The sequence below is a fragment of the Xyrauchen texanus genome, chromosome 10, assembly GCF_025860055.1.
Source record: "Xyrauchen texanus isolate HMW12.3.18 chromosome 10, RBS_HiC_50CHRs, whole genome shotgun sequence".
NCBI classification, from domain to species: Eukaryota; Metazoa; Chordata; class Actinopteri; order Cypriniformes; family Catostomidae; genus Xyrauchen; species Xyrauchen texanus.
In genome coordinates this window covers 35,384,927-35,457,015 of record NC_068285.1, presented here as the reverse complement: position 1 = coordinate 35,457,015, position 72,089 = coordinate 35,384,927, and the positions used below count along the sequence as shown (strand labels likewise).

Genomic DNA, 72,089 nt, shown 5'->3' with positions numbered 1-72,089 from the left:
TGTCTTGTTGATGCTAGAGGTCAGAGGAGAATGGGCCGACTGATTCAAGCTGATAGAAGAGCAACTTTGCCTGAAATAACCACTTGTTACAACCGAGGTATGCAGCAAAGCATTTGTGAAGCTACAACACGCACAACCTTGAGGCGGATGGGCTTCAACAGCAGAAGACCCCACCGGGTACCACTCATCTCCACTACAAATAGGAAAAGAGGCTACAATTTGCAAGAGCTCACCAAAATTGGACAGTTGAAGACTGGAAAAATGTTGCCTGCTCTGATGAGTCTCGATTTCTGTTGAGACATTCAGATGGTAGAGTCAGAATTTGGCGTAAACAGAATGAGAACATGGATCCATCATGCCTTACCATCATTACCACTGTGCAGGCTGGTGGTGGTGTAATGGTGTGGGGGATGTTTTCTTGGCACACTTTAGGCCCCTTAGTGCCAATTGGGCATCGTTTAAATGCCACGGCCTACCTGAGCATTGTTTCTGACCATGTCCATCCCTTTATGGCCACCATGTACCCATCCTCTGATGGCTACTTCCAGCAGGATAATGCACCATGTCACAAAGCTCAAATCATTTCAAATTGGTTTCTTGAACATGACAATGAGTTCACTGTACTAAAATGGCCCCCACAGTCACCAGATCTCAACCCAATAGAGCATCTTTGGGATGTGGTGGAACAGGAGCTTCGTGCCCTGGATGTGCATCCCACAAATCTCCATCAACTGCAAGATGCTATCCCATCAATATGGGCCAACATTTCTAAAGAATGCTTTCAGCACCTTGTTGAATCAATGCCACGTAGAATTAAGGCAGTTCTGAAGGCGAAAGGGGGTCAAACACAGTATTAGTATGGTGTTCCTAATAATCCTTTAGGTGAGTGCAGATCATAGTGGTAAGACGTTTGAGAAGCACCTTTATTCTCATTGCAAAGTCCAAACTGACTCTTTGCCAAGCCTTGCCCTAAAAGCATTTCTGACAAATCCTGTCTTAGCTGTTGCCCCACCGCCACCACAATTACTCTGAAAAAAGTTAGCTTTTTTACAATAAGAGCCTGTGGGAGTGATGTGTGTGTGAGTCATTTTGAGCGGGATTTAATTGAAATTATCCAAAATGCTTAAAAACATTGTTGCTGGGTCACTTGTAACATTGACACGAGGTACATAGAAACGATACACTGAGTGTTTTTTCTTTCTTTAAAAAGAACATATTTAAATAAATATTGAGAACAGCATACTATGGATTAAAGTGTGTCATTCCTCATTCTCAAATGAGCATGTATAACATCAGCGAGGACAACTACATTTCCTCCCAGGTAAATTAAAGCTAACAAGTTAACATGAGTTAATGTACGTATTGATTCATGTCTTAGTAAAGCCAAGGTGATAGCAAATAAAGAGTTCACAGCATCAAAATGAGTGTTATGAGAAGTTATAAGCAGCTCTTTTCACTTACACTAATGTTGATGTTCGTAATTGCTATCAAGTGAAACTTTTCTCTTTTTATGTTATTGATGATCGTTTGCCTCAATTCTGATTCACAGTCGGCGGTTTTCAATCAAATTACTATGTAAAGTAGCGATTTCTTTTACAAAAAATGTCAGATAAATATGCTTTACAATGTCACTCTTCATTCTAGCCCACGTAATAATATTATCCATTCCATTTACGAGAATATTTAGCCCAAAATCATGTAAACAGCCATCTCCCATTCACTCCTATGGGGAGTTCTGCAGCACTTGTCAAAGAGAGCGAAAGTAAACAATGGGGGCGGAGCTTAGCGAAGGGTCAATTCAGTTCCATCAGCAGGTGGTAATAAAGTTAATTTCCTAAGTATATAGTGGAACATCAAATTATGTCCCTGACAATCACTGTTATAGACACTTTATGAAACAAAAAACTATGAGATTTGTGTTATAGTAATCTATAGATCATGGTTTATTTTCCAATTAATATTATTGTTTATATTTACTATTACATTTATGATATAATTTATATTGCTATTTTTCCACCTGTTGTCCTAGAGTGATTTTTAAGTCACTACAAAAGGGAAGTTGGTGATGGTAAAATGTTTGGATTTGGGGAGGTTGTTATATATGATTTTTTGACCATGTTTTTTAAATTACATTGATTTAGTTTGAAATGTAATTTGAATTTAGAACCATTTTTGGTTTTAGTTTGTGTTTCAATAAATTAATTTAATTTTTTAAAGTAAAATCAAATGGTAGGAATGAAGTGTGTGCATAAAAAACTTTAAAAAAAAAAGCATCCCTTGATTCACAACTTCACCTGGAAGGCTGATACAATTACTGTTAATACTAGCTATGATGTGTGTTAGTAGATTACAAAGCAGAAAACTTTATTATTTGTTCACACGAATTATGTTCCTCCATCAATATTCAATAAAAATATATGTATTTTTTCAATCTTGAGACAATTTTATGACAAGTGGAAAAAAAGGCACATTTTCCTAAAGGTACCCCACTCAATATAATATTAAAATGTTCACTTTGAAGTTTGGGCTTCTATATCTCTGGCTGATATATCAGTGCAACATTAACACACAAATCACATTTGGTTTTCTTAATATTTTAATTTGCAATTAATATATACAGGGAGTGGGGAAAAAAAAGAAATTCAATAAAAATCTTTGGTACCCTTTTAGATAATGGGAGTGTCAAATTTCAGTGACCAGCAAATAAGGAAAAACAATGATTTTCTTTCAAACACCACAATTCTAAATCGGTGCATAAATCGTGACTAACAGAAATATGAAAATGTACATGGAGAACTCAGACATCATATGCTAAACATCACACTGTATGTCAATAGTTTTGTACCAGTCTCAGCTCAGAAGGGTACTGAAAGTGTACAAATAGTAGTGACTGTCAGAATGATACACGTTCTCAACATCCTGAAAAAATGAATGAACACAACCCAGTAGAGCTGACATTTAAAGACATCACTGAACTAAGTCACTTTGTGGGGATCTGTACATTCATTTTTCAGCATGTCACTGCTTTGTTCACATGCAGAACAGAAATTACAACACAGCTAGAATTGCATAGTTTTCTTATTTAATCTGCTCCAGCTGGGCAGATGATGGATTTCTAATTTTATTTTAATAGTTTGACTATGTTAAACATATTTAGTAGCCCACTTATGCAAACAATAATGTGATTACCGGTAGTCTCTTTTCAAATAACCCAAGCTTAATAGCAAAATGGTCAACACTGAAATTGCAAATCAAATGAATTTAGAGGTCATGATTGCATTTAAGTGCATGTTCTTAATGCAAAGTTAATGGTATGGGTTAAAGAAAATTATCTGCAATACTGGCTATATAAACTGATAAAATAAAATAGGCTGAATTTTTGTGCCGTTTAAAGACTGTGTAACCAAAATGATACATGTGAAGTGTTGTGCACAAGCATAGCGAAATCTGTGTTCCGATTAGAAGAACCACAAACTAAAAAATTATAATAAATAAAAATGTTAGCATTACCTGTTCATCTAAAATGATCAATACTGAGCAGTGAAGATGAAAAATAAATCATACATTCTTTGTTTGGTGCAAACTAAGATATGCAGGATTTTCTAGGAAATTAAACCAAAATGAGAGAAAGTATTTGCGAGGTGTAAATATAGATTTGACCAGTAACCAATTAAGGAGAGAAAATAAAATAAAACACACCAAAATGCATGTCACACTACATCAGCTCTTTCATTAGGGTAGGATGGGATGACAAAAAAGCCACATAAAAACCAAGAGTAAAAATGCAGCATAGGAGTCATGTTGAAGGCACAATCTTCCCTGATAAAATGACCCCCCCCCCACCCACCCCAGAGGGGACAAGTCAGCATGTTGTCTAGACGTATACAAAATGACTCAGAGACTGACTGCCGATGTCGGGTCGGGTACAGGAGGTGGGAAGGATTGTGTGTGTCCTGGCCCCCCAAAAAGATCAAGACTCAATCCTGGGCTGAGCAAACCTCTCTGTGAGTGTCGACCTCCAGATCTGGAGCACAGTGGCATCCCTGGCTACATGTCTCTGGCTCTAGGCTGTTCTGATGGACAGGGCTGCCCTCCTCTGAGTCTATGGCCTCTTGTTGTGACCCCGCCTCGGATTCTGGCCTGCTCTCTGTGCCTGTTAACCCCTCTGGGCTAGAGACTCCCTGAACCTTCTTACTCAGCTCATTACGCTCTGTTTGTAAAGCCCGACAGAGCTTTTCCAGGCGCTGCACCTTTACATGCAGACTTTCAAACTCCTTGTCTCGAAGTGTTTTCTACAGAGGGCACAAAGTGGAAAGATACAATATTTACACCTTTCAGTCAGTTTTCAAGAGCTGGTAGTATTTTAGAGTTAAAAATCTGTCACTTTAATGGTAAATTATGGGAGATAAAAGCATTGTTGGTGGCAGAACAGTGGCATACATCTAAAACTATAGTTGAAAATCGGAGTACACCACTCACCTCTTCTGCCATCTCCAGCAGGGCTTTGTTGCTGCTCTCCCATCGTGATCTATACATGGTCGTTTCCTTTTCCAGCTTCTTGATCTTCTTTGTCATCTGTGATGCAAAATTTACAGATTTACATCATATTATTTTAGCCTCAATTTTTCCACTAATTAACATTAATAGGCTTTCTTTAATTCTAATTAAAATGTTTGTGTTGTGAAGTCATAGCATTGCAGACTCATCCACAATATCTGTAGGAGAGTCAAGTCAAAAGCCTTTAACTACAAAGCAAACAGTCCTTTACCTTTTCCATCTCCTGTTTGAATGTTGTGAACACCTCGTTGCTTTTGGAAAGTGTGTTTTGAAATTCTTCAAACTTATCAGTATACAACGACAACTGCAAAAGACAATATATATATATTAGACTGACAATGGACACTTTTCAAAGTCTATGATGGTACATCTATCATATTTAGCAGCGTAAACCTAGCAAATCTTTTTATTTATTATTTAAACCCTTAAATGCATGCGTGTTTCTAAATACAGTTATTATTTAATGACTTTTTTTTATACACAATTCAAAATCGTATTTGAACTACACAACGATGACTAAGACATTATAGATATTACAGTTTAATTTTCTGTTAATGCATGATTTTGTTGACACGTAAATTAGTCAACTCAGCATCAGTTTTAAAGGATTTCTGGGCTTTAAGCTGTCTCCATCATCCAAAAGCATCTCCAATATTTATCCAAATTTTACTACGCCTCTGGTCATAGTGGTTTTTAGACCAAAATTGTTATCTGATAATGTTGAATATAATGTTAAAAATACAAATATTTTAACACATCTAAAAATCGTTAAAAAAGCAGGATAGACTTTTAGAGAATAGATCTTGAATAGGAGTATATTCGCAGAATTATAACAAAGTGAAAAAATACACTTATATACAAAATACACTTATATTTAAGATACATTCTCTTAAAGCAAGTCTAAATATATTATATGTTGCTTCTCAAGTAAATGTATCTTATTTTTAGACAATTTTAAAAGGAAGACAAAAACACTTGATAACAATAGGATTTTTTGCAGTGAATTTCTTTACTGAATTTTCCCGTTAATGTCATTTAGAGGCATTTTTAAAAAGATGATTTTGTCCTCTTTATTGCTAGTAAGCACATTTAATCCAACCTTTTAAGTCGGGGCACAAGCTAAATAATCGGTTAAGAGTTAACGATTAATTGTTGCAATAATCGCAGAATAGTCGTTCTAATTACCGTTTGATTAATCGATAATCAAAATAAACTTTAGTTGCAGCCCTAATATACACACATTTATAAACACTAGTCTCTCCTGACTGAAGTTTTCCATCTTTCTCTATTTTGTTCCTCTTTTGGAAAGTCATGGAATCATAATAGTGGATTTCTTTCTTTTGCCTTGGGAGTCAATATAATTGAATGTATAACAAAGTAAAACATAGTATTTGCTGTGGTTTCCCAATCACCACTATAAGTTTACTCCCACATTCCAAACACACAAATGTGTAAACTTGTCACATGTGAGGTAGTAACAATCAGAGCTGGGACTATGATAGTGATAAGGTGCATGCATCTATCAGTCCTATCTCTAATTTGGAGATTATCAGCATCGAACACTATCACAGTGTCTGATTGGCCAATCAACAGAAGTTGCTCACCTGTTGTTTCAGATGGACTTCCTGCTGTTTCATGAGTTCATACATCCTCTGAGACTCCGCTACCTCTTTCAAGAGCTGGAAGAGAAAGAAACGAGAGCAAAACCTTTGAGACTGACAGCTCAGCTGCATTACATCTGCATGGATACACAGTAAACCATCTACAGTACTGATTCCATCTTATAATGTATTACGAGCAAAGAAACTCACAAACTCTTTTTCCGTCTGGTGCCGGGACTCAGAGTCTTTGTGCAGCACCTGTGCTTGATGAAGCTTTGCATCTACCAGCTGCTGTTGCAGATCTTTGTGCTTGAAAACCTTGTCAATATGCTGCGAGAGAAAACCAATGCATAGATGAGCATCAATCCTTCAGCTCCCACTTATATATCTGTTCCTCATTCTCTGTATTCTCACCTCCTCTCTGAGTTCGTACTGCTCGATGAGCTTCTTGAGTTTGTCAGCCAGCTCCATGTTCTCCTGTCTCAGGCTTGCATTACGTTCATTGTGCTGCTCCATCTGAGCCTGGATGTCATTCACTGTCACCTGGAAATGTGAGGTCACTTCCTTTCTTTTCTCTTCTTCTAATCGGGCACGTTGCACACCATCCTCCTACCGTCACATCACAAGTTACAGATTCTATCAAGCTTTTGAACACCCTTGAATTTAAATGCACTTCATAGTAGGAGTCGGCCAATATGGGTTTTTAAATAGCCAATACCACTATCTAGAGAGAAGGGTGGCTGATGGCCGAAATAATGCTAATCTATACAATAATACAACTCAATGTAGACACAAAAGCCTACACAAAACTACTGAAATCAAACAAACACCTAATTTTCACAATATTTACTCAATTTACTGAAAACTGTCAGTAGTTTTTGAATTAACAAAAGGAAGTAGTTATAGCTATATAGAATATAGCTAATGGTCTATCACTACCTCAAAGGGCTTCCCAAAACAATGATGCATCATTATACATATAGGGTATAATATCTTTTGAGCGTTCTTCAATTGTTTGCATGAGGCTGGCACCGCACACATAATGGATTATATTAAACTTCTTACTGAAGAAGCCTACAGAGATCTTGTCATTTGCATTCAGATTGAGACAGGGTACCTTGAGCGTGCGGTTATGTCTCTGCAGTTCTCGGCAGAGGCTCTCCAGCTTTGTGCGAGCCAGGATGGCCTTGCTGTGTTCATTTCGCAAGTGGTCCTTCTCCTGGATCATTTGTGTCTGCTTCTTCTGCAGAGATCGCATCTGTTTCTGAGCGTTACGATTCTCCTCTAGCTAAGAGACGAAACAGGAGCATTTTTACAATTTGTTTGCATATACTGTATACAGCAAATTAAACAGTTTTTCTACATTTGTTGCATTTTTTCTGGAAGGCACAGGGTGGGGTTGCAAGAAACACTTTAAATGAAGTAACAATTAAGCTAACTTACAATTATAACTAAGGGTTATCTTAACAGAATCGTTTAAATTCTTTCAACCAGGCCTACACCTAATCAACACACGAACAATAACAAAACACTGCAAAAAAATATATAATTTTTTCAAAATATATGGACAACCGTCGATGCCATAAATTAAGTAATAAGCTTGAGAAAACAAAACTAACTAATATGGCCTATGTGGGCCTCCACACATTGGGAAACATTATCATTTTTGCAATTCTGGTTAGTGCAGCTAATGGTGCATAAAATACTGAACCTTTATAGGGTGAAACCACCATTACAAGGTAAATTGCATGGCAGACAACCGAAGATAAACACAATTAAAAAATGGGTTAAAAATGCATGTAGACACAGACAGAGTAGCAAAGGTTATATAAATGATTTACTGTTAACAAGGGGGTTATATTAATTTGCTCTTGTTAATTCCAAATGCAATAGCAAAAAGATCTTGGGGGAACAGCTTTATAATGTGCAATATTGTTTGCATAAACATGTAGAAAGTATCTTATAGTGGAAATGTGGGCTGAAAATGCCTTGCATTTCCTGCTATTGTTTTCATGTAGTCAAGCTGAAGCCCATTCAGCTGAAATGTCTGCCTAATTCAATGGGCTATCAGCTGCTATGGTGCCATTAACCCTTAATCACTGCATTATCACAGAGTGATCTATGAACAACATCTCTGAAACCAACTACATCTGCAAAATTTCTCATCTTTTTAGATGATGCCTTACCAGCTCAGCGTACTTCTTACAAAGGCCAGCCAGTTTCTCCTCTGGTGTGCTCAGTATGTTTAGGGTCTGCATAAGGAGGGTTATCTCCTTGCCTACAAAACACAAGCAGAGAATTTATTTTAAAAAATGTACATGGTATAAATTGCGAAACATATGAAAACACAAAGGCAGAGGAAATGAACAAATGACCAGTTCATCCTGCCAATGCCCACTGCATCTATGTCTTTAGCCTATTGAGTCCCACCAGCATTTCACGGCACTTTGTCCTTATTATTACGGCCCAAAATTACTGAATTTGCTGCGGCTTTGCTCAAAAACGGCAATGTCATTTGCACTGCTTTGTGTTATTTTACAGTGAAAACTCACAATTAATCACAGTATACTTGTGTAATTTGTGTCAATGATGGTATACTGTAAGTGAAATTGCTTGTAACTGTTAGCAAGCTGAATATGCAGCTAGCAAGGATTTGAATGTTTGGATTTGAATGTTGATGATAACCCTAATTGTATCGAAAAAAAAAGCTGTCTCATACAGGAAGTGCAATTTCCATGAGCATCATCCCAAGACATTTACAAAGATGAATATAATTGTAAATACATGAAGTATATATAGTCTAATAAATTATAGAGCACCCTTAAATAAGAAACAACAATATACAGTACATTTCAGAAGATTTGTAATAACTCAACAGCTTTAACTTATGATAGGCCAACTGTTCGTTCATTCATTTATTTTAACCCTAAAAGGGCAAGAACATAACGATACAGAATATTTCTTATGAGATCTCAATTTCTGTTTTTCTTCTGAATATACATGATTTTTTTTTTTTTACAGCTGGTAGAATCATATCATAAACATTACACCATAACATTTGCCTGCTTTTTGAAAAATAGTTTAAAAAGTGCTTTAGACATATATAATTTTTTTTGATAGTGCCAGTGCAAAATAAAAAAGCATCAAAGAAACACCAACTGAATAATCATTTTTGATTGTAAGAAAAGTCTGAAGAAAAAAAAACACATTGTGATGTCACTTTTGTCTTGGGTTTATTTCCGGAATGTGTGTGAATGCGGCACATATTCCGGAAAGGCTCGGGCACTGTGAATGATCAAAACCTCGCAGTCCCAGAACAGAATTGAATTTTCTGGGATTCATACCAGGATCTCTATGTGAAAGGGGCTCAAGTAAACTTAACAGTAGATCTACAATAAAATTGGAAACTGAACACAAATCAGTCACAAATCAGAGGCCGGTTGCGAATCTCAAGATATTTATATCACCTGATTTTTTTATGCACAATTAACTGAGAGAAGTGCGATTATTGAGCATGAAATGCCAAACATGTTTCATGAATGTGTTCGAGTCTCATTGTCCGGTGCAAGAGTGCATTATGCGAGCACTCCAAATGAACTGAGGCTTTCAATAACCCAGACCTCAGACCATTTATACCAGCCCATGAAGAGCATGTGAAGATTAAATGCTGGCTGTGATGTACGCCCACCATTTAAAAGTTTAGACAAGGCTTTCAAACAGTGCACACAAAAAGCTCTGATTCAATTTTTCACCAAACAATCTTACATATATGGGATTTTAGAAACCCGACACATAAATCGATCAAAAATGGATCTACAAAATGTACTGACAGTGTACAATTCTCAAAGCATTTAAGACCATTAGAAAATAATAGAAAAGAAAAAACCCTTTGTGATTCATATATCAAAGAGATGATGCAACAAATCAGGATTAATCTAGAACAGGATTCATTCCTTTTACACTGAAATTTAATGATATGCAACTGGCTGTGAAAAACATATTGAGCTACACATAAGCTACATATAAGTATTTTCTCAGGCACTTGAGTCTAAATGGACAACTTGTATAACTTTATTAGTACACCCAAATGACCAGGGGTGCATTAATGCACAGGTTTATACAGGCTGAAGCCCAGGGACCTACAACTTCCATGGGGCCCAGCGGAAGGAGCACGTTTAAATGCTTTCAGCGGGAGACGCGGTTGCTGTCATGGTGACAGTGCGCAACCATTAAAGGTGTCTGTGTAGTGCTCGTTCAATGTATGGTAAGTCCAAATTTATATGAATATAGTATTCATTTGTCTTTTAATGAACAAAGTAGTACATATGCTGTGATAGTAACTTATATAGATGTGAAATAATCATAAAAACATGATTTATGGAAGTGCAAAAAAACAAACAACACTATTACATACCTATGGTCTCTAATGACCCTATACACTTTTGGTACTTAAGCCATAATTAAAACATTCTTTAGCGATTTGGCATTTTTTGCGTTACATTATTTATAAGAGAAATATTGAGGAATACTAAAGGAAATGTGGACACAACTGTACATTGAACTGTACTGAAGAGCTATACATTTTGCGCTGTAGATTCAAAAGATCTGACACGAAAGAGTTATTAGTTCAGGAATCGAGCTACATTGGTCGCAATGTACATTTTGTGCTGCTGAATGTTAGCACGGGCTATCTATTTTAGTACGGCTTTCCGTCCACATCGTTTAGGAATGCACATTAAATAATCGCTAAATGGAACTGAAAGCTTTGAAAATCATAAGAGTATTAAAAAAATTGGAACTAGTTTTTAATAGTCTCTAAATACTTGATTCACAAAGATGACACTCACCCTGCCAACTCCCTTTTCTCCATACTTCCATCAGGAAGAAGGTTAAGAGCTATTAAGACAAAAACCTCCCGCTTCCTCAATAGTACATATTGCAGAGCTATAAAATCTCTTAACAGCCCTCAACCCATGAACCAGTCACTTATGGAAAAAAGGCTCTCTTAACAAGTCTGCAGTATTTGCATATTTTTGCATTATTGGCACTCATTTTTTTATAGTGTTTTATTATACTTTTTATATATTTTATGACAACCATCAGTGTTTTTTTATCGATTCTATCTATCTATTGTAGAGTTGTGGATTTGCGCTCTGTATTCATATGTAATTGTCACTCCTATCTGACATCAGCCACTATAGTATCCTGGACTGTCATCCAAGTACGTGGTGAGCGGTGTGTTCCTTTTACTTTTATCTGTCTGTGTTAAGTGTCATCCCGTAGGGGATATTGTCGTGTATATAATTGTTCTATGTCTTTGGTTGCATTTTGTTGTTATGAGCACGCTGAAGCAAATCCCTAACAACTTGTACTGAGTTGTATGGCAATCAAGTATTGAATATTGAATATTGAATATTGAATAACTAATAACACACATGGCTCCAATATAATTTGTATTTAATCCATATTTTTATTTTCAAATCTAGGACAAACTGCATTGAATTAAAGATGATATATGCAAGATTGACAACAAGCTTTTTGAAATGGGTACTGTAGTCCAAATTCAAAATATTGGAGAGTTGTCTGCCCCGCCCAAGACTCGAAGCTCATGCGGGTTGCCAGAATGTTGACAGGCAAATTAGTCAACTCAGCATCAGTTTTAAAGGATTTCTGGGCTTTAAGCTGTCTCCATCTTCCAAAATCATCTCCAATATTTATACAAAATTTTACTACGCCTCTGGTCATTGTGGTTTTTAGATGGATGGTGAGGCTTTTTAGGTCGGATGGAATCTGTTATCCCTGACAGGGATGTCCCGATCAGGTTTTTTTGCCCTCGAGTCCGAGTCATTTGATTTTGAGTATCTACCGATACGGAGTAATAAATTCAACAGTAAATATAAAAAAGTCTAACATAAAAACAAATAGCACCTCAACTTAAAAAAACCTGGCAGGCATGTAAACAAATAAAAAAATAAAAGTGCCACAGTGTTTGCAAACCAGTAATGTGCTTTTAGGAACTGCAATCCTAACTCTTACTGTCATCACAGTAGTAAGTTTCACAAAAGGAAATGTATGTTTTTCTTAATGAAAACTAACATCTCTACATTGTCAGGTTTGAGCCCGTTTCTGTTCTCATCAAGGACGTTTGCAACGGCACTAAAAAGTCTCTCACTGTCCACAGAGCTGCAGGGGGCACTGAGATACTTGGTTGCAACAACAGCCAAAGAGGGAAACTGATTAGCATGTTCTTTCCAGTACTGAAGTGGGTCGCTTTTCTTAGGGGTGGTTTTTTCAACTTTATAATATCTCCAGACCGCAGACATACTCGCGCTTTCCGCTTCAAGCTGCTTCCGTATTCTACTTCGCCTGCATTTAACCAATAGCGTCTCTGAAACAAAGTGATGTCATGCCGCACGCGTTGCTGTTTCTGTGTGGAGTCAAAAGGGTCTAACTCTGCCACCGCATAACTATAGATGTGTTAAAAAATTATGAGAATATATATATACATACAGTGGGTACGGAAAGTATTCAGACCCCCTTAAATTTTTCACTCTTTGTTATATTGCAGCCATTTGCTAAAATCATTTAAGTTCATTTTTTTCCCTCATTACTGTACACACAGCACCCCATATTGACAGAAAAACACAGAATTGTTGACATTTTTGCACATTTATTAAAAAAGAAAAACTGAAATATCACATGGTCCTAAGTATTCAGACCCTTTGCTGTGACACTCATATATTTAACTCAGGTGCTGTCCATTTCTTCTGATCATCCTTGAGATGGTTCTACACCTTCAATTGAGTCCAGCTGTGTTTGATTATACTGATTGGACTTGATTAGGAAAGCCACACACCTGTCTATATAAGACCTTACAGCTCACAGTGCATGTCAGAGCAAATGAGAATCATGAGGTCAAAGGAACTGCCTGAAGAGCTCAGAGACAGAATTGTGGCAAGGCACAAATCTGTCTAAGGTTACAAACAAATTTCTGCTGCCCTTAAGGTTCATAAGAGCACAGTGGCCTCCATAATCCTTAAATGGAAGACGTTTGGGATGACCAGAACCCTTCCTAGAGCTGGCCGTCCGGCCAAACTGAGCTATCGTGGGAGAAGAGCCTTGGTGAGAGAGGTAAAGAAGAACCCAAAGATCACTGTGGCTGAGCTCCAGAGATGCAGTCGGGAGATGGGAGAAAGTTGTAGTAAGTCAACCATCACTGCAGCCATCCACCAGTCGGGGCTTTATGGCAGAGTGGCCCGACGGAAGCCTCTCCTCAGTGCAAGACACATGAAAGCCCGTATGAAGTTTGCTAAAAAACACCTGAAGGACTCCAAGATGGTGATAAATAAGATTCTCTGGTCTGATGAGACCAAGACAGAACTTTTTGGCCTTAAAACTAAGCAGTATGTGTGGAGAAAACCAGGCACTGCTCATCACCTGTCCAATACAGTCTCAACAGTGAAGCATGGTGGTGGCAGCATCATGCTGTGGGGGTGTTTTTCAGCTGCAGGGACAGGACGACTGGTTGCAATCGAGGGAAAGATGAATGCGGCCAAGTACAGGGATATCCTGGACGAAAACCTTCTCCACAGTGCTCTGGACCTCAGACTGGGCTGAAGGTTCACCTTCCAACAAGACAATGACCCTAAGCACACCGCTAAAATAACGAAGGAGTGGCTTCACAACAACTCCGTGACTGTTCTTGAATGGCCCAGCTAGAAACCTGACTTAAACCCAATTGAGCATCTCTGGAGAGACCTGAAAATGGCTGTCCACCAACGTTTACCATCCAACCTGACAGAACTGGAGAGGATCTGCAAGGAGGAATGGCAGAGGATACCCAAATCCAGATGTGAAAAACTTGTTGCATCTTTCCCAAAAAGACTCATGGCTGTATTAGATCAAAAGGGTGCTTCTACTAAATACTGAACAAAGGGTCTGAATACTTAGGATTCCGATCGAGTCTGAAACCACGTGATCGGGCCCGATTTCCGATCACGTGATCGGATCTGGACATCCCTAATCCCTGATTCAGTTGGTTTGCTGGCTTCCATGGCTGCAGCACGCAGTGTTGTTTGCGTGCAACTTGTTTGTATCTGGGAACCCGGCTTTGTCGAAATACTATTGGTGAGTGGGCGGGATCACACTGGCCAAAACATAAACAGAAATTCTGGCCCAGAATGGAAACTTAAAAGTAGAATATACTGGCTGTAGCATTGTTATCGGAAAAGCCAGTATTTCAACTTCACAAGTTTCCTAATTATCTAATGACATAGTGTGATTTTATGATTTAGTACAGTAAAAATATTACATATAGCACCTAATAATTTGCGTTCAATGCATGAAGACAGATTTTGCTTTGTTTTCTAAAGCTAAAAAAAAAAACAACACCTCTGAACTGCTTGGTTCTAAGATGATCTGAATAACCATTTTTAATTATTATTATCAAAACATTTTAATGTATATTATGTAGCCTATATAAGTGTAATTGAGCCAGGTAACTAGCTGATGTTGCACATTCTAAAGTGGCAATATTTTTGTCAGGCACTCACTCACCCAGTCCCTTCACTTTCTTCTTCTCCTGCAGTTTCTTCTGGTCTTTCCCTGTGCATCCATTACCGTTCAGTTTGGCTTCCTCCTGCTTGCCGTCCTCCTTCTCAGACAGCCCGTTAACTTCCACGCCTGCATCCTCACCGCCAATCCCTCCATCCTCATGGCAGTATGAGCTGAGGATGTCCTCCAGCTGTCTGCACAGCTCCTCAGCCATGTCATGGGATACATTAAGAGCTCCAGCCTCAGCCACTGAGAACAAAATATAAGAACACATATAAACTCATCAGTGTAGTGGGAAGAAATGGTATGGAGTAAAGAGGGGAAGGTTGACAGCCACAAATGATCAGTCCATAATTATAATATGGCCAGGCTCGACATCTTTTTCCAAAGGTTGGGTATTATTTAAGAGGACAAAAGATTCCTAATCATAAAAATCACTGTGTCAGTTTCTCTGCTGATGACTTACAGCCTTCACCCGTTTGAGTGTTGAGGACTGGTGTGCTGTCCGGCTGTGATTCTGGTTCTTTAGGGCTGTTGGTCATTTCAGAGGCTGCTGTGCTCTCCTCAGTATCATCTGCACTGCTGTCAGCGACTTGATCTTCCATTTCTCTCCTCTGCATTGCTGAGTCATAAACAAACACAGACACCATAGTGCCTGGTTAGTGACTAAAATAAGACACATTTTCCCTTTATAACAGGGTGAACAGTTTCGATTTCAATTCAGAAGAGCTGCACAGCACCATTTAGATGTTTAAATGAGTTGACTGTGTATAAGGTAAAACATGCAAAATTCAAACGTCTTGTCTATTTAACTAATTTTATAATCAACGCCATCACACGAAAATCACTAAATACTAACTTCAAAACACATTGAATATCTCAACGATTGGCAGTTACTGAAATGGCTCTAGCAAGCTTCAGGCAGCACTTTTTATTATTATTATTATATACTCCGAATATGTATTATTGACAAATTAATCTACAAGTATGTTCGAGAGTTGAAGGTCTGTAACATCTCGCTCGATTAGTTTAGCAGTACAGATGCAAACGCACAGTACATATCCGTTAACTGAATTCAGGCACTGTTTCACGTAACAATCACCTTTGAGTTATTAAATCTGAATAATACCAGTGTCTCAGTTTGGTCCAAGAAAGCCCTTCAAACGTTTGCAGCCACTCTTTTCACTTCCAACTTCAGCTCCAACAGACACGGGAAATGCCAGGCAAAGACACGAAGATGATTGGTCGAGCTCAAGAGAACTTTTGGTGTACGCTGTTCCCGGCAGCGGCATCAGGCGGCCTGGTGGGAAAACAACAGAGACCACATATATATATATATATATATATATATATATATGTGGTCTCTGTTGTTTTCCCACCAGGCCGCCTGATGCCGCTGCCGGAACATATATATACGTATACACATATATATATATATATATTCACTATAGAAATTTCCTTTGATTTTCCAGGCCTTGAAAACGTCATTTTAAAATTGGCAGATATTTCCTGGGTTTCCATGACTGAGGGAATCAAGTAACTATGGTATTTTATCAGCAACTATATTTACCATGGTACATATTTAGGTATTTAGTCATTACAGGCCACACACACACAGACAGACAGAGAGAGGCTTGTTTCACTATATTAGTGAGGACACATCATAGACTTTTCATAGCAGGCGAATTACATTTTCTATCCCCTAAACCTAACCCTCACAGAAACATGTGCACATCAGTAGATTGTTTGTTTGTTTGTTTGTTTTTAACGCCATACCAGCTTCTATGGCTATTTCCATTGCGAGAAATGTGTAAGCAATTCTATTAGAGGTTTTTAAAATCAACTTTTCTTTAAAACTCTAAAATTTAATTCAGTTTGATTTTGTTAAACATTTCTTCCAGAGTGCTGACTGAATAAAAAGGTTTCTCACAGGGTTAAGAGTAGTACAGTCTAATAAAACATGTTGAGTGATAATGGATTCTGGCAGAAGGTACATGTTGGTGAATCTTCTCCTAATATTAAAAACTTGTGTGTCAACCTGGAGTGACCAATACGACAGCGGGTGTAAACTATCTGGTCTCAGTTATTTGAAAACAGAGATGAACAACTTTTGCAAACAATGGGGCTGATTTCATGGAGTTTGTTCATTATGCATTGATCCCACTCAGTTTGCCATTTGTTTTTAATATATTATTTTATTATGGGTTTTAGGTCAGTGGGAGGTATTGGACACTTTTGGAAATCTGCTGATACTTTTGAAGTGGTGTGTGCTTCCTCATTTCCTGGGATTCCACAGTGTCCAGGTACCCAGCAGAAGCAGATATTGAAATTTTGGGCCTCCAAATCCAGTAGTTTGCATAGAATATAAGCATTGGGAGATCTTTTTTTTTTTAAAGGTGATATTGCTTGAAGACAAGATTTTGAATCTGAAATGATCAGAAAGGTACTCTGTTGTATAGTCTTTATGAAGTCCAGTGCTAAGACGTGAGCGTTTGCCTCTGCTGTAGAAATTGAGCTGTGATTGGGGATGGAAATTCCTTTTTTTTGATGGTTGATCACAAATGCAGATGATACATGATCCTCAGATTTTTATCCATCTGTATATATAGGAATATGTGATGGAAATATTTCTCTAATGAAAAGGAGTTGTTGTTGAAAGACATTTGGGTGGGTTTTAGATTTTTTGTTTCTTGTTAAGTCTAAGATTATTTTAGTTTTTTTTAATTTCCAGGGGTGAATTTTACTGAAGTCTGTCTGTTCCAGTATGCTCAGATCTACTTTGAGATTTTGTAAATGTGGTTTGATCCGTAGTCCAAAAGGTCGGATATGTCTTGGTTTTTGTTCAAATAGGCTTGACGAAGGGGTTGAGAATACGGGATGGTAGGCTGGGTTTTCTTTGTTAGTCTTCAGCTTTGCTGTATACTCAAGGGCTAGTTTGAGGCATCTGTTCTCCAGAGAAAGTTAATTTGCTTCTGCATGCAAACTTGGAATTGGCGATGTCCTAAAGGCCCCTAAAGCCAGATGTATGCCTTGATGATGTAATTTGTCCATGAGTCGGATGTATGATTTCCTGGCTGATCCATACACTATACTTCCATAATCCAGGCATGATCGATTAGTGCCCTGTAGAGATTTAAAAGAACTGAACTTTTTACACCCCATTTTGTTTTAGCGAAAACATTTAAAATGTTCAAGGCTTTAAGACATTTATCTTTTAAAATCTTTATGCAAGGGATAAAATTCAGTTTACTGTCAAGAGTTACTGCAAGGAATTTGGTTTCCTTAACAACTCTGATGTTCCACATTAGTAGATTAAAAGATAAATATGATTTGGCTGATTTATGAGCATTTCTTTTTATTAAATTTTTTTTTACTAGTGAGGACCACCTAAAATGTTCTCACTAGTGGGTTTTTTAACAAGTTTCACTATATCAGTGAGGACATTTTCAACAACACATTCAAAACACATTTTTCTTTCTCGCTATGTGAGGACATCTCATAGACTTCCATTGATTTCATTGGCTAATGATATTTTCTGTCTGCTAAACCTCACAGAAACCTGTGCACCGCAGTATAAGATAAACATGATTTGTGGGCCTTTTCACAAGTGAGGACCACCTAAAATGTTCTCACTAGTGGGTTTTCAACAAGTTTCTCTATATTATTAAGGACATTTTAAAAAATTGGCACGCACATATACACCGATCAGCCACAACATTAAAACCACTTGCCTAAAATTGTGTAGGTCTCCCTTGTGCTGCCAAAACAGTGCCAACTCGCATCTCAGAATAGCATTCAGACATATTATACTTCTCACCACAACTGTACAGAGCAGTTATCTGAGTTACTGTAGACTTCGTCAGTTCAAACCAGTCTGTTCATTCTCTGTTGACCTCTCTCATCAACAACGTGTTTCCATACACAGAACTGCCCCTCACTGGATGTTTTTGGCACCATTCAGAGAAAATTCTAGAGACTGTGAAAATTCCAGGAGATCAGCAGTTACAGAAATATTCAAACCAGCCCATCTGGCACCAACAATGCGATTATCTAATAAGCCAATCGTTGGCAGCAGTGCATTAAATCATGCAGATACATGTCAGGAGATTCAATTAAAGTTTACATCAACCATCAGAATGGGGAACAATGTGATCTCAGTGGTTTGGACCATGGCATATTTGTTGGTGCCAGATGGGCTGGTTTAAGTATTTAAGTAAAAAACATCCAGTGAGCGGCAGTTCTGTGGTAGGAAATGCCTTTTTGAAGAAAGAGGTCAACAGAGAATGGTCAGACTGGTTCAAACAAAGTCTGCAGTAACTCAGATGCTATTCTTCTCACCGCAGTTGTGTTCACAATTGGTCATCTAAGAATGCTATTCTGAGATGTGGGTTGGCGCTGTTTTGGTGGCACAAGGGGCACCTACACAATATTAGGCAGGTGATTTTAATGTTGTGGCTGATCGGTGTAGTGAAACCTGTATACACACACACACACACACACACACACACACACTGGTACTTGTGGTTTACAAGGACTCTCCATAGACAATGATTTTTATACTGTACAAACTATATTCTATCCCTTAATCCTAACCCCTCACAGAAAACTATCTGCACATACATAGATTATATATAAAAAGTGTTTAGTTTTTTTTTAAGCCTTTTGATTTATGGGGGCACTTGAGGTGGGTTAGGGTTAGTCCTCGCAAACCACACACACACGTTGCCTAAAAACCCTTCAAAACAAAACTTGTTCAAATAAACCTAAACAAATTTAAATTCTACAAATTATGTATTTTTGTCTAATGTTTTTCAAAACAGGGTACAATGGGGTTAAAGGGACAACTTAAGGAAAGTTGAAAAAAACTTTGTTTTTTTTTTAGAATACCATTTTCTATTAATTTCAATGACGTTTGCAATTTAATAACATCTCAATTAATAGTATGCTTCTCTCCTTGGACAGCCAGATAATCACTTCCATGCTAATTGTACAGAATAAAGCTCTTAAGCCATTAATGTTTTAATAATTTTATTTGTATCTGGACAAAAATACTTAAACATTTGTTCAGAATTGTTAATGTATAAGTTTGTGTGACATGTTCAGTCTGTGTGTCCGTCGCTCATTCATATGGTCGGTAGAGTCAAGTCAGTCACAGTATAAGATGGGCAATTGGGGGTTGGGGGGGGGGGCATTTAAATATAAATACAGTTAAATAGAAAGAAATGAGAGAACCAGGATTCACCTGTGGAAGTCTCAATATTATGTATGAAAAGTACTTAAACATGTAGCTTTGTAAACATAGGTGAGTCAGCATTATTAACACAGCCAAGTCTTATGCATTGGCTTCAGGTTGGGATGAGACAAAAAGTCTCAAGATTTCATTTTCAACATCTACAAGATCTAGGACGGAAGACCATAAAGACCCAATTTTGATTACTTGCAGCCTTATTGTATCGCTTTCTGCACTTCTCAGAAGTTATTTTTAATGAGTAAAGAACAATGTCAGGACTGCAACTTTAAATTGTGCGAATGTAACAATGTAGTCATTGAACTTCTTGTTTAAATGTAATTCACAGAGACAAGTCGATTGTAGAACACTCAGATTTGTTTTTGAAAAATCTTTTGGCTTCTTAAAGCAATGTCCTTAAATGAGAACAATAGTCGGCCAAGAAGGCCTGAACTGAGAAACGCTTTTTGTCCAACTACTGATCTTGTGTTAAGATTAGTCGCAAAGGGAAGTCAGACATGGGACAACACAGTTGGGTCTACATAGCCAGCTAACACACAAAGATTTCAACAAGGGCAAGGAAAACAAATGTATGGAGTTTCTCCTTCAATGTTCCTCTGTGCCAGTAGAACTATTTCCAAAAGGGAACACAAGCTAAGCAAACATTACACACTGAAACAGTATTTGAACATTGCATTGGAATTGGTTTAACAGTATGGATCAGTCCAGCACAATAAATTATGCATTTTAATTTTTATGCATTTATCTTGAGTTAACCAATTTGGCGTACAAATAGCAGACCAATCATTTCTAATGAAACTGTGGCAGACAATGTAACCTCTAATTTAAAAGATAAGAAAAGAGCAGCAATATTTGCACAAAATGTGCACATTCAAGTAAATAAAAAAACAAAAATAAAACAAACAAAAATCAAAGACAGATTGATACAAATCAGCCTTTTGTCTTTGTTGGTCTGATTGGCACTTTTGTGAATAGGAGTGCATTTCCATTTAGTTATTTTTTTTATTTGTTTTTATCAACTTGATATGAACTCACACAGTGGTCTTATAGACCCTTCCATATATTTGATAAGCATTTTTTCTATTTTATTTTTGCCTGCAATCTCAAGTCTTATTCATCCTATTTATCTGATGTATATGGAAAGCTGAACTGCACCATCCTTGTGCGGAGATGGATTTCCTGTAAATGCAGCAAATATAATCTATTATTACACAGAACCAGGGTTTTAACCTATTAAAACCCCTGTGTGAAATACATCAGATATTATAACAATGTAGAGAGGTATTTTCAGAACCAAGTTGTGATCAAACAAAACAAGTATGGAAAGCTGCAGTCTGACTATGAATCACCATGGATTGGCATCTTATCGAAGAACAATCATTTTAATCCAATTTAATAATAATCAAAATATAGTACAAAGAACTGCATCAAAACCAGAAAGCCGCTCCTCTAAAGATCAGATGATGGGAGCAAACAACTAATCTCTTTCCTTCCCCACAAACATCATCTGTCTGTCAATGTCTAACTATGATTTCATAGATACAGGCCTCATCCCAAACCAAATAACCCCTAGTATTCATTTGGAAAAGCACCCAGTCAGTGTATTATGGAGGTAGAGGTAACAATGCTTCCATAATGGCATGAAAAGTTTACCCACAGTTTATATTTCATCCAAGACAGAAACTACAGTAAATTTCTTAAAAGGCTGGGGGTATAGTTTAATATTCAAACTTTTTCATGCCCTCTGTCTAAAACTCACAGCTGTTATTCAGTCCTACATCAAACGTTTCCTTTGGGAAATTAATCAAGACTTGTTTGTTTGGAAAAGGTCTATTTCTCCGCAGGTTACCATTTTAAATTAGGCTTTTAGTGCATTAACTCAAAGTGCCAAAAAAATAGAATAACATGAAATGTCTAAAAATGAAAAGATAGAGATGTTTGGAGACTATGGAAGTCATTTCCCCCTTGGTTTTATGCTTGAATTTGTACGTGTACGTCTTTATGAAGTGTATGCTGGTTTGTGTGTGCAAATGTAACCTTCATATATATATATTTGTATTCATTATTTAAATTTGTATTCCTTGCCATACCTGCGGCAACTGCAAAACTACAAAATCTTAAACTCCTCGCAAACTTTATGAATACTTGCAAATGAGTTCAATGAGCCGTTTAGAAGATCTGGCAAGGGATACAATAAATTATAGTTGGTATACCAGTAGAACACCATGCAAAACTAAAACATGCACATTCTGAGGGCTACACAAAACAAACACCTTAACGCTATCAGAACCACCCAATAGTGTGATGTTCCAACTAATGACAAAGAAAAACAAAATAAAGACTCTCGGGGTGTGACCACACACCAACCTTCAAGTGCGTCACCCTAGCCCTATATGTGCTTATTTCACCCAGATTGCATTTCATAATTAAAGCCTTCATATCAAAAGAACAGTTATTCATAACACTGCACACCCTAAATGGTCTACAACTAGATATTCACCTCAGAATGGTAAAAAAAATAAAAATAAAAGGAAACTGGGCATCATCTTTAAGGGGCTCTCTTGGCCCCATTAATCACATTAGCTTACAGAAATGAGAATTCGGTCATCATTTACTCACTCTCACCTCAAATCAAAGTCCTATGACATCTCTTTTTGAGTTCTAGGAATAATGTTGATGAGTGTGAGTAAATGACAGAATAACACTTTTTAGTTGAACTATCCCTTTTACATTAATTACTTCTTATATTAGGATAATCCTGTACTACAATACCTGGATTACTTCAATATCACCCTCCACCACATCAAATAAACCCTGCCTAAACTATATCATTTGCATACCCAGCATTGTCTGAAATGATAGTCAATGAATACTAATAATAAAAGAAATGAAACGGCTATAGAAAGTCTATGAAAACTGCTTAAATAAACAAAACAAAAAATATATAAATATATATAGAAAGGAAATACCAGATACCACTTTGGAGTTTCATCTATAATGCTTGGGCATTTCAAATTTTTTTGGTTTGTATAATTTCCAGGACAAGAAATATTAACAAATTGAAGGAATTCTACAATGCAAAACTTAATGAAATCAAACCCAGGATCAAAAGAAAAAAGTATGAAGACCAGGATTTTTTTTGTTGTTGCCAATTTCAATTGGATGAGTAAACAATTCTCTCCTCGTTCAGAGAAAGGGGAAAACTAAAGCATGCCTCCTCCAAACAATGACACAGTGCCATAATTTCTACCTGAGGGGGAAGGTTATTAAGCTGCATAACCAAGAGGGAAAAGAAAAATTTAATAAAAAAAAAATCCAGCTCATGAACCTCTCTCGATTGTGACGAGGCAGTGGAAAGGTTTCTCTGCCTGAAACACACCTCAGTGTCTAAATAAATCTGTCGGTGTCACGGTCGCTAATTTGGTTTGCCCAGATGTCAATCGTTGTGCTCAGAGTGTTTCAGACGTATGTTTTGGTACCGGTATGAGGTGCAGGGAAGGGTGTAAATGAAAGGGTGTGGCCGGGAAGGGTCTGAAGGCAGGTTATAGCTGGAAACCCTCCATGGGAGCCTCCTGATGGGGGAAAAGGAACTGCTGCTGGTTCTCATCCACCTGTGGGGCCAGACTGGCATCCTCCTCCTCTACGCCAAAGTAGTGCTCAATGAGGTCAAAAGCTTTCTGGTATATCTCCTGATTTTCGTGACTCTGTAGGAACTCGATCTTGTCCAAACCTAGCGGAGAAGAGATCGCAGTATGAATATTTAAAATAAATGTTCAGAATTAAATAAAACAAAAAAACAACTGAAACTAGAGGTAGACCAATATATCGGTTTTACCGATTTAGTGGTGCCGATAGCTTCTTTTTGAAACTATCGGTTACCTGAAAAAATGTGCGGATAGTTACCGAAATGTAATTTTCATTTTCAGAAATAATTTTTAATTCCTTATCAATAAACCTCATCTGGTGAAATATATACATACAAAACTCTTCATCTGGTAGAAAATTGGAACGGAGTTTAATCTCTGTAATTGCAAAATAAAGAGTTCCCGATGTATTTCACGCTGGTTTAATGTAAATCTGCCGTTATGCAACATCTTCATTACTTCAACTATTTTATTCATTTTGCAGCCTTAATGTCTATGCCATTCATAGTAAGGAAAGAATTAAGATTTTATATGAATCGATTTTAAAAAATGAATCTGCCAGTTAATCAGTTATCTGCAATTTCCACCACATTAGTTATTAGAATTGGCAAAATCCACTATCAGTCGACCTCTAACTGAAACTCTATAAACAGCATGCATGGCACGCTGTTGATTACCACAATCTTCACATCTTCAGTACTACAAAGTGTCGAATTTAACATGTCAAGTTGTCTAGATCATCCTTTTAGCTAGGATTACTACTTTTCTAGGTTATTCTATGTAAACAGTCTTTCTGGTAACAGTAATACCACTTTCTGGTATCCTTGCACGTTTCATGTGAATGTTAAAGGGTTTACACGGTTAAGACTAGTTGAAATATTAGATAGAACTGTGCACAGAGAAGGTTAGCAAGCGATTTTATCGCTCATGTCATATTATTATAGTCTTATGGCGATACTTTCGAAACCAGGAAACACTTATCTCAGTGCAATACCTTGCACCACAGACTTCTATTTTAAGCGCATTGCCATTTAAATGGTTTTAACTTGCTTTGACAAACCCAAATGATGAGTCAAAACGTTTTTCAGTGGTAATTGTCAGTATGCCACAGAAACTGTCCATTCAGTTTGAGAGCTTAAGTTGTATTGAACCCATAAGAACTCTAAGAGTACCCACTCATCTATGTCTGAAGTGAAGCATTACTATATACATCCATTTTAGATGTAATTTAATAATGACAAGAGTTTAATGAGAGCATGTCGCCATGTCGAGACTCTGAGATTAACGCTTACTCCATCAGATTTCATAGTAGAGGTAGTAATAGGCAAACCTGCTCTGATGAGGATCTGCATGTGGCATTATTTTTCCTAAATTGTTCAGCAAGGTTGTTCTCACTGCTTTGTGACATGGAACCAGCAACAATTACTGTGGCCAAGTTGAAAACCACTTTTGTTTTCCACTTCTATGTGTTTTAGTCCTGATAAATTAAGCCAAGCACACACTACACTAGTTGCAGTCGGCACCCTGCTACTCTCAGTCTTGTTTTTCATCGTGCTGATATGCACACTACAGGACTGATCGCAGACTGAGTGCATCAACTTAAAACCATATATCCTTGACTGAGGCCATGTGTACACCTGGTATTAAATATGCATTTTGGGCCAACCGATCACAAGTGTACAAGCGAGACACATCACGGTTACACCTGGTGAACACTTGTGTTCTGATTTTTCAAGGAGAGAGTCTCTGATTTCATGTGGACATACATCAACCATTACATCTGTGCATTACTGAATTAGGGATGTGCGAGACTAGTCGACTAAACAGTTCTGATGCTGCTAGTCGACACTGGAATTCATATTTTTCTCCATTATACTGTTCAAAATTTGTACACATTGCTTTATATTTTTAACAGAGGCTGCACTGAAATTATTGTCATATGAATGTTACACATATTTAATATAATTAAAATACAAATATTATTTTAAAAAGAGGAGATCTGGAGTAGATACAAAGTTTAATTCTTTCTCTCTGGCTTTTCCAAGCGCAGGATAGCCGCCTCACGTGAGTCAAGTCCCGTCTTTTACCTGAACATGTCAACATGTTAATTTTGCTTATCAAAAAATGTATGCTTTTGAGTAATACATTAGCACATTTTCTCTCTCTTGAAGATTTGTCTTAGCTTACCTAATTATTTTCAACAATATTAATAATTTAGTGAGATCTAAATGATCTCGTCACAGACCAGTCGCCGACTCAGAACATCAAAAGAGACGAGCTTGAGTTGTGTAGTGTACACTAGGCTTTAGGCACCTTAAGTTACATCATTATTACTGCATTAAGAACCACACATTTTTCATTCCCCTGCTAACAATAAAAAAAATGTTTGGCCAAGTCCTTTGGGTCATATGCTTTATAAAGGGTATTTTGTGTGACTTGTGTTACCATAGGCCTCCTCTATAAGACTGCAGTAAGGGTTGATGCCACTGCCATTCTGTTTGGCCTCCTGCTCGCCCAGTCTGAGAATGTTCTCCAGTCCGTTCAGAGCCACCAGCACGATCTTAGAATCCATCACAGTCAACAGATCACACAAAGGCTTAATGCAGGCCAAATTCACCAGATACCTACAGAGAACATAGTGTGAATGCAGAGGAATAAAAAAGCTAAATGCATCTCACCATATTTATACATTTAAAATGTAGTCAGCTGGTCATTATCACAAAATAAACCCTGACAGGGTGATCAGGATCCTGATGTGAATCGAAGGGGTCTTATATAATCCTGAAGTGGTTTATTTTGGCCAAATGACCATCTTACAGCAGTTTTTTTGACACAGCTACTTACCAAATACAAAAATAAGAGTACATAAAATATTGATATTGAGTTTAAATAATTTTAGCACGTTAGAAGAGAGCATGGAGTCCGTGGAAAGATATAAACCAGCACTGTGCAGAAGATTAGTTGCCAGGGACATTATAAAGTTTAGCAGTCATTATATAAAAACGTTTTACCACTGAATGCTGCAACTGACCAACCTGAATCATGTATTCCAGAGACATGTCATAAGCAGTGTAATAAGACATAATACAGTACATCAGCTGTGGACCAACACTCTTTGGCACAGGAAATTATGTATTCCTATTCTGCAGCTTTGGTGTAATTTTGTTGGGAGGAATCAAGTTGCAAAAAACTGGGACAGTTTTGCTCTCTTAGAACTAAAACTAAGGGAAATACAAAATAGGCCCTTTTAATGAGACAGTATAAATATCTAAAAATGACAGAGACAAATCTCTGTTTTGTTGTTAAAACTAAAATGATTGCCATTCATTTTGAAAGTCATGCATATTTAATTGTAATGTGACAGGGCTTGCAACATTATATAAGATGAAACCATAAAAGTGATGCTATGAGCAATGGCTCTGCAACCATTTGGCCAAATACTGCTGGCAGATGCAAACATCCCAAGGTCAGAAGGTAAACAACAATACCAGTCAGAAATTGTCTACGATTACTCTCCAGGTCAACCACTACCACTTGAACATGTGCAGCATGTATCAGTGTTGGAAATCTAGATATTTTTTACTGCATGTTTTGATGAAAAAATATGTGTTAGCTATTGTTGACCATTGTTTTTGGTTTTTAAACGAAAGTTAATGTATCAGCTCATATGTAATCAGTGCACTGGTTAACCAATGTCTGAAGCCATTTTGCCAATTGGCCATTGTAAAATTACCTTTAAGAACTGTGAGGCCTCCAGACTATGTGACCTCACTAGACAGCATGAAAACTCTTCTGAGAAAGCAGGACCACACTGTAATTCAATCTGGATAAACATCCCAAGTTGGCCCCAGTTAGCACTTGTGCCGTGCCTTGTTAACAGCCACACAACTTGGCCAGACAGGAATTGTCGGAGCACTTTAAATTGGATCTCATGCTAAACTTATGATGGAGAGCAGCTATCTTGAGACAATTTATTTCTGAGATCTGACTAAACTGGATTATATTTTTATTTGTGTGGAGTAACTGTCTCACAAGCCATATTTTTGAGTATCAATATTAAGTCCTGTCCACATATTAGATTACTAGACAAGAGGCAGCAGTTGGAATTTCTAGGAATAATTCACCCAAAAATGTAAATTCATAATTTGTTCATGTTAAGACATGTATGAATTACATGGAACACATAAGGTGAAAATTGTGTTCGTGTTGATGAAACTCTTTTTCCATACAGTGAAAGCAAATGGTGACTGAGGCTTTCAGATCCTAACCTTCTGGTTTGCATCTCATTTTGTGTGCCACAGAAGAGAGAAAGTCATAAGGGTACATAGTGATAGAACATTTTTGGGTGAACTTTTCCTTTTAAATGTTGTCATTGCTGGGCTTTTCCCCCGATTTTATCGATTAATATGAATTTGTTTTGACACTTTTTTCCTTTTCTTTTTTGGGAATCGAGGTATAACGCCATAGTTGGACATGCTGTCAATCCACCAAAAGCTGAATTAGTTCATGGTATTTCATGCCCCCAATCTGATCAGCTTGTATACACAGGCTTAATCTGATCATAACTGGCCTTCGTATTGTGTGCATGTTGATGAACATTCTCCTTTCTTTTCTTTAAATACCCATAATAAAGCATTTGTTACGTGACAGTTATGGGTGCTTCACATCAAATCATATGGATAGGCTTTAATGGGAGAATCAAACATCCACTGCTCCTTTTACCATGATGATTTAGATAGGTCACTAATTATTGTTTTTATCTGTGATGTTTTTCAAGTGTACTGCTTTTCAAGTGTACTGCATCTATAGTCGTCCGCTAGAGGCTGGAGAAGTGGCCGAGGACCAAGCTACTGCGCATCTCTCTCTCTCCCACAGTGTTTTTTTTTGTTGGGGGTACTACACCGTTACAGGAAGTACCCCCTATTTTAATCATTATTGTTTCCCTCCCCCTGTCCCCTCAGCAGATGGGGCATAAGGCACGCCCTCCCCCAGGAAAGAGAGGGGGGTGTACGTCATGATATATACAATATATATAATTATTATTATCATTATTATAATTAATTTGAAGTTACTTTTCAGTGGAGTATACTTAAAAGTAGATTTTTTTTGCCACATCCCCCAAGCCCTGGTCAGACCTTTTCTTGTCTAAATGGGTGGTTCTTGGCCAAAATGATTTGAATGGTTGAACTATTACTAGGACAACACAAGGATTGGCATACTATCCCACATTTCATTTTCATTAGTATCAATCCTTATTCTATAACCTCACTGTGCCAAGTTTCAGACAACTCGAAAGGGATCTTTGACATGCAAATATGGTGGTCATGTTAATGTATTAAACAGGAGTTTGGAGTTCTGAAAGTAACAGTATGTTTTCAGTGTATATTAAACTCCTATTTTAAAAAGATCAAGGAAAAGTTTAAACTGCAAACTTGATTGCTCACCTGATCTGCTCAGGCGTGCCACCCGATGTGGCATTAGTGATAGCCCACGCTGCCTCCTTCCTGGTGCGGAACTCCGCTTTCTGTAGGATTTCTATCAGGATGGGGAAGATGTTTGCATCTATTACCGCCTGAAGACAGAGATGAAGGGCGAGTAAACGAACAGAGGATTAATGTCATCCCTAAATCCCAAAATAAATCCAAAATAGACACTACAAACAAGCCAATTCCTTTGAAGCTTTGGGGGGTGCAGTCACAACCTGCCATGCATGATAAACAAGCAGAGCCCAGTGAATATATCTTTTGGTAGCAGGTGTGGAAGTGTAGGTCAGTGTGTACCTGAATCTGGGCTCTGTTTCCTGCTGTGATGTTGGAGATAGTCCAGCAGGCCTCCTTCCTGATGGACTCCTTGGCGTTGCTGAGCAGGTGCAAGAGGCAGGGGAGAGCGGAGCAGTTCAACACCACCTACGGTGAAACACCAGAGGGCAGAAAGACAGGATGAGAAAGCAGAACATTAGTCTCCTACTCCTGAAGCAAGACATAATCATACATAAAGCCTAATGAACACATCCACTCATACACAAACACACCTGCGTCTGAATGTCATCTCCCGTCACAATGTTCCCAACAGCACGCAGAGCAGGAGAGGTTACCTTGTAATCTGAATGCCTGAGAGAAAAGAAGAAATAGAAGTTGCAAACAGTTTAAACAGTTTGTTATAGTTGAGTATTCTCCAAACACACATTTTGGAATTGTTATACTGGGTGTTAAAGGAATAGTTCACCCAAAAATGAAAATTCTCACCATCATGCCATACCAGATGTGAATGACTTTCATTCTTCTGCAGAACACAAATTAAGACTTTTAGAAGAATGTTTCAGATCTCTAGGTCCATACAATGCAAGTGAATGATGACCAAAACTTTGAAGCACCAAAAAGCACATAAAGGCAGCATAAAAGTAACCCATACAACCAGTGGTTTAATCCATGCCTTCTGAAGCGATCCAATCAATTTTGGATGAGAACATTTCCACTGTACATCTTGCCATTGTGGTTTCTAGGCCCAATCATGATTTCAAGCTCGATTACACTTCCTAGTGCTTAACGCACGCGCAGAGCACTTAAATGGCGCTAGGAAGTGTAAAATAGTTGGAAATAAAGATCGCCAAGGAGAATACTGATGTCAAGATTTATAGTGGAAAAAGAAGTTACAATTTGGTCTGTTCTCAGTCAAAACTGATCGGATGCATCACTTCAGAAGACGTGGATTAAACCACTCGAGTCGTATGGATTACTATTATGCTGCCTTTGTGCTTTTTGGAGCTTCAAAATTTTGTGACCATCCACCAGAAGAAAGTCATACACATATGGGATATCATGAGGGTGAATAAATGATTGGAGAAATTTCATTTTTGGGTGAACTATCCCGTTAAAGACAAAAACATTAAATCAAATATGACTCCATTTGCTTCCTTGATAAATGTCCTGGTTGTTTTTGTGCAGAATTCATCAGTATGTTCAGATAAAAAAGTAGTTTGTTTTCATAATCTTTTTCCACCACTGAACTTTTTCCACCACTGAAACCAGGTTTCTCAGTAAATGACTTACATTTTTGTTTTGCCTCACACAAAGCCATCATATTAGTTCAGAAAATGTAAATCCAGTGTACAAGTTTCGCAAAACTATATTTATGGTGCTTTTTTATGGTGGACAGACCTTAGATACTGTATGCTTTTATAGTATGAAAAAGGCTAGTGTGAACTCCACAAAACATCTAATTTTGTTCCACAGAAGACAGTCATAACAGTTTGGAACAACATGAATGTGAGTAAATGACAAATCATTTTCATTTTTGGGTGAACTCTTTGGGTGAACAAATAACATGGCTACTTTTCATGATCCTACCAAATCACAATGGATACAATCAAGTCACAGGGACAACACTAATATTCTGTTTCACTCTGATATGTGTAAAATTATTGAAATTTAAAAAGTGATTCACTTTCATATTGTCTTCAATATGACAGCATTGTTTCAATAGCAGGTTTCTCAGATATTCTCAGCAAGACTCACATGAGCAGTTCCACCAGCCTCCTGCAGACCCCAGAATCAATAACTGCCTGGATTTTCTCATTGGGTCCATCCGAAAGATAGGACAGAGCCCAGCAGGCATCAGCCAGCAGGTCTGGATCGCTGCTGAACAACAGACGGGACAGAACAGGCAGGCATGGAGACACCTACGAGAGGAAAAAAAGAGAGCTCATTTCAATATGAAGTCTAAGGATCAAGACAAAACATGACATTTAGATTTTAAAAGACTTCATCTGTGGTACACTTATATTTGAGATGTGTGTAAACCAAAAATACTGTGGTCTATATTGTAACAGGCAGTAAAATGCTCCCCTTTTATACAAATCTTTATAATTTGGACAAGTGCGATAATTGGGGAAATGCTTGTAGATAGCATGGGTACTCTGATGGTTTCTCTGATAGGTTTAGATGATTCCTGCAGATAAACAGACCAAATAAGGCTGCATCTGTTCACCAATGCATTAGAACCAAGAAAACATCACCTGGAAAAGTATAAAGTGTTTTTTTTTAAACAACAAGTAAGAGGGACAAGTCAAGGCAAACACTGACCTTTTCAAACTCTGGGGGTGGACTTTTGCCCCTGCAGAGGTTGGATAAGGCCCACACAGCATTCCTGGTCATTGTAAGACGTGTTGATTTGGTCAGCAGCCTGGAGGAAAGGATTTTAAAAAAAAAACAATCTATACTTATCTACAGCAACAAATATATTTTTTTTATACATTTGAGAATATTCAAAACAGGTAAATTGCTTTGGCAGACATACAAGTTTATTGCTATGTTTGCTTAACACAAAAAGCACTCACAATAGTAGAGATGGAAGGATATTACAGTTTAGCACATAATCTCTGCACGCGGCACTGTCTCCCGCAATATTCCCCAAAGCCCAAACAGCCTGTGACACAAACTATACATTAACAGCTTAAAATGAGATTAATTTTCATTTAGAACAAACAAAACCAGGTGAACTTCTAGTTTTCAAAGAATAGAAAAGAAGCACTTATTCTATGCCAGCACCTGCTCCTCTACATCTTCAAAATCAGAGTTGAGAAGCTCGATGAAGACGGGAACAGCACCAGCATCAATCACAAATTTCGTCTGCTGTGATGTTCCAGATGCGATGTTGGTCAGCGCCCAAGCAGCCTCAAACTGAGGGAAGGAGAGACTCATTTTTTTAATTTTCAATTGAGTTCAAGGCAACAATGTCCAAACTTTTAATTGAAAAACGAGATTTGTACACTATCTGAAAGCAATGCGAGTGCAGTTTATGCAGTTGCTAGGACTTTATGGGTGGTTGCTAGGTGGTTATTTACAGGCCCAAGTCATGCCCAAATTTTGACATTTTCACTTAGGGGTGTACTCACTTTTGTTGCCAGTGATTTAGACATTAATGGCTGTGTTGACTTATTTTGAGGGGACAGCAAATTTACACTGTTATACAAGCTGTACACTCACTACTTTACATTGTAGCAAAGTGTAATTTCTTCAGTGTTGTCACATGAAAAGATATAATGAAATATTGACAAAAATGTGAGGGGTGTACTCACTTCTGTGAGATACTGTGTACACACACACACACACACACACATACATACACACACATATACATATATATATATATATATATACACACATAAATACACACACACCACAGTGCAAAAGTCTTAGGCTCATAAGCTGTTTCACAAAAACATTTGTCTTAAGATGGTTATTTATATCTGCTACTTTATGGGATTACATGAAGAGACAGAAGTAATTGAGACAGCCGAAATGAAGAACTGTCGAATTCTCCAAGAAGCTTACATACAACTGTGTTCAGGTTTAAGTAGGAGAATTGGTGCTGTTTTGAAGGAAAAAGTGTTCACACCAAATATTGATTTAGCTCTTTTTCTGGACTTTGCATAACGTTAATTGATTAATGAAAACTATTTTTGCCATTCATTTTTATGAACTCCTCACTTTGAAAGTTTTTCACAAGTGCCTAAAACTTTTGCACAGTCTAATACATACATACACATGCATACTGAATCTATTTGACCATATTGATTTTTTAAATGTTTTTATTAATAAACCAGTTAACAGCTGTGTTTCTTTGACTTTCTATCTTGCTTCTGAACAACCATCTAAATTGAACAAGCAAATTGTTTTTAGCAACTAAAAACAGCCATTTGGATCCACAGTCATTGTTTTAGACTGGAACCTTGTATGTAAGATTGCTTAAATAATATAGGACACCTCTCCTCAAAGAGCTGGATTTGAGGATCCAAACTGAGCAGGATGAGTTATGCACAGATTACATTAAAAAACAAAGTATAAGCAATAGCAAGTACCACTATTTAAATTAGATGTGTAAGTGATTAAGATTTAAGTTAAAATCTCACCTGTAATGTGCAATTGGTACTTTTTTGAAGGAACTCGACAAATCTGTTCACAATCCCTGGTGTGCTTATCACCTCATCAATAGGTGGGTTTGGTTCTGTTAACAGAAAGACAGGGTTATTCAAACTCTGATGTTTATCAGCTGTGAAACTGTGTATAGGCAGCGTGCGTTTGTCTCAGATACCTTTGGAGAGCAGTTTTCTGAAACTCTGTGTTGTGACCAGCTGTAGTTCAGGATCTTCTGAGAAGAGCATTTCAACCATATCTCTTGTGATCATTCCATCCTAATAAGACATAACATGTCTAGATCAATGCCCTTAATTTGTTTCCAGTCAGGGTTTGCACCTCTAAGAGGTTTAAATCAATACTGCTTATTGAATTAAGGGGTCGTAATGCACTAATAACGGTCCAACAATTACCTCACCCTGTAACTGATCTAATGAGGGAAGTAAACTATGCATTTGGGTTAGAACTCACTGAAGATGTGGTGGATGTGACGTAGGAGTCCATGAGCAGACTGTCGAACATTCCAACTTCTTCACCTAGCTCCACATTTCTCCTCTTAAACAGCTGTCAAGAGAGATATATAGAGAAATCAATGGTGGATATTATATCACTTTGACCTGGCAGTTCAAGTCAACATAAAATAGCATTCACAATCCAATTCACTTCAGTAATGTAATGCCTTTACGTGTGAAAATAAGTATTCATAAAAAAAACAAAGGGACTTCATTATATCCATTGGGAATTTATTGGATTGTGAAAAGTAGGTGTTCCATACAAGAATGGAGCAAGAGCTGAATGCACACATATTTGATGAGGCTTCTTGACCAGGAAGTGGAGGCTGAAGGTCAGCAGCTATTTAAATGGCTATTTGTAATTAAACACCTTTCATTATTTACCGACCCTCATGTAGATCCAAACCCATATGACTGACTTTGTTTTGCAGAAAAAAATCACATTGGTTCTTGTGTCATGACGACATGATGATTGGTCACGAGAAGCAAGAACCAATGCATGGGTTGATCAATGGTTTGATTTGAAAGTGAATTATGATATAATATTTGGTATGTTCTTCAAACAAAGTAAAGACTTGGAATATGATGCACAATTCACGTAAACAACAGTTATGACACTTTTGGGTGCTTTTTTTAAGCTTTAAATCAAGTCACCATCAACTACTATAGTTTAGAAATCAGCGATTATGACATTCTATAAAAGATCTCTATTTGTGTTTCACAGAACAAAGCAAGTCCGGATTGACATAAGGTTGAGTAAAAAAAAAAAAAAAAAAAAAGACAGAATTTTCACTTTTGGGAGAACGTAAATGGGGTCAATTTTGATTCCATCTTGATTTGGAAATAAGCAAGTGAAAAATCCATGGTGAGGGAAGTAGTGTATAGTCACCTGTTGCTCTCGCTTCTGTTTCCTCAGCTGAATGCCTTCCTCTTCTCTTCTACGACGCATCTCCTCCAGATTGAGTGCTTTGTTCTTGTAGCGGTTCATCCTGAAATTATCCTTTGCAGGACTCGCTGAGGGCTCTGTAGAGTGGGATGATTAGCAAAGTCAGAAACTTTTTAAATACAATCCCAAAGACAAGTGGTGCTCCCTCAACAAGCGGTGACAGGACATTATTAGACTACTTCTAGACACAAAATGAACTGGATTTTATTTAGTAAAGGTGACCAAAAAGGAGTCCATCGATGTGTCTGAATTTGAAAACTATCTGTGCAAAATAGCATGCGAGATCTGAATTAAAATCAAAGTCCAATGAAAACAGGAGGCCAATTGGGCCTGAATGGTGAACTACTTCAAGTGGTTTTTAAAAGTATCCATTCGTTCATGCTTTTTCGGCTATTACAGCTTACAAACTATTGTGTGGCATTTTCTTTCAACTTTTCAGGAAAGTGGCAATCAATGGAAGCTGTAGGATAATTTTTACTCTGAATTTTAAGGTTAAGAATTTAGCTTAAATGCAGTATGCAAAAGGGGGAACGTGGTATCAAAACACAATTTTACGATGTGGTAGTATGTTCCAATATATGTATATTACGCACGGTTGTACACTTTCCCAATCACCATCAAAGAAGCCAACATAAGACTAGGCTATGTTTAGATGACGTGGCAGGTTGACAAGAGACAGACACAGTGAGTGTGGCTTCAGGCCTCAAAGAGGAGTTTATTTTAAATAATATCAGCCCTCTTTGTTGCGAGTAAATCACTTGCAGATGAGAGTCTGTCTATTAGCCACTGTTAAGTAAATATTAGCATTTCACTCGCCAGTGAAAGTGTTGTGTAGTGTCGAAGCACTGAGGCCCTTATACTGAATAAAAAGCAGTTGATTAAGAAGCTGATTCAGCCTTGTCATTTCCTGAATGTGTAGAATCACGACCCGGCCCCGCCCTCCACCCAGCCACATTCATCAAGTTGAACTCAGAGCATCTCAGGGAACTGCACCACGGACATCACAAGCGTGTGAAGATGAACCAATTCTCAAGCGCTCTGATGTGGCGTCGTCTACAGAGGCTTGCGCCAATCTCCAGCGAAAATATAAAAAGGTATACATTTATTCAATTTGTGAACGCGAAGCGCTCAAGTTTCACTTAACGGCCATGTAATGGCAAATGTCCGTGGTCTTGTGGGTTTATTCACACAGTGAGACCGACGAGATGTCCTGCTCTATTTCTGTGGAGATGATAAAATGCAAAAAACTGAATCTCAAAAGCTTCCTTATTGAGAAATAAGGGCTTGTGAGTTAATCAGAGAGACTGAAAATAATGTGTTAAAGGGAAGAATTTAAGGCAGAAATCTTTTACTATTGCATAATATAATATAATAGCTATACAGGTTGTCTGGGTTACAAAACAAGCAAAAGAAAACAAAACATTGAAAAAGTCCAAATGGATCAAACGTAAATCAGACAAATAAGATAGATATATACACACATTCAGCTGATTATCAAAATATGTCTAAAATAAATATATATATTTATTTTAGACATATTTTGATAATTCAAATATTATTTTAATTTTTATACTTCTACATTTGACTGTCATTCATACGTTTTTGAAGCCTGAAAAGGAAATCATACCCTTATTTAATATTTAATCTAATTTTATTTGACCCAAGCTAAATTTGTATAAATGACTTTGCTGTGTGCATGAAGTGTGAGTTTGTATGGTAATTAATCATCATATTCGTGAAACACCTAAAACAGGCCTTCTTAATTAATAGTCATAATCGCAATTATTTGAGAATTAATTGTTAGCCAAATTTCACAATCGTGACAATCTTATTTTCATTATTAGGCTTCTACATTGTGAATTATACGAAATTTCAAACAGTGACAACTGCTTGCTACTTTATTAAAAATATGATTTCATGACATCATATAAATTGATAAGTGAAATTTTTAAAGCTAAAATGTGATTAAAATCATAAAGTAAAATATATATTTTACTATAATAATATTATTAATAAACATTAATAAATAATATAATTCATTCATATATTGCATGAATATATATGAAGAGGCCCCCTCTCAGTTTGCTTAATATATTTTTTAGTTACATTATGCTTTAAGTTTTTACGATTAATCATGATCTTAATTTGAACAATCTCAAGATTGATCTTTCTCTCAATGCGCAACCCTCTACTACAATGAGAGGAAATCACTTGCATTTGCAACCAAATTTAACTCTGTGTGACTAAAGTGAATATATTTGGCAACTGGCTGGTAAATGTTTACATTTCACTAACCAGTAATTGTGTAGTTTAGTTGTGAAGTGTTCAGCAATGAGATCCTTTCACAGCATGTTGAGAGTAAAAGTATTTCTGTGTAATGTGTGTCCATGATGAGATCCACGCAAACAATGACACTGAATACGGTCTCTTAATAACCTTTCTGTTCTTTACAGTCAGTTGTTGATCAAAAACATTTAATTCTAATCATGTATTACACAGATGAGGTAAAGCCTCTCTCATTAACATGCACTCATTTACAGGCGTTGTTAACAGAAATGCAGTTTTTTGTTAAAGAGACAGTACCGGTTTTAGCATGTGTTCACAAAATCTATGTAAATATTGTCAAGAATACAAATTATGCAATTTAACAATAAATATGTAACAAAATAATATATTAAATATATTATCATATTTATTGATTGAATACATTTATTTGTTCCTTTATTAAAAACCAAAATGTGACAAATGATGAAAAAGTAATCAAATATAATTAGTAAAATTTATATTTTTCTAATGTACCCAATTAAAAGGTCCCCTGTATAATTAATAGCATTAGCTGGGAGAAAAAGTATTTTATATGTAATTAAAAAGGACATTATAACTGAAATAAACCCATATGAATCAATATTGAATCAAAATCGAATCACGAAAAAAGAACATACTAAAAGAATACTCTTCCAGTTTCTGGGCTTATTTAAAAGGGAAAGACATATTTACACAAAATAGAAAGCAAAATAACATGCCTATTTTCTAAAAAATAACTGGATGCTACTCACATGCGATGCATTGAGGTCATGTGCAAACAATGTAGCATATTATTGTTTGAAATGTTTGTTGCATAATGCCTGATGTTTCACTTATTTTAAAAGAAATAGCAAGCAGCTATTTACAGTATATACTGCATGTCTTAAGTAGGTTGAAAGCTAATGTAGCCACACCTTTAATGCATAGTATAAATAAATTAACAAGGATGCAGAGTTAGAGACATGGTCGATAAAAATGAGAAAGTAATTATTCCTCTCTAAGTAACTTGCTAATAAATCAAGCCAAGCAAAGGAGAAATTCATGTTTTTAGGATCCCTGACAGCAAAACAAAGCAGCTATGACAATTTCAATTGTTGCGCCATCTGCAAGAGCGCACATGCCATCAATTACGCAACAGAAATTGATATCGAAGAGCAAAGCCTATTAAACCTTCCCATTCAGAACCTAAGAATGAATGGAGGAGAAATTGTACAGCAATCTCAGTGGCATCTTCACATTCATTACTCACTTGCACAGAGCCATCCGGAGTTATTAAGCAAAACCACTTTTATTGAGGGTGTCTAAATACTGTTTGCATGAGCAAGCAGCTAAAGCGGCCTGTCTCAGCATTTAGAGGAGGCTATGAATGATGATTGCAAGATTTACCACCTGCACACCAGGGTGCAAAGCAAAAGCGTTTTGAGAGTATTGATGCTGGGGAAAAAAAAATAAAAAATCATCTCTGGCACCATGGGAATATGGCTCTGTGACCTTAAATCTTTAAATATCAGCAGTTTTGAGATAGAATACTTTGACAAGATCCAGCTTGACAGCTGATGATACAGACTGCCTATTGGGCAAGTTCAGATGAGAGGAGTGAGGCCTTCTTCCAAAATAAATGGAAGACTCCATACGTTCCAGAATAGGGCTGAGTATTGCCAGAAACCATGTGATACGATATGCATTGCGATACACTTCACGATTCGATAAAGTCTATAAACTCTTTTGAAAAGGAAACTGGATATAAAAGTGTGGTTCACACCAAAACTGTTGTTGTTGCTGTTGTGTTTTTTTTTCTTTTTCAAATGACCAACTGGTATTTCCAAATCTAGTACCTCTGGTACATCTTGTCCAGTGTGTGGATCATTTTCTGAAATCCCACTTTGCTAACGGTGCATCGTGTCTCTTTATATCTCTGTGAAGACTTGTCATATGGCGTGACACTCGCAAACACATCTGTAATTGTGCTTTGTTTAGCTTACTGGGCTTTTTAATGTAGTTTTAGTCAATGAAAACAGTTGACATTTTAGTCAAATTTTAGTAACATTTAATCATATTGATATTTTAGCCACTGAACACTGTAAACCTTTTAGCCATAAGAGTATTATTGATAAGCATTTGTCAATCTTGTCTATCCAATACACACACATAGCCAAGCTATGATCTGTGTTATTTTTTCTGGCCACCAGTTCAGTGTCGGTCTGCTCGGTATCTATCTCCACGCTGAATACCGGAAACTAACATGACATGACCACACGTGCCACTCCCTAAACTGAGACTGACTGGTCATCTTTTTATTAGCGGTGTAGAAAATGGGCAAACAGCTCTCAGAGAGAATGAGCTGACACGTCCGCACTTATTTATTTAATATAATCGCAGCATTTTGCCGTCATATAATCGCACAGGCTGACATCGCGATTGCGATATGATTTATTGTGAAGCACTAGTTGTTACCATAAAGAGCAGATCTCTCTTTGATTGGGGAATGTCCCTAAAGTGCGTCTCCTTATTATGCGCTCCGCATAAATACGGTGAACCTCGTTATATTCAATTAATGCTCGTTGTCATTAGCAGGACCATACACTTGGTCTCCGCTGTGTTCACTCATCCTGACAGCTTACGTCTCGACCCACAGAGCAAATTTTGAAAACAAAATATTAAAATGCACATCTGATGAACAAAGCAGTGATTGTATAAAATAAATATATCGTTCTGCACAAAACGATTGCAAAACAAAATGCAATTGTGGCGAATTAAGTTATACATTCAAGTGAGCTAAATTACAAACGTTTTTAAAGTTACACACAAATATAATGAAGTTGCAATGACGAGCAGCACCATACACTTCAACACTTCACGTTTATGGACAGCATCTTTCTTAAGTAGCACTTAAAGTGTGTACTCGCATGCTCATGTTCAGTGCGGCTTTGGGAAACACATGTAAAAAAAAAACTAATTCATAAAATCGCTCGAAGAAAATGCTCTTAACCACTAAGATCAATCGTTATTGGGAAACGAGGCCCTGATCAGTTAAGTTAGGATTTTTCACAAATGTATATTACAGAAGTAAATCCTAACTGTAGTTAAGATAATGCACTTAGGAAATGTTGTTCTGTTATAGTTTTTTTCCCTAAATGAGTTCCTTACTAATACGATTGCCGTGGTAAAGCAAATAAGATACGATTCCAAAGTTAGGATGTTTCTGAAATATGCCTGTAATATGCCCTCTGATGTTAATAAGACTTCATCATCACGGTCTTTAAAATGCAGAATGCACCTCTTCTCGGGGAGCCGGCTTCGAATCACCATGTTTGAACACTAGACTTACCACAATATCATAATTTTCACACCGGTATGGTGTTCACGTTCAAATCGTTATTACCGCTGGTTGGAAGTGCTACTGTGGGGTAATTTTCATTAAGCAATAGCTTACACAATACTGCAAGGCAAACTGATTTATAATATTTAACTTTATTTTGTATTTATTTTATCAAAAAATTTAAATGAAACTGAAAAAATTAAGTGCAATAAAAATAGTTTTTATATTTACTTGTTGAATTTACTTCAGCCGTGTGTTCTCTCCATCATGGGTTATCAGTCGGGTATTTCGTTGTCCGGGCAAATACATCATATGTTGTGGGTTGTTGCGAGTTTAATGTTGGTGTTTTATTACCTTTCATCCCAGGACCCAGTTTATCTGCTTCGAAAGGGGAATGATTTTGTGTGTGAATAAATTTGTTTTGTTCCTTTCCAGGGCTGGGAGACATGCAAGAAATATGTTCATGATATTTTTATAAAAAAAATAATCACAATATCCAATTACATTGTCAACCCCCTGGCTGAGGGATCAGTGAATATTCATGATTTAGTGATTTTGCATTGAGAAAAAAAAAAAAAACTTAAACCAAAAAGGCATTTCTAAATTCAATCTGCACTTCAAACAAAACGATAAGCAATGAAAAGAACTAAGTGGTCCAAAAAAAGATCAAATCAATCATATATTTTTCCCTTTAACCATCAGGAAAGTATCAGTCTATGACAACAGATGGAAACTTACTATTACAAATTAATATCTAAAAACAATTATAAAAGTAAACATAATAATTATAATGATGATAATCACTGATATATAAATCGTGGTTTGAGGTGAATGTGTTTGTATTATTTTATGATTTAAATCACAGATGTATAGGCTATATACTGTATAAAAAGGCCCTGCAGAGTTGTGCTCACAATGAACTGCTCTGTGGAAATAAAGCAAACTGAACTCAAAGCACTTCACAGAGCTGAGGTGGTCTGAGGTCATTTGCAGCATTCTCATAGACAATACTATACTTGCAGAATAATTTCAGAAGACTGAAGAAAGGAAAGAGTGAAAACCCTTTAAATACGAATGTTCCAAGAGACTTCATGCCTCCGAACAATCAGCACGTCAGACATGCACAGTCGGCTTTTCTGTCATCTGTTCATAAAAACATGATAGTGTTTCTTCAAGCATGTGCCTAACAGAATTTCTTGTATCATTCCAAATCAGACGTCTTAGTTACCCACCATTCACAATATATACTACTACTGTTGAAGCCATCAGTACAAATTTTTAGATACCTACAAATTTGTTTGAGTACTGCACATAAAAATGATGTTTAGAGAACTACACTACCCATGGTTCAGCAGAGAAAGATCCATCCTGGCCAACAAAGTGCACCAAAAGAGCTCTGGAGCAACCGCCCACTCTCATGACCACTGCGAATGACGCAATCAAGTCGGTCTTCCTACACTCTAAACCAGTGGTTCCCAAACATTCAACATCCTTTCATGTACCCCCTCTCTAACGCAGAGATAAAATTTACACAAGGTAATTTGGAAATATGTCTGTTTAACACAATTATCTTTGTAAAATAACTACCTTATATTAAACATGTTATATTTGTACATGTATTGTACACGTTATATTAATCATATACCTATACTGAATAAATGGCTTAACGATTGAGATGGGAATGCTAGATATGATATAACTGCATAACTTGAAAACTCCCCCCTCATCGCGTCATAGTATGCAAGAATAGCGTTCAGTTCTGTGCCTGGAATTGCGCATCATTGCAGGTATGGTATTGCTGGCCGACTTCGAGCATTGAGGTTAAGTATCTGTGCAATTGCGCAGTCAGCTCAAGGTGCTTTTTTATGTCACATTTGACACTGTTAGCAATGTTGAACTCATTTGATGAAAAAACATCATGCAACAATGTAAAAACAGGTCTCTACAGTGCAAGCAAATGTGATTGAAAATTACGTGCATGTCTGTCATGTTCAATAGTTACGGAGTGAAAACGTTATTTTTAAATGCTGGCAACCAGTTTTAACCACTTCATTTCATTACAATCATTTTTTCTTGATACCAAAGGCCAAAGGGTTTATCACAATAAGGTTTTGGAATTACACCACTTCGTGTGGCCTGAAAAAACATGTGCTTTGATCCTGAAGGAAACCTCTGCATCACACATTTCTTTGCCTTATTGCCCATTGTGGATGCAGGATTCTGAGAACAAAGTCCTTTTTTAACAACTATATACAATTATAGTTGTATTATTAACCTTTTTTTGTTTTGTTCTAACCGGTTACCATTTGGAATGGAGGACATGGAACTTCTGAACCAGAACGAAAAAAACCCCAAACATTTCGTTTTTTAGTCCCTGCTTAAAACACTAGGTTAAAAATACAGCTTGCATTCATATTTCCATAGTTTTTAAATTGATTACATCATATGCAATGCTTATGGGATTGTTGTGTACTCCCTCATGAAATAATATCAAAAAGAGACCTTGCACCTTAGTGAAAAATCACATATGCTTCAATCTCAAAATAGTTCCAATTTTCAAATACTAATTTGCTTCAAATCAAGGTTTGTAATGTTGTGATTCACTTTGGTTGGTTTGGATCATGGATCATGGCTCAGAACTCTATAGAGCCGTAAATATCCAGAACTAAAAATCCCATTCATTTTCTTCACAGAGAAACTGATTATTAAACAGACTGATTTTAACTTGGTTTTTGTTGTTATTTTTTTTATAATGTTAAATTGCTAAATTCTCAGTAAGGAACTACACTACCCATAATCTCTAAGAGATTCAAAACAGGAATCGGGACTCAAATGGTTTTAGAAGAGAACTGCAAACTACAACGAAGCATTCAAAATTACATAATCAAATTGGTTTCTCTAAACTCTCACACGTAAATTTTTTATATTATGCGATACAATTCAATATGCATTTTATAAAATAGTCACTAGTTTTATATTGTAATGCTGTTTCTGAATCAAATACATAATTCTAAATGCTTTGTAATGTGTTTTCAGCTTGGAGCAGGTTAATTTGTTTCTTGAAGAGATATCGAAAAACACCTCTGGAACCAAGGTGCTTAAAAAGTGGACCGTCAAAAAAAATTGGTGCTCAATTTTGTTGCCACTTAAATGATACAGATGGTGCTTAAGATTAGGAGAGCCATCATAATGACTCTCTTTTACAAATTTAGATAGGATGATGAGCAAGACGTAGAAGAAGGGCAGCTCCATTACAGACATAGTTCCCCATTACATGGGCCCCACAAATAGCAATGTGGGCAAGGCCCCTGTTGCAGGAACTATTTAAAAAAAAACTGTGTTTGCAGAAGTGCCAGTGTAGACAATCCAAAGGTCAACCTGCATTGTGCATGAAAAGGAGTTTTGTTGCTTTTTAAGGCAAATATAAAACAGTGCAACTTGGGGAATTAAAGGTTTTTGTGATTTAAACCAACACAGATGGAATTATTTGATTGAGGCTCTTGCAGGATCATTATAGCCTTGAAATTTATTTGAACCACAAAAAGCTCTGAGAAGCCCATTTTGTAGAAATATCTGAAAATATGGCTTCTTGACAGCTGGATTCTAGGGTAGGGTTGCACCAGCTCTGCGTAAAGTCTCAATTAAGTTGAGACGTAATGTTCACACTAAGGGCTTAGTAACTACTAGTTAGTTTGTAACCAAGTCAGCTTAATTTGGTTGCACCACCTGTTCTTAAGCCAAGACTTAACTAGTAGGTTGTAAGCTCTCCATAAAGTAATGTGTAGTCGAATAATATGATGCTTACAATGGTGGTGGCTGTGGGGCTCGAACCAGCGACCTTCTGATTAACAGATAAGTGCTTTAGCCCACTACACCACCACCACCACTCCACTGGCTTCACACTATTCTCCACGGCATCCACTCACAACTCACCACGTTGCATAGGAGACCTGGCTGGAGGCACTCAGCACACCCTGGATTCGAACTCACAACTCCAGGGGTGATAGTCAGCGTCTTTACTCACTGAGCTACCCAGGCCCCCATCTATTTAATTTGTTGAAACTTTACACTGGGCGGTGTACACAGGAAAGTGCACCGTTAGATCGGGTTCATGCTGAAGAGGTAAGTTATATATTTTTTTATATAGTTTTCTCTTGTAAATGTAAATGAGTGCCAACATCATATATGTTGAAAGGACTGAAGCCTGTCAACCAAAATATGAGCTCATTGATGTCATTAAATGAGTCTGCTTTTTTAATTCCATCCATTACTCCTGGTAGGAGGCTTCCGTAGATATTTAGTTTATACGTTGCGTTACGTCCTACCTAAGTTTAAGGGTGCAACACTCAAATATTTATTAGTGTGTAAGTAACTTGTGCACATTTACGCCACAACTAGGCTACTTATGTATAGCTGGTGCATCCGGCCCCCTGGAAACTAGCATCAGCATACTTGAATAGCAAACTAAAATGCCATACTAAAATGCCATGAAGACTCAATAAAAGATCAGATCTCACATGAATTTCCTTTTTATGATTCTCTGAAATATTAGGCTATGAGACAGGATGAGCCAAGACAGCAGCAGCCAGAGATTCTGACACCTAATCGACTGTTTGTATGTACCTGCCTTTCTGTCCCATCTTATTCCTCCTTTTAAACAACACCAATTCAATATTATTCTCTGAAACTGAGGGTCAATGAACTGTAAGACATCAATTTCCAAGTAATATTTAACAGACATGCCACATGTTTCATTGCTCATTAAAAGGAATTACAGCAATGAACAGCCCATATATCTCAATTTGCGACTAACTTTTAAATAGACATCTTATACATTGCCTTCAAAAGATAAAAGCCGATCTTAGGGTCCATAATAAGATACACTTGACAGGTAAGATAGCTGAAAGGCTGTGAAATATAATGACTTCGTTTGTGTCTCACAACTTAATGACCTGCCTACCTAAACAGCATTTTGGGCAATAACGCGCTGTGAAAATGCTGTCTAGGTAGGGAGCATTTCCTCATCAGCACCTATGTTAAACGAAACATGACACGATTTCACAACAACTGCAACATGACCAAGCGTGTACACCGGCAACGGTTCAAATCCTCCTTCCACTTCAGCAAAACCCGAACATTTCACACAAACGCCTCTTTCAAGAGCGTTCTGGGTTACAATATTTGCTCACATGATTAGTGGTGCACATATATAGAGCAAGCAGACCAGTGTGCTAGGCTAACTGGCCCTTACATTCACGCTGTAACTTGACATGATGTAGCTTCTCTCGGGGTTTTGGCTGCTGATAGACGTGAATAATAAAATGAACGCGCCCAAAGACAGTATAAATCGGGTACTTACCCATCGTGCTTTCTTTAAAGATACACGCTTCGTTTTGACTGATAATGGCAAAGCTGTAATCTCAACACTCTCCTTGTCTTCCAGAATTTGCTCCTCACAAACAATATGTCGGTGATCTATGGGGAGCCGAGGGAGACAAACTAAAGACAGCGTTTCCAATTTGCGTTATGCGGAACGCCCCGTGAGCATACAAAACGATTCGTCATCAGTCAGTTTGGAATGTAAGAATCAAATAGATTAATATCATTTTTCATAACGTTTTTGATAGTGATTTAGGACACATGTTCCGGGGATTAAGCGTACAAAAAATTACGAATTTCAAATAGGTAAAATCCGTGATAAATATAATATTTCTCTGTATATTTGAATATTCGCCTAGTTTGTAAAAAAATAAAATAAATGCATGACATGCAAACACTATGTGAAGCAAATAGGCTACTGTTTTTAGCTTTTTAGTTTTTAGGTTATGTACAGTTATAGGAACAAATGTTGTTTAAAACCTTAACGGAAGTTGCATTATGGAATAACCTTGTGACGCTATCAATAAAAGTTTTCCCGGTATTAGAAGAAAATTTATTTAGAAAATGTCCTCGTCCTTTAAACTAGAACTCTCAATAATTTTAGAAATGTATTTTATTGCGTTCAGTAATCTCTTTGGTGGCTAGACAGACAATTCATTCTGTTAGATTGGTGATCTTGTTTATGTAAGATCATCGTTAGATAATTTTTGGCCTCAATGGTTGCACTTTGGAAATTAAAAACAGTCATTTGCTATCGGAGTTTGTGCGATCCGTGAAAATGTTAAATCTACTGTACCAATACCAGCTGTGTGGCAAACGGGTTTTATTAGATCAGACGCAATAACAATGACAGTGATTCCTGACATACAGTGGGTACGTAAAGTATTCAGACCCCCTTAAATTTTTCACTCTTTGTTATATTGCAGCCATTTGCTAAAATCATTTAAGTTCATTTTTTTTCCTCATTATTGTACACACAGCACCCCATATTGACAGAAAAACACAGAATTGTTGACATTTTTGCACATTTATTAAAAAAGAAAAACTGAAATATCACATGGTCCTAAGTATTCAGACCCTTTGCTGTGACACTCATATATTTAACTCAGGTGCTGTCCATTTCTTCTGATCATCCTTGAGATGGTTCTACACCTTCAATTGAGTCCAGCTGTGTTTGATTATACTGATTGGACTTGATTAAGAAAGCCACACACCTGTCTATATAAGACCTTACAGCTCACAGTGCATGTCAGAGCAAATGAGAATCATGAGGTCAAAGGAACTGCCTGAAGGGCTCAGAGACAGAATTGTGGCAAGGCACAAATCTGTCCAAGGTTACAAACAAATTTCTGCTGCCCTTAAGGTTCATAAGAGCACAGTGGCCTCCATAATCCTTAAATGGAAGACATTTAGGACGACCAGAACCCTTCCTAGAGCTGGCCGTCCGGCCAAACTGAGCTATCGTGGGAGAAGAGCCTTGGTGAGAGAGGTAAAGAAGAACCCAAAGATCACTGTGGCTGAGCTCCAGAGATGCAGTCGGGAGATGGGAGAAAGTTGTAGTAAGTCAACCATCACTGCAGCCATCCACCAGTCGGGGCTTTATGGCAGAGTGGCCCGACGGAAGCCTCTCCTCAGTGCAAGACACATGAAAGCCCGCATGGAGTTTGCTAAAAAAACACCTGAAGGACTCCAAGATGGTGATAAATAAGATTCTCTGGGCTGATGAGACCAAGATAGAACTTTTTGGCCTTAAAACTAAGCAGTATGTGTGGAGAAAACCAGGCACTGCTCATCACCTGTCCAACAGTGAAGCATGGTGGTGGCAGCATCATGCTGTGGGGGTGTTTTTCAGCTGCAGGGACAGGACGACTGGTTGCAATCGAGGGAAAGATGAATACAGCCAAGTACAGGGATATCCTGGACGAAAACCTTCTCCAGAGTGATCTGGACCTCAGACTGGGCCGAAGGTTCACCTTCCAACAAGACAATGACCCTAAGCACACCGCTAAAATAACGAAGGAGTGGCTTCACAACAACTCCGTGACTGTTCTTGAATGGCCCAGCCAGAGCCCTGACTTAAACCCAATTGAGCATCTCTGGAGAGACCTGAAAATGGCTGTCCACCAACGTTTACCATCCAACCTGACAGAACTGGAGAGGATCTGCAAGGAGGAATGGCAGAGGATACCCAAATCCAGATGTGAAAAACTTGTTGCATCTTTCCCAAAAAGACTCATGGCTGTATTAGATCAAAAGGGTGCTTCTACTAAATACTGAACAAAGGGCCTGAATACTTAGGACCATGTGATATTTCAGTTTTTCTTTTTTAATAAATGTGCAAATATGTCAACAATTCTGTGTTTTTCTGTCAATATGGGGTGCTGTGTGTACAGTAATGAGGAAAAAATTAACTTAAATGATTTTAGCAAATGGCTACAATATAACAAAGAGTGAAAAATGTAAGGGGGTCTAAATACTTTCCGTACCCACTGTATGCTATTCATGTCATATTCTTTATGTTGGCTACACCTCTAAAACACACTTAGAACAGTGCATTATTTTATTGCTATTTTGTACAAATCAAATTCACACTGGCCTAATTATTAACATGACAAAACAAAACCGTTATTACATTTTTAATAAATTGTACACAGAAATCGTGCAACGTGACAAACTCTTCCATTACAATGACTGCTGTCACTCACTGCAGGTTTACACTGTTTGAGATCTGCTTTTTGACACAGTGACGATCCACACAATGTTCTGCACTCTCACGAATGCTCTCATTACAAACAAAGCTGTGTAATCAGCACAATAAATCAGTTATTTACACCGCGTCTGTGCCTTGATTAGAACAGGATTGTTTTAGTTTTGTCTTGTTGCTCATTTGGAGTCTACAGCCCCATCTACGTTCAAAGCGAGCAGTGCAACATGCAATGAATCCCAAATAATTACAAAGTGCTTTTCACCCTTGTTATACAGCTTCTTTTCAAGTGTCAGAAGATGTTTCTTCAGTATTAATTTTCGTGTGCCACTCGAACAGAGGTGGAACATAAAGCAAGCATCTGGGCATTCAGACGATTTAAAATGTGCGCATTACGATAAGTTGTCATTACAGATAGGACGGAGGACTAATCTAAGCGGCTCTGATTGGCAATTGACGTTTCATTGCTCAACGGACATGTTATTGATTGGTTAGAACACTCAACCGCTGCAAAACACATAAATAGAAACCATTGATGCAACAGGAGCAGATTTAAACTAAACACTGTAATCGTCAGTTTTCACGATTACATTATCGTGGCAGCCGTAATCGTAATCACGATTTGTTTTTCGATTAATTTTTATAATATAACATTTTATAATTTATATAATTTAATATATTAATATATATTATGTAGTTTGCGTTCACCCATATGTGACATTCTTAAACAGAAGTGACATCATTCAGCTTTCTTCAACAGCATAGTGTAGAAACAGTTAAGAAATGTCATAATTTGCATTCATATGTTGAAGTGTATTATAGTAAGTTGGTTATCGTCAAGCTAAACAACTCAACCCTGTCACATGAAATTAAGATACCAGTACATTTCAAAATGATTTTTAATCCAATAAAATATATAGAAATTATTAATTTCAAGCAATCTGTGATCTGTTCTACACCACACAAGGAACAGTAGACATTTTGAGCAAAAACAACAACTCTGCCTCATACAACCTTTGGTTGAGTTATTCACAACATTTGTGAATATTATAAGAAAAATATGGAATAGTCCATATGGAATATTGTGCATTACAAATTATACAGCATATATTTACTTTTATGAAACAAAGTGTAAAAAAATGTGTGGATTTAAGTAGTGATGGGAGAGTTGTGACGGGGTTGAGACAAGAGTGACAATATTAGATAATAAAAATGGGAACACAATTAAAATTGTGTTGTATTGTTTGCTGAACAGTGACTACAGCTTGATCTGTTTAAGGGCTAGCACAAAAAAGTTGGGGTTTAGTCAAAATCTGATTTTATGAGATTTCAGCATAAATAATGAGACCACAGACACACAATTGCCTCTTTGTAGCTTCATCATATAAACAGGGCCATATTAACGCACAGGCTTACCGGGGCTTAAGCCCCAAGGCCCGCAGTGGCGGGGGGCCCCTGAACTCCCAGGGAGGCAGTTGTGCCATCCTCCACCGCATTTCCTACTTCGACATTCTTGGGACGGCATGCATGAAAACATGTTCGGCGGGAGATGCTGATGTAAACACAGAGAAAGTGCTAGGGTATTTTGGTTGGTAGTTATCCAGGTTTAAATTTGGGCAGAATTAATGGTACAAGGCCTCGTTTCCCAAAAGCATCATAACTAAAGTAGTACTAGAAATTACTCATAGAGTGCTCTGTAGTTGTCGTACAGCGCTAAGAGCATAGTAAGCACACAGACTTATGCAGACACCTACAGGACAATTTAAATAGCTATAGCTACACTTTATGCTAAAACTTTAATATCATGATACCTACAGTATGTTTCATTTATTTTTATTTTAACAGACAAGTATAATAATAATAATAACGAAATGCATAAAATAGATAGTCTATATAAATGGATGAATAGATTCATTAGTAAAAGTTATTTGTGTGGACTAGTTGGTAACAGCAAAGTGGAGGCATGATTGATGCAGACAACTGTATAAATTAAAATCAAGGAGGGAAAAAAAGTAAATAACTGCATGAAAATTGTCTGTATATATATTGCTCATCATCCTTGTCTCTACGTCCTATCCGAGACCCAAAGGCGCTCTCACCACTACATGTTGTGTCGCACCGCAGATGCAGCATTGCTGTCACTGTTATCAATTTTGGCATTAAAGAGCAGACCTCCCGTCTCCTGTTTTTGCGCTGCACGATAACACAGTGAACCTCGTAATATTCAATGAATGCTTGTAATTAGCAGGATCATACAAAGCGTCTCCGCTGTCTTCACTAATCTTGAAGCTTTCATATCAAGAGAAATTTGAGAAAACAAAATATTACACATGCACACCTTATTATGGAAGCAGATTGTGTAAAACAAATAGATTGTTCTGCACAACATTTTTGTAAAACAACATGGAAATATGAAGTTAATTAGATCATATATTTAAGAAAATATTTTTAAACAAATATTAGCGAGGTACATGACAAACAATTGTAAAGTTATATCACACAGACAGCGACTCTCTTAAATAGCACCCAAATCATGTCCTTGCACGTTCAAGTTAAGTGCAGTTTTTGGAAACGCATGTAAAAAATAACAAACCTTTTTAGAATAGCTTTCTATCTTTCTATCTTTCTTTCTTTCTTTCTTTTTCCTGTCTACTTGAAACCCTGTAAATGTATACTGCTCTAAATGTGGCAATATATGGAGCTCACAGTGGATTATCTTTGCAGCCTTGTGACTCCATTAATGCGCTTGGTTCAGCACAAATTGAATGTAACGCAATAACAGAGTGTGTTGCACCTGCACTCAATTCTCTGCAAGCAGGTAGCGATAAATTACAGCACAATTTATGCGTTTGGGCCATTGACAGCATTGCCTTCAACGAACACTTGGGGGCAACGTTGGATCAACTCAGCGAGGGCCCTAAAAGCGGCTCGCCATGCAGAGACATTTTTTTTTTTATCATTGTGTGTCCTGAGAGACTGTAGGTCTACATCTCAACCATGCAAAGAAAGAATATAACTTAAACTGGTTTTGTGTGGATTGAAATAATGAAATGTATAGGGTCTGAAAGCTTATAAGCACCGCTGGTGTCAGTTTTCTTGCAGTGGTTCACAGTTTCCAGCAATTCCTAGGACCATCAAACCTGATCTTGTGTAGCTAGGCAGTTTAAAAGAATGGGGACATAATACAAGGTCATTTATCAGTGCCATGTTTCAAAAGGTGAGTCGTAACCCCAAGAAGGAAATTCTGACATTTGTCATAAGCACTATGTTTCAGAAAAGCTGTGCTAAGTCCTTATAGTTTACATGAAAATGAGTTCTTTGGTATTTCTTGTAACCTTTATATGTAAATAGAATAAAAGTTGTTCTGCTTCTGTTATCCTGATAAAATTTGCATGTCTGCCTTTGTACTGTAGTACCTAAATTCCCTCAGCCATGAAGTCAGACAAGGATTGAAGGTTTTTACACATTTTTAGAAACATGATTTGTTCCCTTCCAAATGTATTCAGCCTGCCAGCATTCTCATTCGTCTAATCAATAACTTGTCTTAAATATTGTGGTACAGTCCTATACAAAAGTATTTACACTTTACAGTATTGCATTTGCTCCAAGCATTAGGGAGCCAACTAGTAATTAAGATTAAATAAAGATTAAGTTCCCTTTAGACTTCATTTAATTATACCGTGCCAGCTCTGCCTATTTTCTATATTATATGCATGTTTGTTGATGAAATGCAACCTCGTTGACCACAAAGTTTGCTTGTTAATTTTGGCTAATCAAGCCTTCAATGTACCATTTGCAAAATAACAAGATAACCATCGGAAACACTTTAGAATTTGCTGATTCAATTACACGCCATATGCTAATGACCAGTCTCTAACATACTCAGAGATGAGGGTTGACTGCCTGGCTGTCACGCAGACGTCTATCTTTGGATCCCCTGCAAGCAGAGCCTTGTTTTCCCTAATAAAGAGAGATCTAGATAGCAGAAGAGGGAGGAGTAGATACTGAAAAGAGATGTGTGGGCTCAGAGAAAGTGATACGTCTTTATTAATAAACCATAAAATTGAATTCACTCTGTTCCGCACTCCCCATCTCCCTCTATATCTGTCTCTCTTCATGTAGTGCCAGCAAGGTGGCTCTAGAGATAGCAGAATGTAAGTGTAGAGTTATAAAATTACAGAGAGAGAATCCAGCTGTGTGAGATATCACAAAAAGGATTGTGCTAGTTTTGCTATAAGTGCCGCAACCAGCAGGTCTGATATGACAACATGAGCTGTCATTTTAAGTGACTGACTTTGATACTCTGATGGGATGTTTTTTTGATTGATTCCAGGAGGTTGAGTCTTGAAATATGAAAATTATGCCATTATTTCCTCATCTTCATGTTGTTTGGCTTGGCCCCTGTTGCAGGAACTATTTTAAAGAATTTTGTTTGCAGTGGCTTAAAGATACAGCTTTTGGGACAAACAGCAGAAGGGCTGCTGGATCCAAAGGTCAACCTGCAACCTGTTTGGAGCAGTTCGGTTTAAAATGTATGATGGAATAAGTCTTTATGGTGGAATATACAGTAAGCATCTATAAAACTCAGAATTGATCTGATAGTTGAATTAATAACAGGAATATTTGTTCCACAAAGGAAAATTCTGTCATTATTTATGTCATTTTCAAATTTTTGTAATCAGATTACAATTGCTGACAGTTTTCAAAGTTAATTACTTTTAAGTAAATTTTACAATGTATATCTGTTCTTCTTTGTTATTTGAGCTATAAAGAAGTTCAAAAAGCTTAGCAACGATATACTGTTTGCAAACATTCAAACATTGTTCACACCCACTGCCCTGTCAACAGGCTACATGTACAACATTAATGTGATATTAAAATGTGTTATTAATTTTTACATGCATCATTACATGAATATAGTATGTTTGTTAATATGCTATACATGTTCGTGATATACTGGTATCTATCTGTAAAGTAAGGGGTAATGTACATTCAGCCAGTTGTTTTCACAAAATACACTCTGGCAATGTGATCAGGACCCTGAAGGGGTTTATTTTGTGACAATAACCGGCTGAATGCACATTATCATGCTTATTACATGGGTACAAACCAAATAAATTAATAAATGGACATAAAAGATTAATTTGCATTGAATTTATGGAATTATGTGAGAAGTAATAAAGCGCTGAACAGCTGAAATCCGCCTCTGGATTTCGTTGAGTCCTGTTGGTGTTTAATTCATAAATAATGTACGTTCGACTGCCCATTATGCATCTTCTTACAAGACTAAATGCCAGACAGATAGATGGTGCCATGGACCAATCAAAATTGAGTATTACAGAGAACCGTGTAATAATGTATTTTAAAGATTTACTATGAAAAAGTCACATCACATCACTAGTCTAGGAAACTGTCTCTATGTGAGCACAGATGTAGTTTGCACCAGCTCAGCTACTCTGCACTCCAAAACGTGTTGGCTTGAAAATAGGTGGAGCATTTTCCCTGAAGGTTTGTGCTGGCAAGCTGTTTCGAACCACAGCAATAAACTCAAAAACACGTTCATTTTGGTCAGATTTTGTTTGAAATGAGGTCACACCCCTTTTTTTGTTTTCTTTGATTTCACTAGAAGATAATTTGTGCTTTAAAGAATTTTCAGAATTCTTCAATAGATAGATAGATAGATAGATAGCACTTTATGCAGCAGGATGCAACAAATTGAGGATCTTACATTGGAAAACACTCAAGCCAAACACATAGAGAGTGCAAGGTGTGCTCAGAGAAGAGCGCAGGCGGCCCCTGAAGGTGATCTCATTATTACATTTACATTTACATTTATTCATTTAGCTGACGCTTTTATCCAAAGCGACTTACAATTGCTATATATGTCAGAGGTCGCACGCCTCCGGAGCAACTAGGGGTTAAGTGTCTTGCTCAGGGACACAATGGTGTCTCACAATGGATTCGAACCCAGGTCTCTCACACCAAAGGCATGTGTCTTATCCATTGCGCCATCACCACAACCCGCTCATTATTATAATGAGCTGCACTAGTCAGGCTGGAGTGATCATAAATCCTCACAGTTATCCTGGATCAGTGGACATGAGAGACCAAGAGGCCTGGGGCCAACATCTTTTTCTCACTCACTAAATCAACCATGCCCTGGGACACACCCCTGTCCTGCCTGATCACCGTAGCCCACAGACAGGCCAGTCCTTATGAATCCATAATGAAAATCCCTAGTCACAAGTTGCAGGACCTTTTCAACATTATGAATCTTCAAACATAAGAATGCACCAGCCCCAGGATCAATGGGACTATAAATACTAACACTGTCAAAGTAAAAGGTTGTTCTAATGTCATAAACAAATCCCCTGGGAGCCCTTGTGTGAATGTTATTTATAGTTAAAGCTACACTATGTAACTTTTTTTTGTTAAAAAATAACAAAATGTTATTAATGAGAAAGTGCAACAAATCTTCCAAACCATGTCTTTTTCCAAATACACTTTGATAAACCTATAATAATGATTTATATTTTAGAGCTGTAGGGACAGAAATGGCATACATATGTCTTTCGCCCCTGTGTGTTGATTTCATATTTATACACAGAGAAAAGTGTGTGTGGTAGTATCGTGAACCTGAAAGTTTGTTGTCACAACGAATGAGAAAAACTGACCATGGATCATTCAAAACTGCAAACCTCCGGGGAATCACCATTTGCTAAAACAAAGAAACCCCTAACAGAGCAGAGTGTACAAGCAAAAATTAGTCAGAGCCCTTGATAAAACTCAGAGGTGGTGACAACTCAGAGATCTAAAAGGATTTAAAAGCGACCTAGAGATGTCTTTTTTTTTTACTCAGCAGGTAAGATATTTTATTGATATGGTTTATGTATAGTTGTGTAATCACACACACACACGAAATGAAATGTCATAATTATACTGTAATCGTTGCAGAACAACTCATTTGCTAGCACAAGTGATTATTTTTCTTTATAACGGCAATCATTTAATATAAATAAATCCTTTAGTCCTAGGCTTGCCTATGACATGTGGGTCTTGAAATGATGTTGACCACAGGTTGGTAACAATGTCAATCTATAAACAGGGTTGGGAGGGTTACTTTTGGAATGTATTCCGCTTCAGGTTACATGCTGTAAAATGTAATTTGTAAGATATTCCATTAGATTACTCATAGTCAGTAACATAATCTAAATACTTTGGATTACTTCTTCAGCACTGGTAGATTTTTTTCACTTGTTTTGACTATAACAACTCTGTCAGTACAGTAAGACAAAATACACATGTTAAAAATACATTCTCTGAAAAACCTAAATATATTATGCAGTGATGATGCATGCCCGGCCCCTAATTAGGCTAATCAAGACGATGATAGGGATAAAGGCTGCCGGAGGCTGCAGTTCAAGAGTGAGAGAGCTACAGGCAGCTGCCCTTTATGCGTTTGTGTTTATGTTTGTCTTTTTGTTAATTATTAAATAATTATTTATATTGTCAAGCTGGTTCTCCTCCTTTCCTTTTTACACTGTTACGTTGGTGCCGAAGCCTGGGAAGGTGCAGGCATGAGCCGTAGTAAAGTCATCACACTACCAACCACCCCAAATGAGCAACCGGTGCCATCCGCCTGGAGACTGAGGAGCCTGGCCGCCTGAAAGCGGAGGAACGACCGCCGACCGCGAGGGGAGGAGGGGCTCCTTACCGACCGCCTACAGCAGTCGGGCCGCTGCCAGGGTCGGAGGAGACCCTATCGGCCGCTGAAAAGTGGCAGGGTCAAAAAGAAGGCTGCTGTGTTTGTAGTTTGTTAAATAGTGGGGAAGGTAGTTTCAATCACTCTATTGGTCACAACCCAAAATTGGAAACAGGAAACAATACTAAATGCAAATAAATGATTGCAACTACCCATATAACTGTGCATATGACAAAAAAATAAAAAGGTATGTCAGCCAATAAAAGGGAGGAGACAGCATTTCCCATATCTTTTTTATTTTATTTTTCGAGGTCAGTGGCAGTACGTCCAAATAAACGCTACGGTATTTTGGTCTAACTTCATCTGTCACTTGGTAGAATCTAGCCATATGGCAGATGCCAACATGGGCAGGTTGTGTGACATGCTCTTTTCCTCAAAAATCATGACCAAGACTATGCAAGGTAAAACAATATTCAACCCACACTACCACACTACAAAAAGAGCATTTAATGAAACCAAGCTGCCAAAACGACTTGTACTTTACTTTGTGAACGTCACACTGTGGTAGAAATTTGCATCTGACTGCCTCCACAACAACACATCAACAACTATTTTACATAATTATTTCCATAGCCCTGCCCAGTAGCGTGGGCAGTGAGATGGCAAGTAGAGAGCAGGTCAGTCAAGAGCAGAGAGCCAATCATAACAGTGGGCATTTACTGTCAAGTCTTAAAGGAGAAGCAGCACCAAAACCAAGCGTTTCTGATAGAGGGTTAGAATGAGGGTGTAAAATTACCATGTTTTACAAATATATACTAATTTTATAAGTGAACCTCAAGGAACATTTTAAAAATATAGCTGCAAGCAGTGATGATGGACCCAAGCACAACTGGTCCATTTCCACCAGGTGGCTTTCAAAAAACAATGCAAGTTGGACACATGCATTTGGCATTTTACATTAATCTAAACTTTTGAAGGGTTAAAATTTTGAAGCAATTTGAGTAAATATAAGAGGACTATTTTAAAGTCTGTTATAAGAGCCACACTTCCTGCTTCCAGTTGGTGACACTATGACTGTGACCCATAATAGCTGCATAAATGTGATCAGCCCCCATTACATACCAAACATACAGCTGAATTTTCATCAAAATCATACAATGCAAAGAGGAGATATAAGGAACTTCCTGTTTCACATTTTTAGCCATAAATGTATTGCTTCACAATGGCGACTCCATTCAAATTATAAAAAAATCTGCAACGTCTTGGCATGACGTTGCCAGTTACATGAATCTTAGGAGAACTATGTAAAAGTTCAAAGCTTGTGATTTTCCAAAAATCTGAAATGGCTGACTTTCTGTTGGGCAGAGATAATGACTGTGAGAATGAAAGTTGCAGTTACAAGACTAATAAACACATGATGGACATGAGGGTAACATGACAGGACAAGCAGAATCACTTGACAAAACAGGAACTAGAACTAAACTTCAAAATAAGACAAAATTTAAAACAGGAACAAAAATCACACAAATACATGACAGATTTGAAATAATCACATTATTCTCGGCTGACTTAAAAATGTGAATTGGCATGCTCACAACACGTGCAGACATTGGATAAGCCAGTAAGAATGTGTTGAAAGTGTTTACATGCTATGCAAATACGGGGTAAAAAAAAAATCTACCCACGTCAATCAGTTTATACCTACGCTACTTATGACCTTACGCCAATAAAGGAACACTGTTTATAATGTTAAAATGACCACACACATTGTCGGCTTTTAAGCATAATTGGTGTAAGAACATGCATGTAAACGTGCTCACTGTATCAAACGTACAAAATAGATTCATTTTTAATTTACAATGTCAGTCTCTTGGCTCAATGTATCAAATATCACATCTAAAATAGATTTGCTGGATCTCTTCACAGAAGCAAAATATTGCTCACAATATTTCATGCTTTGATCTTAGTTCATATTCAGGCAACATAGACAAGCAAGAAAAGTTGGCCAAAATCTGCTTGGAAATTCCTTGGTGTCAGGATATAAACAAGGAGGCAGAGGTAAGTGAATCCAAACACAGCTTTATTTTAGGTGGTAATCGTGCAAGGTGAGTATAAGGTGAGTTTTCAGGTGCAGGTTTGGTGAAGATCGCTGGATGTACGGAGAACAACAGGTAAACCAGATAACTTCAATCGTGGCATAATCCTCAGTCTCAGTTCGTTAATCCATTCCTTCTTCTAGGACTGATCGGAGCAACTTGGACAGATATCGAACATGGGCTCTCAGGAATCGGATGGGAGATCTGGAGATGGCAGAACAACAATGCAACGGGTTAGTATTGAGTCAGGTAAGGAAGCGGAATACTCAGGTGTTCAGGTTTCACAGGGTTCTCAGGATACGGGAGGAAACGGTCTGTTCCTGTTGGAGGCTTGACAAGGACTGGAATCACGGTGAGTGTTTTTATGAGCTGGTTGATGAAGTAATTGATGAGGTTGCTAATAGTGAACAGGTGTGTGTGATTAGTCATCCGGGGAGAGTGATCGTTGAGTGGAATCAAGCTTGGCTGATCTCTCACAGTACCCCCCCCCTCCAGAGTCCGCGCCAGCAGACCTTGGACCCCCACGTCGTGGGGTGGATGCGGTACTGAGCAGGCAGGCGAAGTTGGTAGGTGACTGGGTTGAGGTCCGGGAGGCAGCCATAGGGCAGAGACTGGGTCAGGGGGCCTGAAAGGCGACTGTGGGACAGGGACTGGATCAGGGGGCTTGGAAGGTGACCACAGGACGGGGACTGGGTCAGGAGGTCTGAGAGGCAGCCATGGAGCAGGGACTGGGCCAGGAGGAGGCCACAGGTCGGGAACAGGGTCAGGAGGCCTGGGAGGAGGCCACTGGACAGGGACTGGGTCAGGAGGCCTGGGAGGAGGCCACAGGACGGGAACAGGGTCAGGAGGCCCTGGAGGAGGCCACAGGACAGGGACTAGGTCAGGGGTCCTGGGAGAAGGCCACACTAAGGGGACAGGTTTGGGTGGCCCTGGAGCTGGCCACAAGGCAAAGGCCGGTTCAGGGAACCTGGGAGGTGTCCATCGGACAGGGACAGGTCCAGGAGGCCTGGGAGGCAGCCACAAGACAGGGACAGGTCTAGGGGGCCTGGGATGTGGCTCCAGGACAGGGACAGGTTTAGGTGACCTAGGGGGTGGCTATAGGGCTAGGGCTGGTTCAAGGGGCCTGGGAGGAAGAGTGGCCACTAGGGGAGCTGGCGGAGCCAAGGAGGACTTCTGAGACGGAGCAGACGAAGACTTGGGTGATGGCGCCGAAGGAGGCGCGGGCAAGGCCGCCGGAGACCCTAGGGGCGGAGCTGCAAGGGGCTCTGGAGACAAAGCTGAGGAAGGCTCTGGAGGCTCAGGAGGCAGAGCCGTGGGAGGCTCTGGGGCCTCAGGAGGCGGAGCCGTGGGAGGCTCAGGAGGTAGAGCCATGGGAGGTTTTAGGAGGCAGAGCCGTGGGAGGCTCAGGAGGCAGAGCCGTGGGAGGTGGCGCCGTGGGGGCCTCTAGGGCCGGAGCCGTAGGAGGCTCGGGTGGCGGAGCCATAGGAGGCTCAGGAGTCTCTGGGAGCAGAGTTGTAGGAGGCTCGGGGCGAAGTGCCGTAGGACGCTCTAGAGGCGGAGCCCTAGAAGGCTCTGGGGTCTCTGAGCGCAGAGCCGTAGGAGGCTCAGGAGGTGGAGCTGTGAAAGGCTCGAGTGACCTGAGAGGCGGAGCCCTGGAAGGCTCGAGAGGCTTGAGAGGCAAAGCCCTGGAAGGCTCGGGAAGCTTGAGAGGCGGAGCCCTGGAAGGCTCGGGAGGAGGAGCTCTGGAAAGCTTGGGAGGAGGAGCACTGGAAAGCTCGAAAGGCTTGAGGGGCGGAGCCCTAGAAGACTCGAGAGACTTGGGGGGTGGAGCCCTGGGAGGCTCGAGAGACTTGAGGCGCGGAGCCCTGGAAGGCTCGAGAGGCTTGAGGGCGGAGCCCTGGAAGGCTCGGGAGGCTTGAGGGGCGGAGCCCTGGAAGGCTCGGGAGGCTTGAGGGGCGGAGCTCTGGGAAGCTCGGGAGGAGCTCTGGGAGGCTCTAGAGACTTGAGAGGCGGAGCCCTAGGAGGCGCGGGCGAAGGAGCCCTGGGAGGCTCGAGAGGAGGAGCCCTGGGAGGCTCAAGAGACTTGAGAGGCGGAGTCCTGGAAGACTCGGGAGGCGGAGCTCTGGGAAGCTTGAGAGGAGCCCTGGAAGACTCGGTAGGCGGAGCTCTGGAAAGCTCGGAAGGCGGAGCTCTGGAAAGCTCGGAAGGCGGAGCTCTGGAAAGCTCGGAAGGCGGAGCTCTGGAAAGCTCGGGAGGCTCGGAAGGCGGAGCTCTGGAAAGCTCGGGAGGCAGAGCTCTGGAAAGCTCGGGAGGCTCGGAAGGCGGAGCTCTGGAAAGCTCGGAAGGCGGAGCTCTGGAAAGCTCGGGAGGCTCGGGAAGCAGAGCTCTAGGAAGCTCGGGAGGCGGAGCAGAGGCAGGCAGAGCCGTGGAAGGCTCTGAGGGCGGAGCAGAGGTAGGTGGAGACTGGGGAGAAGGCGCCCTCTTCCTTCTCTTTCTCTTTCAGCCAACAGGGAGCATGGTCATGGGGCCAGCCGAGGCTGCAGGCGTTGGCTCCGGGACGGTCGAGGCTACAGGCGCTGGCTCTGGGACGGTCGAGGCTACAGGCGCTGGCTCTTGGACGGTCGAGGCTACAGGCGCTGGCTCTTGGACGGTCATGGCTACTGGCGCTGGCTCTTGGACGGTCATGGCTACTGGCGCTGGCTCTTGGATGGTCATGGCTACTGGCGCTGGCTCTTGGACGGTCATGGCTACTGGCGCTGGCTCTTGGACGGTCATGGCTACTGGCACTGGCTCAGGGACGGTCGAGGTTACCGGCGCTGGCTGGGTTACCGTGGTATGCGCCGGTTTGGGTTTGCTGGGCGCTGAGGGCAGAGCCAAGGGGGGTTTTGGGCACAGGGTTGCGGCAGGCGGAGGCTGGAGGGCAGTGACCTTTCCCCTTCTCCTCTTCCTCCGGGCTGATGTGACTGGCGACGCTGGAACGCTGTTCCTGGTCGGCGTGGCTTCAGGCACGCTGGCCGTGGCTGGCAAAGGCTCAGGATCGCTGACCGGGGCAGGCGTGGGCTCTGGCTCGCAGACCGGGGCAGGCGTGGGCTGGGATACGGAAGCCCGTCTTCTCTTTCTCCTCCGGGCAGATGAAGTGGACCGTGCAGGCTCAAGGGAATCGACTGGTGTGGGGGTTTGTTTGCTGGCTATGTTGTGGAACACTGGCTCGGTGTCCACCTCCCCCACGGTGAACGCAGGACCAGCGAACAGTAGGGCGAGGTCAATATATTGAACCAAGCTGAGGGAACAGCGACCACCAGGCATATAAGAAGAAGTTGGCTCATTTAGCCCATAACGAAAAATATCTTTAAGGGCTACCTCATTGAAGTCGACCTGATCTGCCAGGGCACAAAATTCCGCGACAAAAGCCTCCAGGGGTTGATTCCCCTGACTGAGAGCCAAGAGCCGAACTGTTGGGTCCATAATGGAGATCTTTGATCCTTTTGTAGGATACAATTGAGGTTGTTGTTCAAGGATGAGCGAGGATTGCAGCAAGAATCCGTTGCAATCTTCCGCCCGACCTGAGAAGGGCGCTGGTCGGGAAGCGGAGTTGGCGACGTACACCAGAGAGGAAGCGGGGTTTGCGGAAGTGCAGTCTTCGGGTTGTTTGGATTCACTGGCAGTGTGGGTCAAGCCTTCTGTCAGGATATAAACAAGGAGGCAGAGGTAAGTGAATCCAAACACAGCTTTATTTTAGGTGGTAATCGTGCAAGGTGAGTATAAGGTGAGTTTTCAGGTGCAGGTTTGGTGAAGATCGCTGGATGTACGGAGAACGACAGGTAAACCAGATAACTTCAATTGTGGCATAATCCTCAGTCTCAGTTCGTTAATCCATTCCTTCTTCTAGGACTGATCGGAACAACTTGGACAGATATCGAACATGGGCTCTCAGGAATCGAATGGGAGATCTGGAGATGGCAGAACAACAATGCAACGGGTTAGTATTGAGTCAGGTAAGGAAGCGGAATACTCAGGTGTTCAGGTTTCACAGGGTTCTCAGGATACGGGAGGAAACGGTCTGTTCCTGTTGGAGGCTTGACAAGGACTGGAATCACGGTGAGTGTTTTTATGAGCTGGTTGATGAAGTAATTGATGAGGTTGCTAATAGTGAACAGGTGTGTGTGATTAGTCAGGGAGAGTGATCGTTGAGTGGAGGGTGGAATCAAGCTTGGCTGATCTCTCACACTTGGAAATATTAAAAAAGTTATGTTGTAAAATATTATAAAAAGAAGAAAAATAAACTCCCAGTTACTTAAAAAAACTCACTGTCAGGTATATTCACTGCAATTACTGTGGAGTTTGAATATCTTTTCAGCTTACTGAATTCCATTGGTGCTGACTCTGCAATGAAAGTGTGTATGTGGGTGTTTGTGTGTATTAGGTATTAGAGGACTAAAACACAGTCCTCTTAAACACAGAGCAGTGATGGATTATACAATGTGTGTATGATGAGTAAGTTGCACTGGGCTGTTTGTCTCTCTCCACTGTGGGGTGACTTGATGCCACTTACTTCCCAGTATACAGCCCTGCATGAGCCCCAGACACTGTCTCAGCCCAGTGTCTGCCAGATACCTACAAAACAGTCACACCTCAGGTTAGGCACAGCAGGACATATGGAGAGAGTGAGAGGTGAGAGAATATCACACTGTACTGAAAAATAAATCTCTGCAATGTTTTCCTTTCTTTGTCTGTATACCAAACACACATTTCTGAACACTGTAAATAATAATAATAATTCTCAAGTAACTTGAAAAATTGGAAACATCTATATGAAATAAAATGGTATTATTAAAGTCAAAAATGTTATTTAATATGCTGATGAATCAACCTGACTGGACTGGGTTACACTGATGAAAGTAATGTTTAAAAGTTAGATTTACGGTGCATTAACGTCATGTTGGAATTACCTTAATTACGAGATTCTGACTTGTAAAAATTGTTCACATCTTTTTACAACTCATAATTACAAGTTGTAAACTCTTAAGTCTAAGCTCCTACTTGACAGTACTGATGTCATGTAAAAAGCACCAAATGACAGCAGTCTCAACATTTAAAGGTAGTAAACAATTCATTTTTAATATGCCATTTTATTATGCCATCAATGTTATTAAAGTAAAAAGATTTTGCAGTTATCAACAACAAAGCTTTTTGGCTTTATGAGTGTTTAGCCTTAGAAACATTCACTTCTGAGGTCCCAAGACATGAACAACCCCTACTGCTCTTCACCGGTAGTTGTAAAACAGAAAACCTTTGCCAGAACCTTTGAAGAGTTTGCTGAACTTGTGATCTATTCACCCAAACTCCATATTTAATACCAGGTATACACAGGGCCTAATTCGGGGACGTATGATCATGTAGTTGAAACACCCAGTCTGTGATCAGTCTTAGTGTGTGCACCAGCATGATGGATAACAAAACTGTAAGTCATGGTGCACCAACTGGAAGTCATGTAGTGTGTGCTTGGCATAAGTCAGATACTAGCACACATCTTCAAACAAATTTAAGGATAATATAGAACAAACTGTGCAGGACAATTTACATCGCAGAAGTTTAATACTTTGGGTGTGTCTCAATCAGTTCCCTAGTTCAGTAGTCAGGGCACTGATCAGTGAGTCTCATTTGCAAAATTGTTCCAGTGCACTGAAATGTTCGCTCTCTTAAAATCCCACAATGCACTGTAAAAAAAACAGGGAGCATCGTTGGTCACTATCTTACATTACCGGAAACGTTGTCATGTCTTCTGAAGTCTCTCAAGCGGTTAGATGACGAGCACAAGTGTAAAACTATGAAGTCCAAGCCTTATTTTCTCTTTAAAAGAGATATTGTTTGTTATGTCTTTCATTCATAATTACCATGAAAGTGAAACAATATTTTAAATATTTTAGTTGTTAAAAGAAGGTTTAAAATACACTCCTATATATTTTTATTTCTTTATTTATGCCATTTATCTGTTATAATAACACTGTACATTTGAATATCTTCAAGGAAAATTAAGGATTGTGTAATTTAACATAGGGAGCTGATTCAGACACAGGATTTATTTGTTTAAATCCTCTACCCAAGCTTGCCTTAGCAGGCACCACTAATAAATAAATGACAATGTATTTATATATTTTTTTAAATACTGGGCTAATAGTGTTCATTGTACTTATAGTCTTAAAGTCTGTTTTCAAAGATGTACCAGTCAAGCTAGATCTACATTAAAGGACTGCATGCAGGCAATCTACTTAAAACCCTACAGGCTTTTCTGAAAGTTCTGACACGCTACACCAGAGATGTTATTATGGTCATGTTCTGGCTGTGTGACTCCATTCTGATGCACACATCATGTCTCCCTGCTGAGTAAACTCTGCTTTATCCTCATGCCCTCTTCTGCCCACTCTCTCTCTTTCTTCTCATACACACATTCTAAAGGCTATGACAAATAAAATATTTTGCTCTTCAGAGGGAAAATTAGTGATTTCCACAGAATAGAAAAAAGACGGCCTCTCACAGCAGCTCTGTCTGGGTGAGAGAGTGTTTCACTCTTTGAAAGCTTAAATATTTGAACTGTGTGTATGTATGTCTGTGTGTGGATTATTTGTATGTCAGTAATTTTTGCTTTAGCTGGCTTCACTCTGATGCACTAGAGATGAGGGACTGAAGCAATGGCCAGGGGGTGGGAAATGCACTTCTAGGTACTTGGCTCAATGAAATGATAGTGCAACCACACAGACACACACGCGCACACACATACACACACACACACACACACACACACACACACACACACACACACACACACACACACATGCGCGCGCTGGTTCGGCTATCCTTATGAGGACTCACCATAGACATAGTGATTTTTATACTGTACAAACTATAGATTATACCCCCTTACCCTAGCACTAAACCCTCACAAAAACATTTCTGCATTTTTAAATAATAAAAAAAAAACACAGATTATATGTTTTTTAAGCAATTTAAATTATAGGGACATTAGAAATGTCCACATTAATAGCATAATACCCTTGTAATTACCAGTTAGTAATCTAAATGTTTTTTCTCGTAAACCACCCAAACTTGCTCCCACACACACACACACACACACATTCATGTCAACCTACCTGTATAAAGTACATATATATAGTACATATACAGTATATATACAGTATATATATATATATATACACTCACCTAAAGGATTATTAGGAACACCATACTAATACTGTGTTTGACCCCCCTTCGCCTTCAGAACTGCCTTAATTCTACGTGGCATTGATTCAACAAGGTGCTGAAAGCATTCTTTAGAAATGTTGGCCCATATTGATAGGATAGCATCTTGCAGTTGATGGAGATTTGTGGGATGCACATCCAGGGCACGAAGCTCCCGTTCCATCACATCCCAAAGATGCTCTATTGGGTTGAGATCTGGTGACTGTGGGGGCCATTTTAGTACAGTGAACTCATTGTCATGTTCAAGAAACCTAGCAGTGTGGATGCAACATCTTTCAAAATCAATAATTTTCAGTTACAGATGCCATTGTAGAAATAGACTATTCACAATCAGCCATGATTAATTTAATCCAAGAGTGAAAGTGTCCATTAACAGGGTGATTACTGAGATTAAGTAAGTAGCATTAGCTGGTCAAGTGATTCTCAAATGGCTGCCCCCATGAGGGGACCCACTACATGTAGAATAAAAGAGCTTTTATAAGGTTACTGTGACTGGGATCTTAATCTCATGTGAGTGCTTATGATTTTTCAAAAATCAATAGAGACATTTCAAAATTACAATTAATTTATTTAGGAGTAAATCTTTTTTTGATGAGAAAAACAATTACTTAGTGCACCTTTAAAATTGCTTGTGCCAAATGCCGTTGATGGTAGCAGTTTTATGGGAGTTGCTCCTTTACCAAAATTAATATGGTTGATCTTGTCCATAGAATGTGGGAAAAAAATATTTTGAATGTTCCCAATCATAAATGTTTCTGTTTACTTAATCTCTTAACACATTTTTTGTTAGTGCTTCAAGCTCCAGAGTGAAAACTTGAGTAGAAATTAGTAAAAAACTTGAACAGAAGCTTTAGATCTGGCGCCAACTGTGGAGAATGCCTCAAACACATTTTACATCTGAACATAACTGGCCGCACCTGAAAGGGCTTTTTGCAGTGAAAAAGGCCAATTGCTCGACTGTGTCATGTGAGTTTAACTTGCTCAAGCCACATATCAGCATTAATACTGCCTCTAATTTGAAGAAACATATTGAGGTAAATTTTATATTTCTGTTTACTGGATTCTTTGTGTGTATAATGTAGCCTGTAATTGAACTATCTATCACTGAGATTATTGGGCTGCTGTGAGAGATTAATACAATGTGATCAATAGGGCTGGGCAATACAATTATCTACATGTTTATCTGAAAAAAGAGAGATGTCCTTGATCAAACATTTGAGTAGTTTTCGATATTTAGCCTATGATCTACATCTAGAACAGAGGTGTTCATTACATCAATCGTGATAGCAAGACAACCACTTGTTGGTTGATCTAGATGAAATATAAAAGATTTACTTTTTATTTCTGACGCCTGTTTGATTGACAGGTATGTTTGAGCGCTAATGTGGGTTTGTGCCTAAATTATCAAATACTCATAATTCCGCCAATGCCCGTCTTGATGAGGATGTAATGTAAATGCAGTCATTTATGTCTAAAGTGAATTTAAACAGTGGGACAAAAAGCGTATTTGCATCAAAATGTTGGGCTTGAAGCGTGCTCGTAACTGAATTGAGCAAGTCTTATAAAGGCTATTAATCAAACAACATTAACAAGGAAATGAGAAAAACACACTACTTTTGGCTGAATAACTTGAGTAGCTTTAAAAATATTAATGTAACTGAATAAAATAGTGACATTTTTAATAATAATACTTTTTAAAAAATATTGTTCCTTTTTTTTTTTATAATATTGACCCTGATGTTGTCACGATTCCCTTGTTGTCTGCCCTGGGTTTCACTTGTCATTGTTAAATGTACTACACTTCCCAGCATCCACCTGCCATCATCACTGCCATTTTTGTTCATTGTTCTCACCTGTGTCTTATTCAGTCATCACTCACTGTGTATTTAAGCCCTGCTTTTTGTTCACTCCTTGTCGTTCGTTGTATGTTGTAGCCTGGTATGTGTCATCCTGCCCTATTGTTTTAGTTTATGTTTTGTTTCCCCATTGTGGGCTTTCCTTTGTGTTTTGCCTGTATTCTAGTCAATAAAGATAACTGCATTTGGGTCCTCAACCTTCGTCTGCCTTCGCTGCCTCATTCGTAACAGAACGAACGACCAAAAATGGATCCAGCAGCATTCTTCGTCGAACTGACCCAGGCAGATCTGTCAGTCCGGGAGTTCTCCTACTTCTTCATCAGCGTGGCCAGTTGCACCGGCTGGGATGACCACACTCTGAAGGTGGCGTACCGGTTCGGTGTTCCCAAACACCGGTGGTGGGAACTCCCGGAGACCGGAGACTGCACCTGGCGGGAGTACGTGGGACTCATCTTGGAGGAGTTCGCTGCCGGGGAACCACCTCTCCAGATCCCAGCTCCCGCCTCTGGGCTTTCCTCTCCAGCCACGGTGAGTGAGCCAACCCCCACGCCTGCCGTGGTCAACGAACCAGCGCTGCTAACGTCATCTGCCCGGAGGAGGAGGAGAAGAAAGGCCTCTGCTCCAACTTCCGCTAACCATGGCCAACCAGCCAATGCCTGCAGCCCCGAAGGTCAGTGAACCAGCGCCTGTAGCCTCCGACGTCGGCGAGCCAGCGCCTGTAGCCTCCGACGTCGGCGAGCCAGCGCCTGCAGCCTCTGACGTCGGCGAGCCAGCGCCTGTAGCCTCCGACGTCAGCGAGCCAGCGCCTGTAGCCTCCGACGTCCCTGAGCCAGTGCCTGTAGCCTCGACCGTCCCTGAGCCAGCGCCTGTAGCCTTGACCGTCCAAGAGCCAGTACCCCCCGAGCTTTCCAGAGCTCCGCCTTCCGAGCTTTCCATAGCTCCGCCTCCCGAGTTTCCCGAGCTTTCCAGAGCTCCGCCTCCCGAGCTTTCCAGAGCTCTGCCTTCCGAGCCTCCCGAGCTTTCCAGAGCTTCGCCTCCCGAGCTTTCTACGGCTCCTCTCCTAGAGACTCCCGACCCTCCTGCGGCTCCGCCTCTCGAGCCTCCTTCGGCTCCGCCCCCTGAGCCTCCCTTGGCTCCACCTCTCGAGCCTTCCAGGGCTCCGCCTCTCAAGCCTCTCGAGCCTTCCAGGGCTCCACCTCTCGAGCCTTCCAGGGCTTCGCTTCTGGAGCGTCTTACGGTGCCACCTCCGTCGGCTCCGCTTCCAGAGCCTTCCTGGTCTCCGCCTCTAGAGCCTCCTATGGTGCCTACTTCCACGCCTCCGCCTGCAACGGCTCCACCTCCCACGGTTTGGCCTCCTGAACCTGTCCTTGCCCTGTGGCCGCCTTCCAGGCCTCCTGAACCTGTCCTTGCCCTGTGGCCAGCTCCCAGGCCTCCTGACCCTGTTCTTGCCCGGTGGCCAGCTCCCAGACCACCTGACCCTGTTCCCGTCCTGTGGCCTCCTCCCAGGCCTCCTGAACCTATCCTTGCCCTGTGGCCAGCTCCCAGGCCTCCTGAACCTATCCTTGCCCGGTGGCCAGCTCCCAGACCACCTGAACCTGTCCTTGCCCTTTGTGCCCCCTTGGACTTCCTGTCTGCCCCCTGTGCCTCCTTGGACTGCCTGTCTGCTCCCTGTGCCTCCTTGGACTGCCTGTCTGCTTCCTGTGCCTCCTTGGACTGCCTGTCTGCACTTTGTGCCCCTTGGACTGCCTGTTTTCCCCTTGTACTCCCTTGGTCTGTCTGTTTGCCCCTTGTGCTCCTCTGGTCTGTCTGTTTGCTCCCCCCCACTCCTTGGACGATTTATTTATTTTTTTTTCATTTATTTTTTTTCTCTGAGGAGCATCTGGAAGCCGCTCCTTTGAGGGGGGGGCTATGTCACGATTCCCTTGTTGTCTGCCCTGGGTTTCACTTGTCATTGTTAAATGTACTACACTTCCCAGCCTCCACCTGCCATCATCACTGCCATTTTTGTTCATTGTTCTCACCTGTGTCTTATTCAGTCATCACTCACTGTGTATTTAAGCCCTGCTTTTTGTTCACTCCTTGTCGTTCGTTGTATGTTGTAGCCTAGTATGTGTCCTCCTGCCCTATTGTTTTAGTTTATGTTTTGTTTCCCCATTGTGGGCTTTCCTCTGTGTTTTGCCTGTATTCTAGTCAATAAAGATAACTGCATTTGGGTCCTCAACCTTCGTCTGCCTTCGCTGCCTCATTCGTAACAGATGTAGAGAGTTTGTTACTTGCTATAATACATTTCCAGGAAAGTAGAGATGATAAAATAATTTATAATTATGCTTAGCCTTTATAAAGATTACATTTGCAGAGCAATACTTCAGCAGAATATTCCACCAGTCACAAACATCAGAAAATTGTGCATCGTGCATTAGAATGAGAACACAACTATTTCTGGGCTTAAAAGATACAAAAAAAAATTATGTTCAACAATGTATCTCAAAAGGAGGACAATGTATCCCCCATGTGCTACAAAAATAAATAATTCTTATCATTTACTCACCCCTCATGCCATCTGTCTGTGACACAAATTAAGATTTTTAGAAGAATATTTCAGCTCTGTATGTCCATTCAATGTAAGTGAAGGGGTGCCAAAATGTTGACGCTCCAAAAAGCACATAAAAGCAGCATAAAAGTAATACATACAACTCCAGTGGTTTAATCCATGACTTCAGAATTGATATGACAGGTGTGGGTAAGAAACAGATCAATATTTAAATCCACTTTAGCTAGAAATTCTTCTCTATGCCCAGTAGGTGGCGATATGCATGAAGAATGTGAATCACCAAAAACATGAAGAAATTGAAAGTTAAAGTGGAGATTGACTGAGCAGGGAGGCTAATTAGTAGAAAAGAAATTAAATATTGATCTGTTTCTCACCACATCTGTCATATCGCTTCTGAAGACATGGATTAAACCACTGGAGGCACATGGATTAGACTACTTTTATGCTGATTTATGTGATTTGTGGAGCTTCAATATTTTAGCACCAATTCACTTACATTGTATGGACCAAAAGAGCTGATATACTTCTAAAAATCTTAATTTGTGTTCTGCAGAAGAAAGAAACTCCAGGATGACATGAAGGTGAGTAAATGATGAGAGAATTTTCATTTTGGGGTGAATTATTCCTTTATAAGTGTGATGTAGCCCCTGAACCAAACAACTTTTCCCATACCTGCTCTACCTCCTCTATTGTGCAGGACATGACGTGCCAAGTGATCCTGCTTATTTAGCATTTTTTTGCATTCCTTGCATTGTTTGAACATGTTTTATGCACAACAATAACGATCTGTCAGCATTAAGGGAAATTTAGACCCTACACATGAACTGATTTTAATGTAATTGTTTCATACATTAATAATTAAAATGGTGATCAGTGTATTTAAAATAACCTTTTAATCTCTTAATTTTTGTTATCATGTCTGCCTTTTATTTTTTGGAATCAGATTAATGTAGTGTTTATCAATGTTAAGTGAGAAGTATTTTAAAAGTTCTTTTGAGTACTTTTAAATGAGCTACTCTTTTACTCTTACTTGAGTAGTTTTTAGGACAGCTACTTTTATTCTACTCACAACTTTTTTTGGGAAGTAACAGTACTTCTATTTGAGTATGATTTTTCAGTACTCTTTCCACCCCTGGTAGTCAATATCAATCATGGCATGAACCGATGTGCTCTATTTAAGCGCTACATAGGCTATAATAGTATCCTATAATAATAATAACCTATATCCAGTGGCCTGCAAGAATCCTGAAATTATTGGTAATATTTAGACTCCCAAATTCGGCCCTGGTTTTACTTGATCTAACCCTTGTAGCCTAATGAGGTCAGGTTGATATGGTCATATTAAGGAATATTTTTTTAACAAGAATAGAACCAGTTTTAAAGTACATTTTAAAAGTTCTCTGACAACTATTTTTCACAAAGTCCTGTAATGTGAGTGCATGTAATTGTTGTGTTTTGCAGAGCTTTTGTGAAGTTGTGACCTCCTGGCAAAGAGGATTCTAGGTCATCTTTTGACTGAACTGTTCTAAGCATCCTAAGATAAATGGTTTCCTATCTGACTTTCACAATGTTGTCAGTCCATTCATTAGCTCTGAGAGACAGCAAAAGTGAGTGAAAAAAGGAGGTCAAAAGGAGAGCTGAAAAGAAAGACTGAGTGACAGGGAGAGATAGAAGGACAGAGAGAACATCCTCCTGCGAGGCTTTTCCATTACTCTCCTGTAGAGGAACACAGTGCTCTTTCTCAAACAGGGCTGCTGGCAAAAAGAAACAGGCAAAACATGCACACTCAGACTTTGTGATACTCTCCTTGAGTCTCAATCTTGGGCTGAAAAATAGGTGGTTAGAGTGCATTTGGCTCACTGTTCCACTCTTGTGTGTGTATCTGGTAGTTGGAGCTCTGGTCTGGAGAGGGTGGGAGCAGATGTACGCTGTGTAGAGGGGCAGGT

At 39.1% G+C, this 72,089-nt stretch overlaps 2 protein-coding genes across 2 annotated transcripts; both read right to left on the bottom strand.

Annotated features, from left to right (window-relative positions):
* Positions 1–2,587: 2,587 nt before the first annotated feature.
* Positions 2,588–15,925, bottom strand: LOC127650519 (alpha-taxilin-like). The gene is made up of 11 exons (XM_052135977.1): positions 15,814–15,925; positions 15,178–15,333; positions 14,715–14,960; positions 8,345–8,436; positions 7,276–7,446; positions 6,573–6,767; positions 6,369–6,488; positions 6,162–6,236; positions 4,769–4,861; positions 4,480–4,575; positions 2,588–4,292 (listed from the first exon to the last, which is right to left on the bottom strand). The coding sequence occupies exons 2-11, from the start codon at positions 15,329–15,331 to the stop codon at positions 3,978–3,980; spliced, it is 1,557 nt and encodes a 518-aa protein (XP_051991937.1). The 5' UTR covers positions 15,332–15,333; positions 15,814–15,925; the 3' UTR covers positions 2,588–3,977.
* A 3,810-nt stretch (positions 15,926–19,735) lies between these two features.
* LOC127650592 (importin subunit alpha-7) lies at positions 19,736–46,088 on the bottom strand. Its single transcript, XM_052136092.1, has 14 exons — positions 45,958–46,088; positions 34,919–35,052; positions 33,989–34,081; positions 33,696–33,795; positions 33,514–33,608; positions 32,150–32,281; positions 31,939–32,027; positions 31,685–31,784; positions 31,118–31,281; positions 29,635–29,713; positions 29,384–29,509; positions 29,048–29,175; positions 26,049–26,227; positions 19,736–23,689 (listed from the first exon to the last, which is right to left on the bottom strand). Exons 1-14 carry the CDS (start codon positions 45,959–45,961, stop codon positions 23,502–23,504), a joined length of 1,611 nt encoding a protein of 536 aa, XP_051992052.1. The 5' UTR covers positions 45,962–46,088; the 3' UTR covers positions 19,736–23,501.
* Positions 46,089–72,089: the final 26,001 nt, after the last annotated feature.

Coding starts and splice junctions, on each gene's coding strand:
- LOC127650592 (XM_052136092.1), bottom strand. Junction 32,282..33,513: donor GTACCAATTGCACATTACAG/GTGAGATTTTAA, acceptor TCCTTCCCTCAG/TTTGAGGCTGCTTGGGCGCT. Junction 29,510..29,634: donor GAGATGACATTCAGACGCAG/GTGTGTTTGTGT, acceptor GTTTCACCGTAG/GTGGTGTTGAACTGCTCCGC.
- LOC127650519 (XM_052135977.1), bottom strand. CDS start 15,331: ATGCAGAGGAGAGAAATGGAAGATCAAGTCGCTGACAGCAGTGCAGAT. Junction 14,961..15,177: donor CACTCAAACGGGTGAAGGCT/GTAAGTCATCAG, acceptor TTTTGTTCTCAG/TGGCTGAGGCTGGAGCTCTT. Junction 4,293..4,479: donor TGCTGGAGATGGCAGAAGAG/GTGAGTGGTGTA, acceptor TGCCCTCTGTAG/AAAACACTTCGAGACAAGGA.